At 38.0% G+C, this 72,089-nt stretch overlaps 1 long non-coding RNA gene across 2 annotated transcripts; it reads right to left on the bottom strand.

Annotated features, from left to right (window-relative positions):
• Positions 1 to 28,982: 28,982 nt before the first annotated feature.
• LOC141379054 (uncharacterized) lies at positions 28,983 to 53,663 on the bottom strand. 2 transcript variants are annotated; one of them, XR_012394994.1, is made up of 5 exons: positions 53,401 to 53,663; positions 53,147 to 53,214; positions 52,964 to 53,058; positions 51,941 to 52,018; positions 30,303 to 33,302 (listed from the first exon to the last, which is right to left on the bottom strand). It is a non-coding gene; the product is annotated as an uncharacterized lncRNA (long non-coding RNA). The 2 variants fall into 2 exon arrangements; XR_012394993.1 differs by lacking the exons at positions 52,964 to 53,058; positions 53,147 to 53,214; positions 53,401 to 53,663 and adding an exon at positions 52,287 to 52,429 and having other exon boundaries at positions 28,983 to 33,302.
• Between the last annotated feature and the right edge of the window lie 18,426 nt (positions 53,664 to 72,089).

The following is a 72,089-nucleotide window of genomic DNA, read 5'->3' as shown; positions in this document are numbered from 1 at the left end:
CAGAATATGTGCAGAGGGATTCTCATTCATTCATTTTCTTTTCGACTTAGTCCCTTTATTAACCTGGGGTCGCCACAGCGGAATGAACCGCCAACTTATCCAGCATATGTTTTATGCAGCGGATGTCCTTCCAGTTTTCCATCTCTTAAAAAAGAAGAGGGAATCTGTACCACAATACCCAAACCATTGGGATTTGCATTTTTTTTTAGCATAAGTTTTTACCCTGACCTTTCTCTAAACATACAACAACAACATAAGAAAAATAATACAAAAGCAGGAAAGAGATTAAAAGTTTACGTAAACTAAAGCAACTTTAAAAATGACATTATATCTTAAACAGTACATGTGTTGTCAGCATTTCAGGATTATGCAATTCCATTGATGACATAGAGAATTGTATTCAGAAAGCATTTTGAATATGTTTGATGATTGACCACCATCGATTTGCCATTTTGTCAGTCCAGTTCTTTTTTCTTGTGTATCATTCAAGGACAAAGACTAAAATTCCATTCTTGCTGAACCAGGAGGGCTGTCTGTGTGTAATTTGCTTGTTCTCCCCATGTTTGCATAAGGTTTCCTCTGGATTCCCTGGTTTCCCCACAGTCTAAAGATGTCATACTGTATAGGTGATTAACTAAACTGGTGGTAATGTGTGAATGGGGTAGTGTGTGGGTGTTTCCAAGCACTAAGGGTTGTGCTCTCAGTGCTAGGTTGCGGCTGTAATGTAACTGTGTAAAACTTGCCTGAATTGGTGGTTCATTCCAATGTGGTGACCCATAATACAGTTTTTCTTAGTTGTTTACGCACAATTACTCGTACTACAGACACAATTTCTACAACATGTAACTGATACACCAACCCCCTGAACCAATTCTGCTAAACTACAAGCACAATTTCTGCTTTACACTCAAATTGCTGGTTTACAACACACTTTTTTCAAAACACTACACACAATTCTCTGCATTTTGCACAATTTTCATGCAGAAAATATTTTGTTTTCACAAGGAACACACTGTCATTCACAACTGTAAAGTCAGTTGCCCTACTTTGCATACTAACTCATCACATGAGTAAACACTTGTCTCACTGAATTTCAATTTAGAAATCAGAGCTCATCTGGATCATAACTGGTTCACTCCCCACCCACAATTTTTTTGTGGTTTATCTCCTTCCATATTCTCTATTCCTCAAACCTATTGAGGAATTGTTTTTCTGTCTGGAGATGGAAAGTGTATGACCGAAATCCACACACACACGTATACCCCTATAGCAGTTGATGCTTTTCATGGCTGGATTCGCCATGCAAGGTGACATTTCCCCTGCTGCTTGGCCAGACCAAACAGAAAAGAGGATGCAGTATAGCTGCCTTTTTTTGTTTTGTTTTTTTACTGTAACTGTATTGTTATTGTATTGTGTTGGTTGGGACGAACACTGTGTACACAGTTTTTTTGTGGGGAAAATACAGTGAAATGTATTTGGTCTATTTACAATGCACTTCTGTAGGCCTATATACTGTATGTCTGTAGTAAGTGTAACACTGAACAAAAAAGGCTGACAGTAAGTCATTATGATGAATGGTCATAGTGTTTTACATTAAGCACATCAGTGTTCAACTGTTCTTATAATTGTCTATTGATGAGATGGCTTGTGTGTGTCATTTGAAAACAAAATACCATTTTGAGAAGAAATTACATCGTTTTGAATGTAGAGTTTCATTTTGCAGAAGAATTGAAGAGTTTTGCCCAATGTGTGCGTGTTTTGTGATTTGTGTGTAGAGTTCTGACAATATGAGACCTGCTTACAGAAAATGTGTGTAAACAATTGGAAAAAACTGTAAAGTCGGGAATAAGTAGAAGTGAGTGAATGATTGACCTCAACAAATGTATGTGCACCGTGTCAGAAACGATAACATGCAACGTTAACACATTTACCCATAATGTAGATTAGACATATGAATAAAATATTAAGGTCACACTTTATTTTAGGGTACAATTCCTGCTATTAACAAACCATTAATTAAGAGTTTTAACTCAATAAATTACTAATTTGCTGTTTATTAATATTTAGCAGTGTGTGGGTTTAGGTATTGGGAAGGATTAGGGATGTAGAATGTGATCATATTTTATGAATGTTGATAAACACACAAAATTTTAACACTAACAAGGTAATAAGCCAGTAGTTAGCAGTTGGGATTGGTACGTAAACGAATGTTACCAACATTTGTGTTTATTTGTTTTATTAAGTTATTAAAAAACATTTATTTCTCTGCTAAATGTAAATTAGGCATCCTCTAAAAGCTTTTTAGATCCGACCTGTTATCCTGAACAAAAGGATTTTACATCAAGTGAAAGTCTGCTGATTCAAATGCATCCCAATGAACGCTGTGAGTTTGTTGCAGTCTACACGCTTACTTGAGCTAAATTAAAGTCATTAGCGCACCTGAGTCAAAGATGAATCACTCACTAAATGTGCCATTATAGTGACTCTGGCTGGCTGTTGAAGCAATATGGCTCTTTAAGCACTAGAGATGATAATTACTGGACTGTGTTTACTTCCTGCATTTCTAATGTGGTTATATGGGTTTTTAAATAAGAGTGTGAAGATTTGCAAACACAGTTTGATTGTCTTGACCTCCCATGCCCTATGAAGGTAATGACCTTTTTAGTTCTTGTCTCAATTTCTCTGTACATCTGTTAAAGTTTCTTATATACACTTTTGGTAAGACTTTATAATAACTACACATAATGAATCATTTATTAAGCATTAGCATCTAGTAAATTCATTATATGTTAAAATGATACCAAACTTTTGTATTTACTCCTATGAATGTAGTCATGGGAAGCTTTTTAAATCAACCCAAGCTCATTCTGTAAACGTGGCCCCGCGGACGTTTCTGGAGACCGCGATTTACGTGGCCGGAGGTACGTAAGGCCGCGTTTAGTTTTTTTCTAGCGAACGCTGCAGGGTGGTGTGGCGCCGCTCCACCCCTCCTCTTTGCGCTCGCCGGCCGACGGCTCGCCTCCGAGTGGAGGGCTTTCCCGATGCAACCAGTTTGTCCGCTTAGCTCACAGCGTTGCGTCGGCGGAGCTGAGGCCGCGGAGGAGGAGGAGGAGGAGCCGGCTGCGGGGACAACGACGGGGATCGAGTCCAGGGAACAGCGGTTCCGGAAATCAGGTAAGACGAAAAACGGAATCCGAAAAATAAGGGTGAGAACGCGGCGGGATCCGAAAACGCGGTCGAAATCGAAGACGAGGGCTTTTGCTTTTTTTTTTTTTTTCTGGACGGCTTTTGCGAACCGTCGCTCGGGTTTAGGGAAGGAGGAGGAGGAGGAAAAGGAGGGCGGCCGAGTCGGCCGATCCGGCGGCTTTTCGCGTGAAAACGGCGCGGGTGCGAACGACGCGTGCTTCCGAGAGGCGCCCGAGACGCGAAAGAGGGCGCACAACGGCCTCTCGCAGATCCGCAAAAACAAAAACCGCTCGAATACGTACCTCCCGGGACGTAAATCGCGGTCCGCAGAAACGTCCACGGGGGCTACGTTTCCCCAATGAGCCCAGGTTGTTTTAAATTGTAAGGCCAAATTTAGGTTAATACCGTAACCCAAAAGCTTAAATGGTTAAACATTAACGTTACATTAATAAAACTGTTTTATTGACTTATAACCATATTTATAATGTGCTTAATAATTGTATTTTCATAATTTGTGAAAGCTTGATTATTCATTACTAAATTTAGTATTGCATTATTTACAAACCATTTGTATTTTAGAGTAGTTGGGAGTTTTTAAGATCATTCAGAATGAGTAAGTAAATGATTAACAAACTTTTAAAATCAACATTTATAAATCTTATTATTCAGACATATCGTTATGGTTACCATATATGTTAATAAATGCTTTATTAACTCAACTAAACTCAACAAAGTGAACTGTTTATGCTTTATAAATCCCTTGTAAATGACTATTAATTAGTTGCTGAAAACAACCACGTCATTTTTGCACGGTTGTGCTCCATTTGTTTATTCAACTGTTTATTAGCAACTGTTTATTAAGTTACTCGTTTGAAACTAATTAGAACTTGAAGTGGCAACAATCTCTTAAAATATTCTGAGAAGGTCTTTAAAAAATCTTTAAAACATATTGAAATTTCCTTTAGGATTCCTGCATATACCATAGTTTATTTAATAGAAGCTTTCTAAATGCTCTTTAGTACAGTATATAGTGCAAACAAGGTACAGGTATTCATAAACAGTATCTCTTTGGAGTAAAAAAAAAACAAAAAAAAACATAAACTTAATTTACTGTGCTCAAACATGACATTTTAAGCTTTTTATTGGGTCATCACCAAGACATTAACGAGTAGAGAGTGCTATCTTTATATAATCAAGACGTCATATAATAAACTGTATTTCACCAAAGTCATTTAACTGGTTTTATTGATTAAATTGCATTTTATTAATGTTAGTCCCACTTTATATTAAGTGTCGCTTATACCTTCGAACTTGAATGGTAACTAGATATGTAAGTAGTATGTAACTACAGTGTATTTACACATTGGTATGTAGTATTTACTTGTGTATTACTGGTGTAACTACACACATGTAACAACACGCTGAATAGTATGTGTAAGTTCAAATGTGTAACAGGACATTAATAACACAATAGTTGGTAAACTACACCTTTATTGTAGTGTAAAATTGTCAAAAATGACTGTATAATATGTAAAACCTAAGCCTTTGTGCAACGGTTTAACAACAGCAAACTTTTCAAAAAGTACTGGAATTAAGAACCACTGAACTAAAGTAAGCGATAGTCATTCAAAAATCCCTATTGCTATTTTATTCATGGCAAGAGGAAGGCAATATTTATTATTTGTAACCTCACTCAATCTTTGCCAATCAGTCTTATGACCCTGGGTCTCATTGGTGTCAAGGCTGAGCAACAGAAACTCCCAGTGTCAATTATGTTCAACCAGCATTTATCAATAAATAAATAATGTTCCCAGTGGGCTGACCTCCCTTGCCCTCTTTAGACAGATTAATGAATTATACAGGCTCATCACTGCTGCTTTAAAGATGTGGTTCACAGATTGACACAGCTGGATCATCTTTTACTTGACTTCTTGCCCTATTTGCACTGAACCGTTGGCCTTCGGCTCTGACCATTCGCTTACAGCTTTCACAATGACATCAACCCTCTGGGAGACCACAACCCCTGCCCGCGACTCATCTCTCCAGTGCCTCTTTTATTATTTTATTCAAAGCCTCTCTAAGGCATGTCACCTCTAATCCAATTGTATCTGTAGTCACTCTCTCTCTCTCGACATTCCTCAAATGTCATTTATGATGTAATACTTTTGCCACTGGTCATTTAGCTAGACACAACGAGGGGCTGCTTTCCTTTAAAAGGTTGCAGATAATCAATATTTAACTCACAGGAACCAATAATGATGCTATAGTCAACCAATTTCTCCAATTAGTTATTTTAATTGCATTGGTCTATGATTAATTAAGCCTCATGCTAGTACATAATCAACTGAGACTAAATCTAATTTAAAAGAGAATGAGCATTAAATGGCAAGATCTTTCAAAAATGTTTCAAAGCCCTAAAGAAGAATGTGCTTTTGATTAACATGATTCAGGAATCCTTATGTTAGTCATGGACATTTTTGTCTTTATCATGTTATTTTAAATATACACATATGCAGTTTTGGCTTTGTAAATGAAACACCAAACATGTTTATGTGTAGTTTTTCAGATGTATTTTAATAGAAAGTTAATAAGGCTGAATTAAGGTCAATATCTGAATATGCTGTGTGGCTCTCAAATTTTATTTGTGAAGGAACAAATATTCATGTGTACATATTGTAAAACTGTAATGGCATCAAATCAGTCCTGAATATGTATGTGCAATAAGAATAAACAGAGACAGTATGTTTAAATCAAAACGTTTTCTACAATATTTTTTTAATCTGATTTATTTACAACAATAAATAATGTCTATTTACAGTTTAAGAATTCAGCAATGAGCATTACATGCATAGTCAATCGTGAATATTAATTTATTTGAACCTAATTTACCCTCCTTCTTTTTCTTCTCAGTAAAACAAGAAAGAAACTGGACTTTATTATGCAGGGTGTGACTATTTTAAAGTTCTTTTTTTTTTCTTTCTTTCTTTAAATTCACAGCACGCCATTTAAAAACAGTCTGTGAGCCAAAGATGACTTTATAAAAGCTTGTCAAAGTTTCATTTTAGTTGAGTTGAGTACTGTAAATTACCCTTTTACTTTTATACATTAGAATATAGATAATTTCCTTGGCATGAATATCCGGGGTTAATGAAGATGATATCATCATAACTATTATCATAAGGGTTTAAATAGCTATGAAGGAAAAAAAAATCAGTATTAGAATTCAATGCTGAACCTCTGCTGTTCTTTTCACAAAATCTGTAATGCACAAAATAAAGATACATTAAAACGTTGAAGGGTTTATTGATGGTATCTCACTAAACCAATAATCACAATTAATACTGCATTGTTAAAATGCTTTGTACTTATTTTTAAATAAGTAAATTAACTTTTCTAAAAAAGAAAACACATTACAGGCTTTCAGAATGCTCTAGAATTAGCACACGACCTAACAGCATACACCTACATATGGAGCTAGATTAGTCTCAATAATAATGTAAACGCATGCACACACACACGCACACACGCGCGCACACGCGCACACACACACACACACACACACACACACACACACACACACGCACGCACGCACACACACACACACACACACACACACACACACACACACACACAGCATACATGAATAGCTAAATTCATAAAATGCAAATGAAACCAAATTCATTAAAGTCAGTCAAATTGCTTAGTCATGTCACTATAACCGTGTACTCTGAATAAATGTTCTGATGTAAGCTATGGCAACGATTTGATGACAATTATTATAAATTGTAGGTTACACCTTAGTGCATGTAGAAGTTTGATTGCAAGAGACTGGGTAAGATTCACATTTATGTTTTCTTTTTTCAGTTTATACTGTAATTTGCGATACAGAAAGGAAAAGGCAGCATTGCATAGCACAAAGATGGAAAAAAAAGACAATTTCCTTAGGGGAACACTCAGTGCTGCTGGAATTATGGTGAAGTTTTTATACACCTCCTAATGTTTCTGATTGGGCCACACATTCTCATCCACATCATAGCTCTTCTCTTTCCACTGTCAGACTTTGTAACATTGTGTTCCCCTTCAGAAAGGGATCTCTGACATGTTTTTAAGAAACTTTGGGGGATTGCTAGATGACCAATCACTCTGAAGAGTAAAGGTGTGGTGCAGAGATGGGAAGTAACGAAGTACAAATACTTTGTTACTGTACTTAAGTAGATTTTTGTGGTATCAGTACTACTACTTATTTATTTATCTATTTATTGTTTTGTTTTACTACTTTTTACATTTACTTACATTTTTACACAAATATCTGTACTTTCTACTTCTTACATTTTTAAATTGGACTCGTTACTTTCGTTTTCATGTGTTTGGTGCTGCAATCTAAATAATTTCATGTCATGATGCAGTCAGTCTATTTTTCCTTATTACGCGCCTGGGTGCTGCACTGTGCGGCCTTTTCCAGGCTATCATGCACCGTACGCCAGCTAGTTTATGAAGACTACTATGAGATTTCTCTGATATTTCTGATATTTTCTATGAGAAATATAGTGCCTTTGTAAAGATTTGCACATTTAGTACTAAAACTTTCAAATACTTTATAAAAAAGTATGGATTTTTGGTTTGTTTTCTTTATTTCTGATAAGTTCATATTTCATTATACAGAATTTATGCTGTTTTTCAGTTTTTATTGATTTTCTAATGACTATATGATTGTACATATTACTGTAGGCCTATTCTGTTGTATTCAATTAATAATTTTAACAAGTATTATAAAACAAAAGTATCTATACTGGGTAATTTATGAATAAAAATATGATGCAAAAGATCCTGAATTTATCACGTGTAATAAAGATCATGAACATGTTTGGTAGGTTGTAGTCATGCATGCATGTATATGTTGTTTTTAGCATAGAATGTATTACAATTTTTGGTAACACTTTATAATAACTACACACTATAAATCATTTATTAAGCATTAGCAAATAGTGAACTCATCATTTGTTAAGCATTAACTCTACATTAATAAGCGTTAGTAACCAGTTTATAACTGCAGCTACAGATGCTCTATTATTGATTTATAAGCACCTATATAATGTGTTTAATGATCGTATTTTCATACTTAGTTAATGATTTATTTTTCATTACTAAATTAAGTATCACATTATTTACAAACCGTTTGTATTGAAGAGTAGTTGAGGGTTTTTAGGATCATTCAGAATGAGTTAGTAAATGATTAATAAACTACTGAAATCAAAGTTTATATGTCTTAATATTCAGGCATATAGTAATGGTTACTATATATGTTATAAATGCTTTATTAACTCAACATTACGCAGTTTTGAGACCTAATCTAAAGTGAGGACTATTTATGCTTTATAAATCCCTTATAAATGACAAATAAAGGTTAAATTTTAAACAGGAAGAATTACATTTTTCATTCCTATTTATTTAAAGATACACAAATGAAACTGTACTTCAAATAAAAAATAAATCTTTGCAACCTTATCTAAAGTTAAATCACTGTAGAGTTTAAACATTGCATCTTATTATATTGTTTAATTTTTATATTGTTGTTTTATCCAGTTGGATGTCGTATTTTGACACTCCTGTTATTTGGCAATGTTTAAACTTTACATTAATTTTACTTTTTAGAAAAGATTGCACAGATTATCGTTCATTTGATTCTGAGCCTTTATTTTTCATTTATAAGGGATTTGTCCTCACTTTAGATTAGGTCACAAAACTGCATGAAGTTGAGTTAATAGAGCATTTATTAACATATTAGTTAACTATTAGTATATGCCTAAATAATAAGAATTATAAATGTTGATTTCAATATTTTATTAATCATTTACTAACTCATTCTGAATGATCCTAAAATTCCTCAACTACTCTTAAATACAAACGGTTTGTAAATAAATCGATACTTAATTTAGTAATGAAAAATAACTCATTAACAAAGTATGACAATACAATTATGAAGCACATTATATAGGTGCTTATAAGTCAAGAATACAGCATCTGTAGCTACAGTTATAAACTGGCTACTAACGCTTATTAATGTAGAGTTAATGCTTAACAGATAATGAGTTCACTATTTGCTAATGCTTAATAAATGATTTATAGTGTGTAGTTATTATAAAGTGTTATCCAATTTTTCTCAGTCACTTTGCCACATTTCTCAGATCAGAATTTAACCAACAAAAGCCAGTCTCCTGCTCAGAATCCTTAGTTCATTTCTCAAAACTAAGTTTCTGTGTCAATGAACATGTCAGTGGTGTCAGAATGACATGACTCAAATTACTTAATAGTCCTGTTGTCAATATCAGTGTACTCTGGAGGGCTGTTCTGATGTAAACTATGGCCATATTTTTTTGCCATTTGTACTGTAATTAGTTGCTAGATCATGTCATTGTGATACAAAAAGGGAAAAAAGCACTAAAAAGCACAAAGAAAAAAAAAAGTAAATAAACATGTGAAAATAGGAAAACCTCCTTTTAGACATTCATTTGAAAAAGTTGTAGACAGATTTAGAAAAAAAGTCTAATGGAAATGTATAAAAAGTCATCATGACAAAATGTTATGACAACCTGTTCACCTATTTTTCATGTAAAGACTTTTTTTATGAACAATTTTTTTATGAATTTATGAACAAATTATTAAATGTTGTGAGCAGTGAGACTATTTAACAGACCAAAATAATACATTTTGATCAACATGACAGAAGCGATTGATAATGTAGGAAACAGCATAGAATTGCACATAATCATTTTCATAGATCTTCAAAAGCATTTGCAACTTGTTCATAATGAGTTGTTTTCCTGATGTGCACAAGTGGCACAATGATGATCTGAAGATTGAACAGGGAGTTTTGAAAATTTTATTTCTGATCTCAAAAAAAAAAAAAAAATGGACCAAAGTGACTAAAGAAAAACTGTAATAGAATTAATGTTTATTCATTAAATAACATAACCACAATACCCTGGGAGGAAAAAAAAAACACTGAAATAATGGGTTATGTATGAAAGCTTATATTTAAAGAGAATAAAGCAGCTTTAGCCTAAAGAAAAAAAAATGTTTGCAGTCAAATATGAACATGTACATGAACATGAATGTCAGCAGTTGTTTTGATCTAACAGCCACAAAACTACATGATGAACGCTGTGAGCTTGTGACAGCATGATGATACATGAACCACCTTTTTGAGCAATGTTGTTTGGCAATATTACAGGGTGAGATGCTGCATGGCTACTTTCATAAAATTAGCAAGCATTTAACAAAAATTAAGGAAATGTAAGTTAGTTTATATTAATGTATGAATAGGATGTGAGGTCTAGTTACCAACCTATATCACTCACTATCCTTAAACTTAGTTCCTGATTCTTATGGGGTCGCCACAGCGGAATGAACCACCAATGATTCCAGCATATGCTTTACACAGTGGATACCCTTCCAGTTGCAACCCAGTACTGGGAAATACCCATACTCACATTCACACACACACACACACACACACACACACACACACACACACACACACACACACACACACACACACACACATACACACATACACTTATACACTACTGCCAATTTAGTTACCTATTATTCACCTATGAATAGGATGTGTGTACTTTTGCCATCTCTGGTGTGGTCACACTGCACTTTTCGCCCCACAGACTTCCATTCATATGCAAGTGAACGTGACAAACTGTACCTTCATTAAAGAAAGTAAAGATTAACCTGAGATCAATTTATCAATTCAGAAAATATTAAGAAAAAGGCTCATAGAAATGCATAGAAATATACATGAAATGTTATGACAAATTGTTTAACCTTTTTGCATGTTAAGACCTCTGCTATGAACTAAAGCCTAAATGTTGTGAGGCATGAGACGACAAACTTTTACAGAGATTATTATTATACATTTTGATCATGACATATGCAATTGATAATTTAGATCATTTCCATGGATGTACCGGTCACACTTTACAATAAGGTTCATTGGTTAATGTTAATTGAGTCATTTACTAAGATGAGCAAACAATGAACAATACATTTACTACTGTATTTGTTCATGTTAGTTAACATAAGTTAATGAAAATGCAATCGTTCATTGTTAGTTCATGTTTACTCATAGTGCATTAAATAATGTTAGCAAGCATGGACTTGAATGTTAATAAAATATATTAGTAAATGTTCAATTATGATTAATAAATGCTGTACATGTGTTGTTCATGATAAGTTCATGTTAGTAAATGCTTTACCCAATGAACCTTATTGTAAAGTGTTACCGATGTACCAAAGGATTTGCAACATATTTAAAGAAACGAGGAACAGCTTTTTGATGTGCAAAAGTGACAATGATGTGATTTTATTTATTTATTTATTTTTTTGCATAAAAGACTAAACTAGCTACATATCCACAAGACCTAAACGATGTGTAAGTAAAATCATTCTACTACAACAACAACAACAACAACAACAACAACAACAACAACAACAACAACAATAATGATAATAATAATAATAATAATAATAATAATAATAATAATTATTATTATTATTATTATTATTATTATTATTATAAGCAAATAATAATAATAAAATATACAGCAAAGCAATATCCTTTGTTTGACAGGCTATTCTGTTATTTCCAGTGAAGACTACATAATATCACAGCAGGATATAACTGCACTGACAGGTGAGCCAGGGGCCAGCAACGGACTATTTTAATCTGAAGGTTTCCTTCCCTCAGTATAGCCTGCATACAGTGGTTCAACTGACAAAATCATTTTGACTTGGCATTGCAGACTTGCTAAAATAAATTAGGTTGGTTTAAAGCTGATGTGGAAATAAATATTTAAAGGTTATTGTCAAGGCAAACAGTTATCATTAATCAAAATGTAGTTCATAAACTTTTTTTTTTTTTTCTCAATGAGGAACTAAAGAAAATGTTATACAGATACATAGAGCTCATTTTCAAAGTCTACTTAAATAGAATGGAAATGTAAGAAACCAGTGTTGGCTCTATACTGATATGGTTGAGGCATTATTATCTTTACCTAACAGACACATCTGCAGTGTCAGCTTGTTTAGTGTTACACACAAGTCACATTTGTATATATATTTAATTGGGTATTTCTTATATTGCTATTGATCTTACATTGGGAAATTACGCTATATAATACAGAGATTATACAGAAGCCACAGTCATAGATTATTTTATTTTCAGAAACCTTATTTATCAATTTGTGATTATTTTGGAGAACTGTAAATGGAAGTATCTGTGACATCATTGATTTAAGAAATCAATTTTTGGCTGGTTCGAACCTCGGCTCAGTTGGTGTTTCTGTGTGTAGTTTGCATGTTCTCCCTGCCTTCGTGTGGGTTTCCTCCGGGTGCCCCGGTTTCCCCCACAGTCCAAAGACATGCGGTACAGGCGAATTGGGTGGGCTAAATTGTCCGGAGTGCATGAGTGTGTGTGTGAATGTGTGTGTGGATGTTTCCCAGGGATGTGTTACAGCTGGAAGGGCATCCGCTGCATAAAAACTTGCTGGATAAATTGGCGGTTTATTCCACTGTGGCGACCCTGGATTAATAAAGGGACTAAGCCGACAAGAAAATAAATGAATGAATAAATGAATCCGAAATGCTTGATTTGTCTTACTTACAAAACAGTTTCCTTACTTTTGTTGGAAAACTAATATTTTTTTACGAATATCTGAGCAGTCTTAAATCAGTAACTCGAGATCCAAAATTACATTAGCTGTATGATAGGGTATGTTTTCCTTTCTCCTCACACCATAGATGAACTGTGTTCATGTTTTAAGCTTAAAGTTGCTGAAACAAATGTAATTATTATCGTCAGCATACTAATTCATCACTAAGCTGTTGGGTTCATTCAGTTGGATGTCACTATACATTAAAAGGCCAGGCTTTATCCAAATTTTCTTTGACATAAGAGCTCTCTGGAGGTCTAGAAAGCATTGAAAGTGTTAGTAACTAGATTGGCTCAAATTACATTTTTCACACTGTACAGCTCACTTCACAGAGGTCTGATCATTGATATTTGAAATAATGAGGGCATCTGGGGAATAACTATTCACCATTTGCAAATTTCATTAGCAGGAAACCCTTTTCTCTAGTATTTCCAGCTTACTGAGCACAGGTGTCATTGAAGGTGTCATAAAAGTAAAAAAAGAAAACTCTTTAATTAATCTTGAGCAGAGACATTTAGATTTCAAATGCTGGGAAACCACAGTCTTTCCCAGAAATCACAGTCTTTAAATAAATGCATGTTCAAAGCTTTAGGGAGATAAAGCTTTGAACATGCATTTATTTAAAGACAGCCATTTATAAACATGATTTCTGGCAATTAGAAGTATTCTCATACATGGTTTTACCCAAGGGGGCGCTTTGAAACATTTTGATTTTGCTTTTGTTTATAATCCTATGAACATGACTCGCTTGTGTAAGTGTTGTCAATTTGTTTGGATGACACTAACGCCATATATGTCAATATTTGTAGAGAGATTTCGGTAAACATCTCATTAAATAAGCTCTGGAGTCTCATTAAAAGAAGAGTGGCATGCTTAGCGAGTCTGCACATTGATTAGTTTTAGTTTAAAAGTGCATCACTGTAATAACGGCAAATTTAAAAGGTCCACGAAACTCCATGTTTCACCAGCTTTTGAACAATGTTTTTAAAGTTGATGTGCGAAAGCTGCTGAGTGAAGTAGGGAAGAGGAGGCAGACAACGTTTTTTTTTTTTTATTTCGCTCTTATTGACTAAAGCTCTGGCACACCTAAATATTATAGCGGCAACAAAAAAGCCAAATGTGCTTTCACTTCATGTCTGGGCCTGAAAGCTTCCAGACACTATATTGACCACAGCTGACTGCAAACTAGAAAAGGTGTCATGTGCCTTCGTGTGTGCATTTAAATGTTTATATCAAGCCCCGTTTACATCAACTTTATTACTGCTTGACGTCAGTGGCTGATGTATGGTTGCTAGTGGGCGTTACTACTGAAGGCATAGCTACATTTGTGACACAAGCTATCTTTTCATCCAAAAATGTAAATTACTGTAACTTTATGCGCAAAACTGAAATATCGCATACAAGTTGTCCGAATAAAGAAGCATTTTCATTCAAAAAGTCAAAGAGAAAAAAGTCGTCACTTCCTGATTAACTGGCACCGAATAGATTTTACTGTTGTAGGAGAAGCTGCATGAATCTTTTAATTATTTAATGAATGACAAATGTACACAAGCAATGAACATGTTGTGGCATTTGAAGGTGTGAGACGCGAAGCACTTGACAGTTCTGGTGGCAATTAATAATATAATAGCATTAATACTGAAACGGTTTGGGGTTTTAGAATGACCAAAACACCATTTCAGATCTTTTACAATGTGGTCAGCTGCTTGGTTTGTCCATGAATGAATGAATGAATGAATAAATAAAGGATAGCTAAAGTTACGTCCAAACTGTAATAACAGTGGTGTAATGTAAGGACTTAGTTACAGTACTTAAGTGTTTACTTAAGTTTGTTTTTGTTTTCTTTCAACTTTCAAATTTACCCATTTTTTTCAATAAAGTATATACTTTTACTCTGATACATTTTGAGTCACATTCAACACTTACAGTACTACAAAATGAAACCATAGGAATATAGACTATAAATCAGCTTGACCAATCAGTTGTCAGCTGCATTCATTCAGTTAATTCAGGCATGTGCAGTAGAGTGCTCAGTGGCGGTTCTAGTTTAAATGTCAGCCTGGGCAACCACCTTATATTTAACTACCCCTCTCCCCCGGCCAAAAAAGAAAAAAAATAAATAAATAAAAAAACTGGAACCATATAGAAACTATGTGGTTGACTTTTTATTACTCACATTTGAACACATGTAATTGTTCAAACAAACAACTCAGAAAACATACAAACAAACAGAAAAGTTACTAATATTTTACTACATCGGGATCTTTCTTGCTTTTTTTTTTTTTGCTCCAAAGTCACTATATCATCATACAGCCCATTAAATTAACCCAGAGGTGCTACTAGACATAATGACCATGTCCCCACTACCCAAAACCATTTATTTTAATTACAAAAATTACATATTTTAATTACAAATTTTATTACAAACAAATAAAATTATTATTACTATACAATTATTATTCTAATAAATAACAAATAAATCTTAAATGTAACTGGAAAATACTAAGATCACTTAAGAAATATTTTGCATGAATAATAATGACAATACTATAGAATCCAAACATGGAACAGAATACAATATATAGAATGCAAAACATTTTATGTAATTAGATCTGACTCATGGGCGAAAATTATTAAGTCTTACCTCCCTGACTCATTATCCATGTTTTCTGCTTCGTAGCCATGCTTAGACAAAATAAGATCATAATAATATTATAACTTTAGTTCTGTTGACTTGCAAAACTCGCTGCATACGATATCACTGCATAAAAGTTGCTCTGGCTTCACAGTGCAAAAGCAGCGTGCATTTTAACAACCGGTATTCACACCAGAAGCAGAGCAATGAGATGCATGGGAAAGTTTTTTTGTGTGTATGCGTCAGTTTGCTTTTACCAGCGTTGTTTCGATTGCACACAGAGATTATTAAACTTGCACGTGCAGAAGACGGCAAAGGTGAATGCCCCCTAACATCTTTATTCTAGGATTGAGTTACCACTATAAATTAATACACTTGCATAAAGTAATGTGTATCTCAAAGCTTTTACTCGGGCTCGTTTCCCCGTGCAGCCCCTAGTAAGATGCTGCTCTGGACAATCGCCCATAATGCCAATGCCTAAATCCACCACTGAGAGTGATCACACAACCTCTGAGGTTTGTTTAATTTCCCAAAAATGCCCATGCAAGTAATGCTAGCATCCAATGGATGGTAATTTTGGTTCTTTGTCGCAAACCGCTGGTGTTCTGCTAGGTTTAGTTCCATTTCCAATCTAAAACACTGGGCTACCTAATCAAACTCTCAAATGGCTATCTGGAAACATCCATGCAGGTGTGTTAAGGAAAGTTGGAGCTAAAATCTGCAGAACACCGGCCCTCCAGGACTTAGTTTGAGCACCTCTGGTTTAGACTGATTTTTCAGTCAGTCACAGCAGGCATGTTCTGTTTGTGTGTGGTTTACAACATGCTGATAATACTAAACAATAAGACTGAGAGCAGCACCTGTCACTTTTTGACAAGCAACTGCTGTGACAAAGATGAACACCCGTGTAACCCACACTTGTGTTAAACAAGAGCAAATTCAACAATTGGACCGATGCATTCAGGAGATAAGGTTTGCCCATAGAGTGAGATGATAAAACATTGTTGGACAAATGAAGCATTAGGTACAATAATTTACTGTATTTAAACGAAACACAAAATAAAATAAACAATTTCATAAAACATAATTTGACAAGAACATGTTTACTGCCTATTTCATCAACTTGTTCTTGTTTTTTTTAAAGAGATACTTAGTATCTTTACTAATTATCAAAAGTTTTTTTGTTCAATTATTTAGTTCAGAATTTCCGTAATGTGTAATTTGTTTTTGATGATGAAACTCGCTCTGAAGATGTCCCTTACAAATGTATTCAGATGCTTTAGATGGAATGCATTATGTTATGTTGCCTTAATGCTAATGCTTATTTCACCATTAACTTTAGAAATATCACAAGTTATGAACATTATGATCAGAATATCAAATCAAACCACTTTTATTGTTACATCAGCAGCAGCACGTGTGCTATGATGAGTGAAAAGCTTAGGTGCAGGCTCCAGACAGTTCAAAATACAACAACAGTGCAAAATACAGACAGTGCAAATAAAAGGACAATGCAAAATACAGACAGTGCAAATAAAAGGACAGTGCAAAATACAGACAGTGCAACATACAGACAGTGCAAATATAACGACAGTGCAAAATACAACAGCATACTCTCAAAAAAACAAGACAATGTAAAATTGACAGCGATATGTACAATGAATAGGTGTCCATATAGTTGTAGGCAGTGTTGTTTCAAGTATGGTTTGTTAAAGTGCAGTGCATGCTATATATTGATGGTGTGCAGTGAGGGGTATGGAAGAGTCTGTGTGGGGTGTGTTAAGTGTTCATCAGCCTGAAAGTCTGAGGGAAGAAACTTTCCTTCAGCCGGCTAGTGCGTGACCAGATGCTGCAGAACCGTCTGCCTGAGGGTAGCAGAGAGAAGTCTATGGCTTGGGTGGCTGGAGTTGCTGATAATTCTCTTCGCTTTCCTCATGCACCGCCTGGTGTAAATGTCCTGGAGGGAGGGAAGCTCACATATGAAAACCATATCAGCCTCAGCTTATTTTAACTGCTAATTTTTATCAATCAGAATTCAAAAATGTCTTACTTTGTTTCTCGCTTAATTTGATGCATTTACTTTACTGAAACAACGTATAGCTTGTGGTTGTATTGGAAACTCACAATGAAGAGAGATTTCTTGAACTTTGTCTTCTGTAAAAGCATTGCAACCACAGGCATGCAGTGATGCTATACACTTTATTATTTATAATTTACATATTTTTTACATATTCTTACAGCTCTCTATTGAAATGAATGGATGGGATATATGAATAGTCTTTATTCATGATACAAAAAGAGAAGCTGAAATCAGTAATGCTGGCTTAGACTTTTGACTCTCTGTTGTATTGATAATTTTCCAGACAGCTCATGTTGCTTTGATTGCATCCCTTTATTGAAATGCTAAGATAAAATAGGTAAGATAGAAGTAAGACAACCTTCTTTCAGTGCCATCTTGATTTGATTTTGCAACATGTGGTCTTTGGTGAGCTACTGCCAACATGAGCAACTTGAGCCTGACTAGAGCCAGTGTGAGGAACACAACAACAAAAACAACAACAAAAACCTAGCCTGCCCCAATAGCACCACATTGGCTAACTACCAGTTGTTGGCTTGGTTTGTCAATTCCCTTAAGCATCAAGTTCTCTAGAAAACCTTTCTCTATTACCAGCAACCAAAGCAAGTATATCCTATACTTGATTATGGCTAATCAATGATGTATTTTATATTGACATGATAAAGTAAATGTAAAGTTGTATTTGCCATCATAGCAAAATACATCTGGCCCAGCTCTGGCCCACACAATTAGCTTTTGCTTTTACTCGTTTCTCTGTGCTGTTGTTGGTGAGATTGAGTTGTCTTTGTCTAATGTTTAATGTGTGTTTTTCAATAGGCCTTCAGAGTCATCAACATCTGGCTTATCCTTTGCAATTTGTTTGTTTGAGTTCTTCGATTTATCTTATGTGTTCTATTAATAGCTTTAAATGTTTAGTTCCCTTTTATTGGATTGATTTTCCATTTTATTTCAGTAGTTAAATCTTATTTTATTTCACTCTCTGCTTTAATTTTTAACAGCTTTAATTTTCTCTTTTATTTAAGTTTATTATTTTCTTTGTTTAGTTTCCCTTTGTCTTGCATGTGTGTGTGTGTGTGAGAGAGAGAGAGAGAGAGAGAGAGAGATTCTTGTTTTGATCCAGCCCTGCCTGCTGTAAGTCCCTGGCTGCTGGTGTTCTGTTAGGCTACCACTGGTGAGACCACTACTCTCCAGGAGTGCCTCATCCAAAGCCTTCACCACCTCCTGCCTGGCCTGAGCATCCCGTTCTCAGTTTCCTGTTCTCCTAGCATTCTGTGGCCACTGATTACTTTGTCCAGGACTCTCCAGCACATCTTCCTTTATCTGTGTGCTCTATTCAAGATTCCCCAGCACTGCCCTATTCATCACCGATGGACTGTGTTTCACCATACCCCTACCTCATATCACATTATTATCAATAAACAACCCCTGCACTCATTCTGCATTTGGGTCCTTCTTCCTCTAACTGTGACACATTAATGCTGAAAAGTAAATAGAGATTTTGGAGCATAATATATTTCCTTTTTTCTTTCCAGGAACGCTCATGCATATTTCAACAAGACAATGCAAAACCACATTTTGCACACATTACAAAGTCCTGGCTGCAGAGGAAGAAGATACAGGAAATTGATTGGCCTGCCTGCAGTCTCGACCTGACTGCAATAGAAAATGTGTAGCACATTTTGAAGTGCAAAATGCAAAAACGAATAACCTGTACTGTTGCCAACCTTAAGACTTGTTTGGCGGAAGACTGGGGCACAATTACTCCTAAAACACTTCATCACTTGGTGTCTTCAGACCTTCAACATCTTTTGAGTGATGTGAAAATGAATGCAACATTACAAAGTGGTGAATGCTTTACTGTTCCAACATTTGATTTAAATGTGTTGCAAGAACCAAAACTGGAATATATGTTTGTTTAAAAAAAAAACATTAAATCATTTGCTGTAGTATTACTGTCTGCAATGAAATACAAGCCAAAGTAAATGTATAAATCACTCACATTTTACTGTTTTTAACAAGACTCCTATTGAATATTTTCATAGACATCAAGAACACTGCCCTCTGTCTGAAACAGCCTTTAAGCCTAGGCCACACTACATTAATTTAAATACTGGAAGATCACTATACTGTTCAGACTTCATGCCTTGATTGTATATATTAACTGCTTCAGGCATTCACACTTTGTGAAACTACTGGTATGTAAATAATCCACAAATGAGCAGTCACACACTACAAGATGACAACAACTCTCACCAAACAACTCTGCCCAGCCCCCAAACCACAGCTCGTCACTTCATCTGACCCCAGGTGATGTCAAGTCGGCTGACCAGTCCAGAATATTTAGGATGTAATGCCATGGTCAAACTGAATGATTTTAGCCATGATTTTCACTCACCAACCGATTTTGTAAAATCACAGGGAATTTTGCCTGTGAAATATTTGACAGGCTAAATATCAGGACTTGGCAAAATCATGCTATATGAAATGGGTTCTAACAAAAAACTGCAATTATCTTTAACCAATACACGACAGCAGGGAGTTCAATATAAGGTACACTAACATTAAACAGCAACAAAACAGAAACATTTGACACCGCAGCTGCACATTGCAAAATAATTTTTGACCTCCACTTTCAGCTCTCATCTCACATGTCATTTTGAGTTATTTCCTGATCACGTCTCGTTTGCACATCAGATAGAATTATCAGAGATTGAGTGACTGCCACTGATCCATCATGCAGTGTGAACACAGCAGTGAGCCTCTTTGATGCATCATTCAGTAGTTCAAATATAAAAACTAAGTGCCGATCATCCACAGATTTTTCCACAATCACAGCCTGATCTCAGGAAATCAGGCCTAAATCAAACTTAAAATTCTGTAATGTGAACTAGACATTAGGAATTTTTTTTTTTAACAGAAGATATATTTGACAAAAGTTTCAAGAGCTTCACACACCTGTAATGATTGATGATGTTCATTTTTGATAGGAGCTCCTATGTGTTCACAGCTTAGTTACCTGCTTAGAGCAGCCTTACAACTGAGAGGTCATAAAAGCATGAACAAGGTTTTCCGTATCAGACACTGATTGTCACCGATTCGGTCCCAGTCATTCCCCTCGCTGGCCAGCAGAGGTCACCATCCCCGGAATATTAACCATTACGTCATCCACTTACACTGATAGCTTGCACACCTGAAGCGCATCCACTTGATCACCCATGCTCACGCTTACAAGCAGAACACAAACACTCACTCATTGCGAAGTCTTGTTCTGCCCCGGATAACACTACTAAGCGTTTCTCTAAACTGCAAATGGATCCCTCTGTGTCAGCCCCTTCGTTACAAAAGACTTCGCCAAACATGGATCCTGCAGCCCTACAGGTCCTTTCCACCGAACTCACAACACAAGCCCAGGTTCTAGCAACTCATCAGCAACAGCTTGCATATCTCACACAACTAATCCCTCTAAATGTAAAGGTTTCCTGCTTCAATGCAAGCTGTTTGTCGCACAACAACCCCACATGTTTGCAGATAAGAACAGTAAAATCGCCTTTTTGTGCTCATTGCTCTCTGGAAAAGTCCTGGATTGGGCTATTGTAGTCTGGCCAAAAAACACCCCCACTTTTCCCACGTTTAAAGAGTTTCTCCAGCGTTTCTGTGTGGTGTTTGATCATCCAGCAGGAGGTCGAAATGCAGGTGAAGAATTACTTTCCATTCAGCAAAATAATACACCAGCGGCTGAATTTGCTCTTCACTTTCGCACTCTGGCTGCACAAACTGGCTTTGTGTACCGCAAAGCCCTGAACCCTGAGTTACAGACCGAACTAGCATGCAGAGATGATGGAAATCACTCAATTAACTCATAGAGCTCTCCATCAGGTTGGACAATCTGCTACGCACTAGAAAGCCATTATCAGGTGTGCTCTCCTGTCCCAGTCAAGAAACCACTCCAGCTCTTACAGCTCCTACTGAACCTATGCAATTGGGTCGTGCTCAATTATCCCCTGAAGAACAAGAAAGACGTTTGAAGAATAATCTCTGCCTGTATTGCGGACTTAGTGGTCATACGAAGATTAAATGTCCCAATAAGCCACTTTCCAAGACCTTGCCGGTGAGCGCAACCTCTATTCTCACTATAATAATTAGTAGTTATAACTATTATAACTAATAACTATTAATAACTCTTATTGTCCTCATCTCTGTTTGCATTGAGAAAGCCACTATTCACACTGTGGCGTTGGTTGACTCAGGAGCCGCTGGTAATTTCATGGATGAGACATTTGCCCGTAGAAACGCTATTCCACTTACCCTTTGTGATTCCCCCTTAGCAACCACGGCAGTAGACGGACGCCCCCTAGGGAATGGAAATATAACTTACCGTACCACTCACCTGTCAGTTCAAACAGGCTCGCTTCACAAGGAAGTCATGGAATTTCTGATCACTAAATCTCCTCAACATCCCATCATCCTCGGATGGCCGTGGCTTCAGACTCATAACCCCCTCATCTCCTGGAAAACTGGTGAGATCTCAAAGTGGAGTGAATCTTGTCTAAGAAATTGTATATGTTCTGTCACCCCTGTTCAGCTCAATATCATTGCTACCAACCTTGAAGACCCTGAAAGTTCCTTGAACCCTGAAGAATACAAAGATCTGTCTGAAGCAATGAGCAAGAAAAAAGCCACGTGTAAACCTCACCGTGAAAATGACTGCGCTATTGACTTGTTGCCTGGTACCACGCCCCCTCGTGGGAGAATCTTTCCCCTGTCTCAAATTGAAACTGAAGCAATGAATGCATACATTAAGGAGGAGTTGGAGAAAGGATTCATCCGGCCGTCTACTTCACCCGCATCCGCTGGTTTCTTCTTTGTGGAGAAAAAGGATGGAAGCCTGCGCCCCTGCATTGACTATAGAGGTTTGAATGAAACTACTGTAATGTTTCGTTACCCTTTACCCTTGGTCCCTGCTGCTCTAGAACAATTTCGCTCAGCCAAATACTTTACAAAACTTGATCTTCGCAGTGCCTACAACCTCATACGCATCAAGCGGGGTGACGAATAGAACACCAGCTTCTCAACGACCACTATGAATATCGGGTGATGCCCTTCGGCCTGGCAAACAGTCCTTCAGTCTTCCAAGCATTCATTAATGAGGTATTTCGTGACATGCTGAACCAATGGGCAATTGTCTATAATGATGACATTCTCGTTTATTCAGAGACGCTTGATGACCATATTCAGCATGTACGAGCTGTACTAAAGAGACTGATTGAAAATCAGCTTTACGCCAAACTGTCCAAGTGCTAATTTCATCAATCCCGCACCTCATTCCTGGGTTACGTCATCAGTGCCGAAGGAGTCGCCATGGACGAAGATAAGGTGAATGCTGTGTTGAATTGGCCAAAACCTAATACTGTGAAGGAGATGGAACGCTTTCTGGGGTTTGCTAACTTCTACCGCCAATTCATATGAAACTGCAGCTCTGTAGCCACTCCCCTCACTTCTATGGTGAAATCTGGAAATCCCAAGCTCAAGTGGAACCCCAACGCCATCCGTGCCTTCAACCATCTCAAAGCCCGATTCTCATCAGCACCCATTCTCTGTCACCCAAATCCCAAGTTGCATCTAACAAGCTCAATTCCTGCGCCTTCTTCTCACGGAAGCTCAACTCAGCAGAGCGAAACTATGACGTAGGCAACCGGGAACTCCTAGCTGTGAAGGCAGCTATGGAGGAATGGAGGCATTGGCTGGAGGGAGCTAGACACCCGTTCACTGTGATAACGGATCATAAAAACCTGGAGTACATTCGCTCGGCTAAGAGATTAAATCCCCGACAGGCTAGATGGGCTCTGTTCTTTACACATTTCAACTTCTCTGTCACTTACATCCCTGGACCAAAGAACATTAAAGCTGATGCTCTCTCTCGCCTCTTCGAAGACGATCCTAAATCAGATTACGAACAGCCGATACTACCCGATTCCATTATCCTAGCACCCATTTCCTGGGATATTGACGCTGAAATTGCCCAAGTCGCAGATCAACATCCATCACCTCAATCCTGTCCAGCAGACAAGGTATTCGTTCCACAACCACTCAGAACCCAACTCATCAAGGAAATCCACTCCAGTCCCAGTTCCGGTCACCCAGGCATCGCAGGCACAGTAGATCTCATTTTAAACCGTTACTGGTGGCCCGACATAAGAGCTGACATCATTGACTTTATTAAGAAATGCTCCCCTTGTAATATGCATAAACATTCCCGTCATGCTCCAGCTGGTCTTTTACAACCCCTAGAAATCCCTCGTCGCCCCTGGTCTCACGTTGCCATTGATCTCATCACCGATCTTTCCCCGTCTCTTGGTCATATCACTATACTCACCGTCATTGATCGCTTCTCCAAAGCATGCAGGCTGATTCCCATCCCTAAGCTCCCCACTGCTCTAGAAGCTCCGCAGAACTCCTATGCAACCAAGTCTTTCGATATTATGGTCTCCCGGAAGCAGAGATGTATAGTAACGAAGTAGAACTACTTCACTACTGTACTTAAGTACTAAAAGGCAGTATCTGTACTTTACTGGAGTATTATTTTTTTCTCCTACTTCCACTTTTACTTAAGTACATATTTTACATGAGTTTAATACTTTTACTCCGATAGATTTTTTATGTGCTGCATCGTTACTCGTTACTAGGGGTGTCAAAATGATTGATATCAGTTCATTAATAGGTCATACCCGGTTATTACGTGATGACGTCATTTATCTCCTATGCGCGATGTCGCAATACTATGGCGGAGGACGGAGGCGCGAGGGCGAGGCGGCACAGCATACCAGCCGCTAGTTTACTATTAGGGAGAAATGTTGTAAAACTTCACCTCTGCCTATCTCTCGCTCTCTCACTTTGGACATTTGACCCGCTGGCCAGTTTGTAAGGTAACTTTTCCTCTCTTCTTAGCTGTTAAAGCTGTGGATCCAGACATGAGCGTGCCAAGTTTTCTCCACTGTGTCTATTACCTGTGATAATCGCGTATTCTTCCCGCCATGGGTGAACAGCGCTTATATTTCTAAAGCCCTTTCTGTTGAGGACAATAACCAATCATAGCCGTGTAAGACCCGCCTGTCATCGCTCAAAAAGCAGGCGGGATAATATTGACATGAGTTTATTAGCTGTAAATGCTCGTGCTGTCTTCTGTGCATGAGTTTTGTTTGATACATCCAGAAAGAGAGTTTTCTTTGAGCAGGTCAAATTGAGGGCACAGTTCGTATATCTGACTGCTGTATTAAAGGACGAAATTTATTACAAAAACCCCTTTAACTGTCACACCAAGACAAAAGCAATAGAATTTTTTTTGATTGCATTTCTTAACTCCTAATGTCGCTATTTAACACAATCAATGCATTTTTATTCAACACATCACATTATTTCTAAAATATCAGCCTCTACCAAATGGTTGAGATGTTGGTTTATGGTAAAGGTACCAGAATTAATAAATATACTGCAGAAAATATGAACTGTAAGACCAATTTCATTAAAAACATAATAAAAATAAATAAAAATTATTACTAAATTATAGCCATAAGCCACAAAATATTTCAGATTTTCATTTAACAGAGTAATATACACATTTTCCTGTTTTTTTACAATAAAATCAAAATCAAGTGAACTTGTGAAGCAGGATTTAGTTTGCTTGTTTAGTTTAAAGCTTTTGATTTTAAAGCAATTAAACTTCAAAACTCCCAAAGTGTGAGTGTGTCATTGTGTGTATGTGAGTGAGAGTGAATAATGTGTAAGAGAAAACAACAGTGTGATTGTACCTGTGTGTGCGTATGTGTGTGTGTGTGTGTGTGTGTGTGTGTGTGTGTGTGTGTGTAAGAGAGAGTGTAAAAACAATTGCAACCTATATAATGTCCCCACAATTCACAAAAATGTGTGTGTGTGAGAGAGAGAGATAGAGAGAGAACTGTGTGTGTGAGAGTGTATGATTGTGTGAGAGTGGGGAGAGAGTGTACATTTAGGTGTGTGCAGGGCAGTGTGTGTGTGTGTGTGTGTGTGTGTGTGAGAGAGAGAGAGAATGTATGTGAGTGAACATGCTGAATTATCTCATCAGTGAAGGCATTTTCTGGTTAAAGGGCCTGACGATGTGAGCTCTTGTACCATAGAAACTATTTACAGAGAAAAACAGTATCATAAGCCATGTTTCTTTTCGTTCTGCTTAATCAAGTACCCCAAAAAGATATTTAAAATAAACAAAACAATTAGTGTATTTTGACTGCTTTCTTTAATAACTACATTACACAATACTTGTACTTTTACTTTCAGTACTTGAGTAGTAAATTTTGAAATAAACTACTTGTAATACTTAAGTACAAAAAATGTTGAATACTTTTGTACTTCCACTTAAGTATGGTGCTTAAAGAGCACTTCTACTTCTACTCAAGTCAATTTTTGATAAAGCACTTGTACTTTTACTTAAGTATGGGTCTCTAGTACTTTATACATCTCTGCCCGGAAGACATCATGTCTGACAGAGGTCCCCAATTTACATCAAGAGTATGGTCTGCTTTTTAAAAAAAATTTAATATTAATATTAGCCTCACTTCTGGGTACCACCCCCAATCCAGCGGACAGGTTGAGCGGCTCAATCAAGAGATCGAACGTTTTCTACGTACATACTGCCATCAACATCAAGAAAACTGGAGTCGATTCTTAATATTGGTCAAGAGAACCTTCTGAACTCCCAGCCCTAGATCACTGGTTCCAACAATGCGGGGAAACCTGGAACGCCGCCCATACTCACATGCAGTAAGGAGATTCAAGAAACAGGCTGATCACCATCGCCGTCCTAGCCCTGCATTCACCCCTGGACTATGGGTATGGTTGTCCACCAGAGACCTTCGCCTCCGACTCCCCTGCAAGAAGCTCAGCCCCAGGTACGTGGGTCCTTTCATGATTGAACGCCAAATATCACCAGTATCTTACTGACTGAAATTGCCTAACCATTACAGCATCTCTCCCACTTTTCATGTCTTACTGCTCAAGCCAGCTGCTGGTCCAGCCGAGGTGGATAGGGACGTAGCAGGGTCCCCCACCGATCATCATCGATGGTAAGGAGGCGTACCAGATTCGTGAGATCCTGAAATCCAGGTGGGTACAACTCCAATACCTGATCGACTGGGAGGGGTACGGTCCGGAAGAACAATTATGGACAAATCATAAGGACATCCTTGACCCAACTCTGCAAAGTGAGTTTCACCGTCTGCACCCGGAAATGCCAGCCCCTCGCCCCCGTGGTAGACCCCGGCGTCGTGGCGCCCCTCACTTCAGAAGCCGTTCACAGGAGGAGGGCTCTGTCACCGACTCGGTCCCAGTCATTCCCATCGCTGGCCAGCAGAGGTCACCATCCCTGGACTATTAACCATTACGTCATCCACTTACACTGATAGCTTGCACACCTGAAGCGCATCCACTTGATCCCCCATGCTCACGCTTATAAGCAGCACACAAACACTCAGCCTGCCTTGTACCTCTGTCTAATTACCGACTTTGATCCAAGCTGCCTGCCTTGAACTCTAGCCTGAACACCGACCTTGATATTCGCCGCCTGCCTCAGACCCATGCCTGAACCATTCATACTGTGGTTACCTGCCGCCAACCCTTCTACGTAACACTATTGTGTTTGATGTGAGTTTACACACGCATTACATCTGTATGCTTGTCTTTATTAATCTGTGTTTATTAAATATACTGCAAATGGATCCCTCAGTGTCAGCCCCTTCGTTACACTGATAGCATATGTCGAAGTTTGGCAACATTTTTAATATGAATATTTTTTCATTGAAGATGAAGATTGAACTAATAATCCATCAAGGGTTAGAAAGTGTTGTGAAATTTTTGAGTGTGAGATTTTTGGGTTCAATAATTAAGATTTCAATTTGATAACACTTTATTTTGATGGTCCATTTGAGTATAAGTAGAATGTCTGCTTAAAATCTGTTGATACTACTCCTTCAACAGACTTTTAACTGACTATAAGAAACTTTGCAAGTACTTGCCAACGTACACTAACCCCAATCGTAATCCCAACCTAACAGTCTATTTATAATCTAATGAGAATTAGTTGACATGTAGATGCACTGAAACAAACGGATCATCAAAATAAAGTGACCTTCAGTTTTATCTGAATTTAGTAATAAGAAGTTATTAGTCATCGACCCCCCCCCTCCCACATGAATATATAATCTTTATATAGTGAATATATAATATGTATAATACAGACTGTCTTTGTAATAATGGTACACTAAAGAATAAGAAAGATAATGTATCCCATTATGTTAGGTGTTAAGAAGATTTCTTTAGAAGATTAATTATTTAAATTTCTATTGGCAATATACTGTATGACTTACCATGAGGCATACTTTGAGACCATTATTTTAATAACACTTTGAATTTATTCCCTAATTGCATTCATTCATGTATTGGAATGATCTGGTTGTTAAGAACTGATTCAGTGATCAAGTTGAAATAACTCAAGACAAATTGGCCAAGTATGACTACTAATGATCCAGAAACTGGAAATAACATGCCCTTCTATAGTTTGAGGTGAATGGTACTCTTTTATTGCTTACTGTATATATAGGAGTTGTGTCTAAGTCTCCAATTGTGATCAATAGAAAATGTTGATAAATACAGGGAATGTGTAAGTTTCTGTCAGTTAATATTTAGAATAATGCAGACAGCTGATTTATAACATCAAAACAAGTGTATTGATATATGTGTAGGGATACAACATAAAATAAAAGTATACGATTTAAGTCAGAATTATTAACCCCCCTTTTATTTTTTTACATTTTTTAAATATTTCATAATTGATGTTTAACAGAGCAAGGACATTTTCGGTATGTCTGTTGATTTTTTGTTTTATTTCGGCTAGAATAAAAGCAGTTATTAATTTTTTAAACACCATTTTAAGATCATAATTATTAGCCCCTTTTAGCTATATATATTTTTTCGATAGTCTATAGAACAAACCATCATTGTACAATAACTTGCCTAATTACCCAAACCTGCCTAGTTAACCTAATTAACCTAGTTAAGCCTTTAAATGTCACTTTAAGCTGTATAGAAGTGTCTTGAAAAATATCTAGTCAAATGTTATTTACTGTCATCATGGCAAAGATAAAAGAAATCAGTTATTAGAAATGAGGTTTTAAAACTATAATGTTTAGAAATGTGTTTAAAAAAATCTGCTCTCCATTAAACATAAGTTGGGGAAAAAAATAAACAGGGAGACTAATAATTCAGGGCGGCTAATAATTCTGACTTTAACTGTATATGCATGTAAAAATGATTAGATGAAAGATTAGACATAGGGTGACACAGAAATGTAGTCCAGTTTATTTTTAAGATTGAGCATCCAACCTTTTTGACCTAAAAAAATCCAAGAAATAAAAGTAGTGCATGCAAAACATGGGAGGAACTTTAAATGTATTGCAAGCAGCAGCTCTGAGAGGTGAGATGATCTGATTCTTTCACTGACTTAAAAGAAGAAAATGTATTTGTATAAGCAAACATGTTGCTCATTATAAACACATAAAACTCCCCACATTAGTTAGTTACTGATTACTATTGTGACATTAATGCTCATACTGTACAATGAAAGACAGATAACACCAATTTATTGATATAAAAATCAAATAGTCATAATTAATCACCGCGCCCTTCATCCCCACCCCATACACACACACACACACACACACACGCACGCGCGCACACACACACACACACACACACACACATTGCTTTTCCAGGGGATCATCAAGATGTGTTCTGGCAAAACTGAGACAAGCCTTATGTCTTGAATCACCTTAGTCTTGTGTATTGGGTGTTTTGGATCATGATTTAGTGCAGTGTTTAAAACACTTGCGCTTCAGGACCCGACACTGTGTCAAAAAGTCAGTTACACCTAAGCCATACTTAAGTGGGGGTGGGGAGACCACTTTTCACTTTCTCACACAGGCTATGTGATTTTCGACTTTGTTTTGCTTTAATAATAAAAACTTTAATTGATCCCAAACACAGCCAGGAAACTCTCAACTGGCTTCAGAAGAAAAAAGCTGCTAGAATGACCCAGCCAATCACTCAAATTGAACCCAATAGAAAATAAGAGCTATAGCTCAGAGTTCATGAAAAAATACCCAAATAACTGTCAATATTTGGTTCATATGTATATACTGTATGTTTCACCAAAATATGTCAGTTTCATGTCAGCAGCACTTTTCGAAATGTATTTACCAGGAAAGATTGTAACATGTTCAATGCTTATTTTACTTGCTGTACATCAAGCATTGACAGGGCTATGGAGTGAAAAAAAATAAATAAATAAACAGATTCGTGTGAAATTGATTTTGGGCAACACTCTCTTTCCTATCCCTTGATTCTCCCTGTTTTGTCTATGTGCAAAGCAGAGTTTTGATTATCCACAAGGACAGTCTTTCAAAACACGACTGATTGACTACTTGGAACATGATTGTAAAGCTGAAAGGCATTTGCAATTTATGTAAACATGATTCACACCACTCTTTTTTTTTTTTGTACCAGAGTGACTCTTTTGGCAGAGCCACATACTGCTTTTCTCCTTCCCTCAGTTGTATCTTTATAGCCAATGTACATGAAATAATATAAAAAACTCGTATAGGGTTTATGCATGTACTTGTAATTTTTACAGGTTATGTAGAGCAAAATGATATGTACAAGATGTAACAATAGTTAAAAAAAAATCAGAAAATATCACAATGTAGATCAATGAAAAGTGTTTTGAGTAGATATAAAAATCCAACTTGGTTTAGATAAGGTTTAGCAGTTTCACAACACTCTATATGGATGTTCAATATATTCCAGAGTTAGTGACGTGGAGCATGTTAAGTCATGTTCATTTCTTCTTTAATGCAGATTGTGTGAAAGTTGTTTCATAAGGATGAACAGTGTGTGGAGTGAAAGTCATGGTGTGGTGTGGTGGTGATAGTGGTGAAGGAGTGAGGAGCAGGTACTTGTTCAACTACTTGTATCTGTGTGCAGATCTTAGACAGATGTATATGATGTCGAAACTCACCATTTGCTTATTTTCTCCTTAAATCCTGTAAGTTTGATTGGATTTAGTTTGGACTTTATGCTGCCAAATCATAACACAAGCAGGAGTCCTTACCTTATGTTGAAGGATATTGGTCTGACTAATACTGAATAGTTTTTGAACATATCCACAAAATGACCATTCTGTATGATAAAGTATACCACTGAAACTTGAGCCCAACACTTCCTGATTGAGTCATTCTCTTGCTGCTTTCCCTGCCTGAAGAGTTTCTAGCAGTGTAGGAAGAGGCAATACATTACTTAAACAAATTTGTCAGCTGAAAAATGACTGCACTGTCACTTTCGATGACTAGCTCACTATCGCATGCCTGGCATTAGCTGCAGTTCTTCCACACATTGGCCAGATGCATTAAAGTAGCATACAGCTGCTTAATTTCTAGTCAGTCCCTTCTCAGCAGAACAGGTACAGGCAGATTCAAAACAACACCCACTTCCAGTGACCAGGAACTGAGCTGTGCTGAGATATTTTTTTCTACATGGCACACTTACGGTATAGTTGTGAACCAGGTAAGTGCAATTGTGTGTTTTCCATCTGGTCAGAGTCTCACCATATTGGTCTGTAATGGAGTGGTCGAATTGCAAGAATCCAGAGTCACCATTAAAGCCTTTTCAAAGATACGCATGGTGCTTGTGAAGCATGATGTATGATGCAGCCAGTTTACCAGTCATGGACTTCAGGAGATAGCAGCTCAAGCTAATCAGCTGGGGCCTCATGTATCAACGCTGCGTACGCACAAAAACTTTGCGTACGCCAGGTTTCACGCTCAGAATCGCTCACGTTTGGATTTACTAACAATGAACTGAACGTGGGAATGTGCGCACCTTCACGGCAGCTTTCTGGCAGGCGTACGCACATTTTTTGTGCGTGTCTGTTTTATTTCCATTGGCGACTCCTAGAGGCAGTTGTGTTAAATTCCTCTCTACAAAGTGTCTGAGCCTTGCAATGGCAGCTGTATGAGACGGGTTCAGCAGGTATATAAGGTTTCCATACCATACATTTGACCAGCTAAACATTTAAGCACAATTTGCAGCAGTCGCCTGTTTTGCCAATGTAATCTGAGCGATCTACCGCACGCACATTGCTATAAAGACACTATCTGAACTGAAGATGAATTTGCATGTGTGAATCAGAAACATTTCCATTCAATAAATGTGCAAATAAAATATGATGCTTATTGATATGAACTTATTGATGATTCCTACTTGTCTTTCTCGTGATAAATAGTTGGCAAAATCTGATATGTAGCGGGGGAAAAACCAAGAAAGAGTTAATCAGACGCTGGATTCGAGCCGAATTCATGCTCGAACGTATCAATTCATGATCACATGCGTCTTACGAGCGCGCCACTGAGACTGTTTAGCGTTCTTCAACAGTTTACAGATATAAACCACACTATTTCTTTTTTTTTTAATTCACTCAGTGCGATATGTTCAGACCCGACTGAGTTAACCGCATCAGCTAAACTCTCCCACTCAATTTTTTTCTTTTGTTGTTAATTCCGGAGAACAAACTTGCAAATAACACCGCTTTTCTCCGGTCTACCTCCGAAAGCAGCACCTCCAATTCACATTCTGTTCAAAGTTTCTCTTTTTGCTTGCTTTTGCCATTGCTTTTTCGTTGGGTTTTTCCATTAGCATAGTCATTAGCATATTCATACGGGGGAGGAGGCAGGAAGGGGTTTTGTGCTCGTGCATGTTGCGCTCAGTTTCACGTTCATTCAGATGTACAAAAGAATATGCGTGAGATTCGGCGTACGCAGTGTTTCATACATCTGAAATTTTTTCTGCGTACGCACATTTACAGCTTTGTGCGTACGCAATGTTTTAGTAAGATTTCCACGCAAGTCTTCGTACATGAGGCCCCTGGTCTGGGGGCCACTGCTTGCCACTGGCCACAAGGTGCTCTCCTTTATTGAAAGTCTAGGTCAGGGATGGACAAACTTGGGTAAGGAGGGCTACTGTTCAACAGAGTTTTGCTCCAACACTAATCAACACCTGAAAACTCTATTTGGAAATGTCTTTAAGATCACTAGAAAGCTATAGCAGATGTGTTTGATTAGGGTTGGAACTCAACTCTGCAGGACACCAACAAGACTGCGCATCCTCATTCTAGGTTAACCGTTCAGAATTGCATTTTAATTTACCCTTCAGCATCTTGTGCAAACAATGCTCTATTGACTGTACCAGTTCGACTAGAGTGGTAGGATTCAGCAGAAACAATTAATCACTACTCACTACTAGAATCACTTCTCAGCAACATGGGCAGCAGTTAGCAGTTGGGTCTCCAAAGGACAACCAGTTTTGTTTGAGGCACATTAACCTTGTTGCTCTCAATTGAAAGCATCATAACCAACATTTTGCAGAAGCTGGAGGTGCCATCACAAGGAGTTCGAGAAGGGGTGCCCGAGCAGTGGCTTTTCACAGACTCTCAACCATCTGTTTAGTTATCTATAGCCTTGCCAAAAAGTGCTTTGCAAACTGCTGCTGGTGAGTGATGATATCTTTCATGGCCGCTGTCCTCTGTCCGGAGAGAGTAGTTTGTCTTCTGCAATAGAATGCAACAAATATCAGCAGGTGTTTGTCCACATTCTCCACCAGTTGTGGTGTGGTCAGTGATTACATGAGACACAACAGTACAAATTTCCTGCAGGGTGATTTATTGAAATGTGCAACAGTGTAAATACCTTTAATGTGGAGACAAGTGGTATTGTTTGAGTCCATGACTTATGAAAGTCATTGCATATGTGCTTGGAGAATAGTCCATGCATCCAGGGAACGAGGTGCAAATCATTAGCCACTTGTATGTGCGGAACAAGGGCAAACGTTGGTCACATTTGCTTGTTTTTTTTTCCTCCTTAAATCCCATAGTTTGGGATAGATTTAAGTGCTGACAGTCAGCACATGTTCTTGAGTAATTAGATTAAGGGATTGTCTACATTGTAATGCTGAACTAGCACTAGGCAGCTTGCCACAATTGGCAAATAATAAAAGTCATATAATAAATTGCAATAATTGTGGAACATATATAACACAAATGCATCACAATAGTAGTAGAATGCTAGTTAAGTTCTTGATTCGATGAAAAACAATAATACAATAAATCATATTTAAATTGAAATATTATTATGTTTCGTTTCAAGATATTGTAAAAATGTCGCACAAGTTATTATTTTCCTGTTATGTATTTTATAAAGCGCTATAGAAATAACAGTGACTTGACTTGACTTGACAATATGCACTTTTAAAGAGGATCCTATGAAGGGCAACCTAACCAACCCCAGCCAAGCAAGCCAAATGGCAAAAGCTCCAAAAAGCCCAAACTCCATTAACTGAAGGAAATTGGGAAAAGCAGACAAAACAGGTTCAGTTGGAGACTTTTTTTCCTGGCCATGAGCATGAGCCTTTGTCAGAAAAGTTGCAGGTGCAAGTAGGGAAAGTGAGTGTTCCCAGCATCACTGAGGTCTTTGCAGATAAATAGTCTTGTAGGTTTTACTTATCAGTGTCCTTTCTGACCATGAGGACTGCATTGAGGTCATCCTAAGTGCCCAACAACCATCTGGTCTGGATATGGAAAGAATCCAAGTAACTATGTCGACCTTGGATAATAGCATTCATTTTACTTGCATTCATTTTACTGTCATTTTGAGATGTGTTCCAAGTTCTGTTTGCTGTGATTAATGCAGCCTATTAGTCTACTCATATAAAGAGATATGCCTTTAACAGCCAATCAAATAAGTTGTCCAATCTCACAAGATAGCTGTTACTTCTCTGTTGAAAATTGGGAGATTATTTTTTAAATTACATAAATGTAGATGTTATTACAAGGCAAAAACTAAAGGGATACAGTTCACCAACAACTATCCTTTGACAATTTACTTACCTGTCACCTTTTTTCTAACTTTAGTAATTTTTCTAACTAACTAATTTTAGAAGCATGATCAAGACAGTATGCAGCACATCACCCGCAATGCAGATCATCATTTAGGACTGTTTCTCATATACCAGAGGACATGAAAGGTTCAGTAGAGCAATTGCACTAAATTAATGGTTATTATCACAGTGTGAAGAATAGATACTGTTCTTCTTTAACTGTTTGACATGTACAATCACAACAATGATATTAGAGAGTTCAGTGCATCATGTGATCAGCTACCTAACTTAAATCTTTTTACCACAATGGCTTGTGCCGTGCCATATAAAGTGACACACTGTGCTGGTTATAAATACCAATTTATCATTATTTTCAAACAAGTAATACTTATTTTAGGTTTCAGATTTTTTTGCACATTACATCATAATAACATTAATAGTTTGTAGAAACACACTCTGATGTCTATGAAGATGGCTGTAAATATTTTACACACAATCTGTCAATGTGCGTTATTCACGTAAGATACATACTGTCTAGGTAACTAAAACATTTACTCTATTCCTGTCCAAGTTAAACAGCTACTTACTTTTATGTAAATCAGGAGAAGTTGATAAAAACAAGTTGTAAATCCAGCAGCTCTGCTCCCTCCACTAACAAGCATTTTTGGGTGAGTGAAAGCAGAAACTACCTTCTTTTCTGTCACCCAGCCCTGTGCAGCGCCGCTTTACAAACGCATTGGAAAAAACTGTAAATACAAAATGTGTTCTCTGTCCTCAAACAAATGTTTATGTTTTTATATGATGTGGTACATATTTAATATATATATATATTTTAAATGTAGAGCTTTATTAGTGAAAAGCTGCTGAGCGCAACAAAATACAGTGTGTCATTTGTTTGTGTTGGTGGTCTTAATTTTATTGCTCTCATGATGATGCGATTGTATGCTTTATCTACCTAATTCCCACTGAACTGGGTAGGTTGTGTGACGTTTGACTCGGGGGACGTTCTTAGGGTGGGATTTGCATGACGCGCTTAAAGCTACTAGACCGACAGTAGAAACGTGACAAAACGCAATCCTCCCGGGCGTTTGGCCTGGCCTGGCCTGGCCCAATAAAAGCCGTGACTCACACTGGCTCGACAGTGAAAATGCGGCACAATGAACTAATGCCATGACTGCGTTGCTGCTGCACCAAGTCACCTGTCAATTTGGTGTTCCATCCCTCAAAACCTCTGATACTTGAACCCATTCACCTAGGCGAAGGACTCTCATTCTACAGTTGTACACTTGAAGTGTACGTTTCTCCATACATGTAGGGGACAGTGGGCTTTTCTGTTTTCTCATTCCACAAAGAAAAAGTGAAACTTAAGATGGACACATACAAACTGCTACAAAAACTAACAAAATTACAGCCAGCGTCTTTGTGTTCCCCTTCGGGTGGGAAACTCCAATGCTATAGGTGGATTTGATCTATTAAAATCCACGTATGGGAGGATTCGGTTCAGAAGCTCTGAAAGAGCTGTCTGAAAGAGTATTGAATGGGCCAATGAAAGCCAATGAATTGGCAGCGTAGGCTTGCGCAGGTGTGCTTCATTGCCAATTATCCCAGCATATAAGCACAAGTGGAGCGAGCAAACGCCATCCTTTTTGCTTCAGAGACTTTCTGATCGAGTCGATGAGGGTTCCTCTTGCTGTGATCCAGCGATTCCGAGCGAACGAGAGCATTCTCCCGGTCCACAGTGTGTACATGCAGCGGCAGACGGTCGAGCTGGGTTTCTCCCTTGCCTGGCGTTCTTTGGGTCCGGTCCTCCAGAGCGGTGCGTATAAAGTTGCAAACTTCACAAAGAGAGCAACACAGTCGTGCACCACATCCTTTTCAGGATAGCGCTCTGACTGTGCGTTTCTGGATGCGGTGGTTTTCTGTCCTCGGATGATGGGCACGGGCACTGCGTTACATGCTCCAGCATGTTAATGCGCTGCTCGCGGGCAGTTCATGTCGTCATTGCGATGCCATGACTGTTGCGCAGTAAAGATTGCGGCTAGCCTTTGCAAAAGTGCAAACCACCCCAGTTGTCTCCTGCTCTGCAGCGGGCACTCGGGCAGATCTAAGGGTTTCAGCGAGAGATAATCTGTCACCCACGGGCCCGCGGACCTCCCACTCCATCCAAGTCTAACAGATGGTAGCCCTTACGCTCGATGATACCGGAGACCAGACGTCCACTGCGGCATCGGAGGGTGGGCTTTCATTGTCCGATGATGATCTAGACCCGCTCGCCCCCTGCGGGCAGGTGAGCGCTGTCAAAACGGATCCTAAAACGGACATGTTATCCGTGCTTCCGTGAGTTGGAGATGGTTTATCCCCCAGCTCCGCGGCCGGACCGACTAGAGGGGCGTCCCCTTCTTCCCGGAGGTGCACAGTAGACTCACGCGGACTTGAAGGGCACTTTTTTCTGCTCGTGCTGCGTGTCCATCCAACCTGACCACTCTTGACGGTGGAGCGGCCAAGGGGTATGTGGAGATTCCTCAGGTTGAGTGCGCGATGACGGTCAATCCGCGCGGCGCCTCTTCTTGGCAGGGTCCGCCTCGTCTCCCATCCAAAGCCAGTAAGTTATCTGCCTCCCTCTGAGCTAGAGCTTACAAGGCTGCGGGCCAGGCTGCTGGCCAGGCTGCTTCCGCCTTGCATGCGATAGCCACCTAGCAGCGCTACCAAGTGCAGACGCTGGCTGAGCTGCACGAGGGTGGGTCCAACCCAGGCTTATGAGCTTCGCACCGCAGCCGACTAAGCTCTTCGGACTACTAAGTTCGCTGCGTGTGCGTTGGGGAGGACGATGTCCACATTAGTGGTCCAGGAGCGCCACCTCTGACTAAAACTTGGTTGATATGCGCAAAGTTGACAAAGTCCACTTTCTTGACTCCCCCATATCCCAAGCTGGCCTGTTTGGCGACACCGTCTGCGAATTCACCCAGGAATTCGAAGCAGTGAGAGTGCAGTCTGATGGGTGATGTCTCCTTTGGCGGGACCCCAAGCCCGCTCCGCCCGCCGTACCATCCATATCTGCTCCTCGCCGAAGGCGCCCACCTACGAGAGCTGCACCGCCCCCGCACACGCTTCTGGCGAAGCGGGCGCGTCGAGCACCTCGGAAGCAGGCAGCCCCCTGCCCAGAACGCCGCAAAGTCCGGAAACGGACCTCGAAGCGCCCCTGGGACAGGTCATCTGGAGAAGAGGGAACTTGCTCTTTCCCCGCTGGAGGGCAGGGCCCCATTTCCAATGGCACTTTTTACTGCCATGAAAACATCTATGAAAGAGCACTTTTCCACTTCCCCGGATGTGAAAGCCCGAAATCTGCAAGTCTGAGATACTGTGCTCTCTAGCTCGCAGGTTCAGTGCGCTCCGCCAGTGGCTCACAAGCGCTGGGGGGACGGTTTCTTTTCCCCCAACCCTCGAGCCCCCTCTCTGGAGTCAGGGGTACGGAGCCAAAGTGAATCGCTCTCCTCCAGCTCTTCCGCGGGACCCTCGTGCTTCCCGGATCAGCACACCCACTCCGCGCTGCCTCACTGCTGGTACGTCAGCAATTTTAGCGATGACTCCATTAACGAGGGCTCTGCCTGCCTGATTAGCGCGGGCCAGCCCCTCGCGGTGGGTCATACGCACAATCAGACTTGGTTACGCGATTCATTTCGCGAAGTGGCCCCCCAAGTTCACGGGCGTGTATTTCACCAGGGTCCACCCCCTGTCTGCCCCTGTCTTTTGAGAGGAGATTGCTGTCCTCCTGGCGAAGGATGCAATCGAGCCGCTCCCTCCAGCCGAGATGGAGAGCGGGTTTCACAGCCCGCACTTCATCTTGCTTAAAAGAGCAGTGGGTCACAGTCAATCCCAGATCTGCATGTTTTGAGCCGTTGGCTGCACAAGCTGCCGTTCAGAATGCTCACGCAGAAGCGCATCCTCCGGTGCGTTAATCCTCTGGGTTGGTCTGCAGCATTAGACCTGATGGACGCATATTTCCATGTCTCCGCTCTTCCTCGCCACCGCCAGTTTCTGGTCGAGCGTGGCAATACAAGGTCCTCCCCTTCGGGCTCTCTCTGTCTCTGGGGTGCCTTAGCGCCCCTTCGGCTCGCGGGCATCCGCATACTTAATTATCTCGACGACTGGTTGATTTAGCCCACTCGCAGGAGCAATTGACTATGCACAGAGACAAGGTGCTCCGGCACCTCTGCCTGTTGGGGTTGCAGGTCAACCGAGAAAAGAGCAAACTCGCCCCTGTGCAGAGGATCTCTTTTCTCGGGATGGAGCTGGACTCCGTCACCATGGTAGCGCCCCTCTCCGGAGAGTGCGCTCGCTTGTTGGTGAACTGTCTGAGGGAGCTCGACAGCAAAATAGTGGTCCCACTGAAATACTTTAGAGGCTTCTGGGGCATATGGCATTCGCTGCGGCCGTCACGCCGCTCGGATTGCTCCATATGAGACCACCTCAGCACTGGCTTCACGATCGAGTCCCAAGACGCGCATGGCATGTGGGCACACACTGAGTCTCTGTCACTGGGCTGTGTCGCCGCACCCTCAGCCCTTGGAACGACCCCTCATTCCTGCAGGACGGCGTGCCTCTGGGACAGGCGTCCAGTCATTTTGTTGTCTTAACAGATGCTTCCAACATGGGCTGGAGAGCCGTGTGTCGCGGGCATGCAGCTGCGGCCTATGGAAAGGTGCCCAGCTGCATTGGCATATCAATCACCTAGAGCTGTTGGCAGTGTTCCTTGCTCTTCACCGCTTTTCTCCGGTGTTGGAACAGCAACACGTGCTGGTCAGGACGGACAGTACGGCGGCGGCAGCGTATATCAACTGCATGGGGGGTATGCGCTCTGGCCACATGTCTCAGCTCGTCCGCCGTCTGCTCCTCTGGAGTCACCCACGGCTGAAGTTGCTGCGCGCCATTCACATCCCAGGTATGCTCAACCGTGCAGCCGATGTGCTCTCATGGCAGCAAATACACTCTGGAGAATGGAGACTCCACCGCGAGTCTGTCCAGCTGATATGGGCGCGTTTGCTGTTTGCTTCCCCCAAGAATGCTCATTGCCAGTTGTTCCTTTCCCTGACCGAGGGCTCTCTCGGCACAGATGCACTGGCCCACAGCTGGCCTCGGGGCATACGCAAGTATGTGTTTCTCCCAGTGTGCCTGCTCGCACAGTTATTGTGCAAGATCAGGGAGGACGAGGAGCAGGTTCTGCTAGTTGCGCCCCTCTGGCCCAACCGGAACTGGATATCAAAGCTCTCCCTCCTCGTGACGGCCCTCCCCTGGCGGATCCCTTTGAGAGAGGACCTACTCTCTCAGGGACAGGGCACCGCCTGGCACCCTCGCCCCGATCTCTGGAACCTCCACGTGTGGACCCTACCGTCTGCGGTGGTTGATACCATCATTCAGGCTAGAGCCCCCTCCACGAGGCGCGCCTACGCCCTGAAGTGGAGTCTATTCACTGAATGGTGTATCTCTCGCAGAGAAGACCCCACGAACCTGCCAGATCAGTGTAGTGCTCTCTTTCCTTCAAGAGAAACTGGAGAGCAGGCTGTCGCCCTCCACTCTCAAGGTTTACTTTTCTGCCATCTCCGCTTATCATGACGCAGTAGTTGGCGGCACCGTGGGAAAGCACAACCTCATCATCCGGTTCCTCAGAGGCGCCAGGCGAATTAATCCAACTCGCCCCCCTCTCATCCACTCTTAAGATCTCAACCTCATCCTCACGAGCTTGCGTACAGATCCCTTTGAGCCACTCGAATCAGTACCCTTAATATTTCTGTCCCTGAAGACAGCTCTGCCTGTCGCATTGGCCTTCATTAAGTGGGTCGGGGACCTGGAGGCATTTTTGGTCAGTGACTCGTGCCTGGAATTCGGGCCGGATTATTCTCACATTATCCTGAGACCCCGTCCGGGTTATGTGCCCAAGGTTCCTACCACTCCCTTCAGAGACCAGGTAGTAAACCTGCAAGCACTGCCCCCGGAAGAGGCAGACCCAGCCCTTTCCTTACTCTGTCCAGTTCGCGCTCTGCACATCTGTGTGGACCGTACTCAGTACTTTAGATCATCTGAGCAGCTCTTTGTCTGTTATGGCGGTCGGCAGCAGGGAAGTGCCGTATCCAAACAAATATTATCCCACTGGATTGTGGAGGCCATTTCAATTGCTTATTTGAGCAGAGATGAGCCGTGTCCCCCGGGAGTGCGTGCGCACTCCACTCAGAGCGTTGCATGCTCTTGGGCGCGTGCACGCGGTGCCTCTCTAACAGACATCTGTAGAGCTGCGGGCTGGGCGACACCCAACACATTTGCTAGGTTTTACAATCTGGGAGTGGAGCCGGTTTTCTCAAGGGTATTAGGTAACCCTTTGGTGATTGAGAAAACAACTCGGTAGGGTGTTGTAACACGCTTGCGGTGCCATTTTTGCCTAACACAGAGAGATGTGTACCTTCTTATCTGTCAGTAAGTTCAGGTGAGCCCTGCAGATTCCTCCATGGCCCCCAGCACTGACTCAGCGGAGGAGTCACTTGCTGGCCCACTACGTTGTAGGTCTGCCCACTGGTCAGCCCGTGTTTTGGGTATAGGTGCCTGCTATGCATGATCCCCACTAGGCGATCCCATATACCTATTCCGCCATGGTTTAGTCCCCATTTTGGGTGGACCCGTGTCTTCCCTATACGCTAACCACCTTCTTATGCGCACTCCCCCTTTTTAGAGCTAGTCCATATGTATTGCCATCTTGTTTCCCCCATTGGGTGCGGATGGTCTCCGCAGCGTCCTCCCTATCGGAATGGCACGCTTCCCAACGTACTGTCATAATTCCTAGAATTATCTAGACGCTAGCGACTCCCAAAAAATATAGCCAATCCGTAAAACTTCCTTTGAAGTGGGATAGGTTAAGGCCAGGGACATGTTGGAGGACCACCCCTCCCATCATGTGGGTGCGTCACGCTTGCTTGACTATCCTCTCATCGGAGGCGTTGGTAAGGTGCAGTCATTATGGCGTTTTCCATAGTTCTCCCATACGTGAATTTTCCTAGATCAAATCCACCTCTAGCATTGGAGTTCCCTACCCGAAAGGGAACATTCGAGGTTACAGAAGTAACCCTTTGTTCCCCGAGGAGGGAAACGGAAATGCTATATTCCATTGCCATAATGACTGTCCCTTAGCTGTTAGCAAGTCTCTTCAGCTTAAAAGGATGGCGTTTGCTCGCTCCACGTGTGCTTATATGCTGGGATAATTGGCAATGAAGCACATCTGCGCAAGCCTACGCTGCCAATTCATTGGCTTTCATTGGCCCGTTCAATTCTCTTTCAGACAAGAGACTTCTGAACCAAATTCTCCCATATGTGGATTTTCCTAGATCAAATCCACCTATAGCATTGCCGTTCCCCTCCTCGGGGAACGAAGGGTTACTTCTTTAACCTCGAACCTTCTCCCTTGAATTTAATAATTTACTTTTTGTTGTTGTTGTTGTTTTTGTTGTTGTTGTTGTTGTTTTTACTTCAGACTCCTCCTTAACTCCTTGATCATAAATACTGAATCTGGCCAACTAACTTCAACATTAACACGGTGAAAGGTGAGGTACAAAACACACCAGACAAACTAACATTTGTATATTTTTATGCCATATGTTTAGATAGATAGTTATAACATTATTTAGTTTTATTAATTCAAGAAAACACGCTTGATGTAACTATAGCTGCAGCTGAAAGAGAAAAGCAAACCTAATTGCAACCTAATGGAAATGCTAAATACTTTCACTGTAATTATGCAGATAAGTTTGATGAGAAGACTTAAGCCACACCAGCAAGGTTCTGGCACACCTTGTCCAATTTTATTTCTGTTATGGGTTATGGAGAGTGTCTAGTCAGGAGGGTGCAGTGCAATTGGTCCTGACACAACTGACCTTCTATAGGACCTACTTGATTGATAATTCCTGTGTGAGGAGGCAGGGACTGTCAGAAACACTGATCTGTGACAAGCTAAACCCTAAGTTAACAAGGCAGTTGGGTGGCTCAAGGAAGTGTTGCTGTCACTCAAAAACTACAATGAAATAACAAATAGTTCCTGTTACATTTTAAGCTGTTTGATCTAGGAGGAAACATCAGATGTGCTCTGTGTCATAATTAAATATTCAGTCCAGACAGAAATGAAATACTAATTAAAATGTCACTCAGCAAGCAGCAATTAATTAAAATCACTTAATGTCTGAGAGATAAGAATTCATTATTCATTTACTATTTACAGTATCAGCCAAATGTTTGGAATAATTAAGTATCCTCTTATTTTAATCAGGGTTGCACACACAGACACACAGACACACACACACACACACACACACATATATATATATATATATATATATATATATATATATATATATATATATATATATATATATATATATATATATATACAGTTGAAGTCAGAATTATTAGCCCCTCTAAATTATTAACACCCCTGTTAAATTTTTATTCCACAATTTCTGTTTAGCTGAGAGAAGATTATTTTAACACATTTCTAAACATAATAGTTTTAATAACTCATTTCTAATAACTGATTTATTTTATCTTTGCCATGATGACAGTAAATAATGTTTGACTAGATATTTTCAAGACACTTCTATACAGCTTAAAGTGACATTTAAAGGCTTAACTAGGTTGATTAGGTTAACTAGGCAGGTAAGGGTAATTAGGCAAGTTATTGTATAACAATGGTTTGTTCTGTAGACTATCGAAAAAATATATAGCCTTAAGGGGCTAATAATTTTGTCTTCAAAATGGCATTTAAAATATTTAAAACTTCATATTCTAGCCAAAATAAAACAAATAAGGAATATTTTCCATAAGAAAAAATATTATTAGACATACTGTAAAAATTTCCTTGCTCTGATAAACATCATTTGGGAAATATTTAAAAAAAATAAATAAATCAAAGGGGGCTAATAATTCTGACTTCAACTGTATATATAGTACTGCTGTCAAAAGTTAGCCCGTTAACGCATGGTATTAATTTGAAATATTTAACGCTTTTTAAAAAAATTAATGCAATTAGCGCAGTTGCAATTTTTTATTTCCTGTTGTGTCCAAAGTGTGTTTAACATGAAAAGAAATATGGATAAGACCAAGGACGCACTTTAAGAAGGAAAGGTTGAGTATAAAACAATTAATGTCGCATCACCAGGCTATCCAGCATTTTCTCCAGAATTTCATGCAATTTCAGGTGTTTTATTTTATATCTTTAGACTTCAACTGCAGTTCAGCAGTTCACTTTTATTCAGCAACATATTATTCATGCCCCGTGAAAATTATTAAAATAAAAATAAATGATTTTAAGATAAAAATATGAAGGACTGCTGGAAGAGTGTTGTTTTAATGGAATTTGATACTGCATGGTAAACAAAGAAAAACCTCTGCATTTCATGACTTGGGTCAGCCTTTAAGGTAATCAAAAATCGCTGCTTACAGACTCTTAACCAGTATTATCTTAATCATAAAAGCGGAATATTTATGTCCATTTAAATGTACTCAGTGAAAGTGCCAGATGATGTCACAAGCTGTCAAAGACAGCCCATTCCTCTCCCTTTAAGTTGATTCCATGCACCCTCAAATGTTTAGTTAAATTTGACGTGTTTCAGTCATACTTTAGAATGCTTAGTTTAGGCAAATTTGTAAAACACGATCATGCATGTTAATGAATCTTAAGGGAGTCGCTCACCGCGCAAGTTGTGTGTGTCTATGTATTTGTGCGTGTGTGCGTTTCCTAGCAACAAAAGCAAACTCCTAACATTGCTGATGGTGTCTGTATCCCTCAAAGCTGTTTAGAATGAAATGTTTAGAGATGGCATGACCAAAGTGCTTCTTACGTACTTGTCGCAGCATCAGTGGGCTCGAAATTAGGCACCGAAATTCATATGCTTATTTAATAATTCTGCTGGAGACTCTCAGGTCACATGCTTTAAAAGAAAAGGGCCACATTGTCCCCTGATGATGTCAATAGACTGGACTGTCTTAACAACTCTTAACAATTTTCCAATTTCCATATTTGCAGTGCCTGTGTTTTGGATTTTGTTTTGTAGTCCAGTTAGAATCCAACATGAAAATCACTTTTGTATGTTATTGGCATTGATTGTTTTGAAATTCAAATGGCACTAACATGCCTGTGTTTTTATTTCTGTAATAAATATGGCTTTTTACAATTAATCATGATTAATTACAAAAGAGTGTGATTAATAAGTACATTTTTTGACAGCCCTAATATATATATATATATATATATATATATATATATATATATATATATATATATATATATATATATATATATATATATGTGTGTGTGTGTGTGTGTGTGTGTGTGTGTGTGTGTGTGTGTGTGTGTGTTTGTGTGTGTGTGTGTCTGTGTGACTGGCAAAGCAGGAACGCGGTATATATCACAACTTATAAGAACATTGTCATTTCCTACACCTCACTCAATTCCATGCATCCTTAATGTTAATTTAGTTATCACCCCAGTTATTGGCATTAATTAGTGTTTGTTGAGCAGACATTTATAATTATTTCTAAGGATCATGTGACACTTTAATAACAGTTGCGTTAGCTTTGCATCAAAGACATAAATAATATTTTCATATATTTTAAACTAGAAAATTGTAGTCCTCAATGTCAGTTTTAACCTAAACAGTTAGCAGAAGTAGAGCTTCTGGAAAAAAAAAAAAAAAAATCTTAATTTAAATTAAATTAATGACATGTTACCCTTGATGAGCATTTGTCTAACAGAAATACGTTAACCCAGTGATGATAATTTGATATTTTATGCATAAATCCCATATTTTAATGTCTTGCGATATCATTCTGAAATGTGAGAAAATATTAATAATAAAACAATTAGCCATACATACCAGTCGCATGTGGCATCTAAAAACAGTTACCGAACAGAAAACTGCATACAACATAGAAATCTTTGAAACATAAACCCTGGTAACACAAGTGTCATAGAGAGACATTGCTGCAGGCAAGGTCTGATGAGTCAACAATGGCCTCAACTGAATCCCCTTGACAATAAAAATGAATCAGACAAGCTTCCATCAAATGAAAACCTTATCCTATGAATTAAACAAAATATATATATATATATTTTTTTTTTACAAATATTAATTGATGTGAAACTGACAAAGAAGCAACAATGTGCAAACGTCCTACTCTTACTGCAAGAATTTTTCCCCTGAATGAACTGTGTGAATAATCCTGTCTCTTTAAAGCTGTCAAGAAGCATCAAATCTCAGTGCACCCGGCGGTCCAGTGGAGGTTAACAAGGTTTTTTACGCTTTTTCATTTCAGATCCCTCATATATCCTACCTCTGGCTCAGTGTTTCTGTTTTAGGTTTGCATGTGTCATTTCTTTATTCAAGAGAAAACAGTGGTTAGGTTACTTTGCGTTTTTATTAGATTCACTGTAGTGGTTACGATATGCTTTTCACATTTTGCATATATTTTTAGAACTTTTTATTCCAAATATTTAAATATTCGCTTTCAAATTAGTATATAAAAACAATGCATACAATTTTTATAGACTGTTTACTTTAAAATATTAAGCAAATTATTATTTTCACTTACATTAAACAATATTGATTTGGCTTCGGACGTTTATCTGTAGCCACTCCTGATAAAAATAATTTATTAAATCAAATGAAACAAACTATTTAGCTATTTTGAGAGTTTTTATATATATATTTTTTATTTGTTTGTTTCCTTTTTTGTGAGATCGATATGAATGAATATCATTTTCATAAATACTGATGTAATTTTTACCTTGAGGGAAAAAAATGACCCTTGCCTAATTTACCTATCCATATGGACTAAGAGGCAGGTAAGAGATTCAGAGGTTCTTATGTCTGTACCACACATTCATTTTATATGGTTTACCTAACCAGGCAATATTTGTTTTAAATGTATTGATATGAAATGTGGTGGCAAAGCGTCTTGACTATTAGGATGCTTGCCTCACATGATTAATCTGTCCAAATTTGGACAGATATACAGCGAGGAGGCTCCAAGGTGGCAGGGTGCATGATGAGTGGTTTCTTGGTAAGTGATGTATTTAAAGATATTATTCCAGCTTAGTTTTTTTTTATTTTAATTTATTTTATTGAGCCAAATTATTTAACTGCATAACAGGAGACCGTAGTTATCAATTAAAGACATGGCTGTTAACCCCCCTCAACAACCCACAAACTGACCAAGAGCACAGATACAATGATGCCCATTCTCGCACTCAGGCCGTACTCACACTAGGTACAGTTGCCTCGAACCGGGCCAAAGCACGCTTGTGCCCCCTCCTGTCTCCCCCTACGGCCCGCACTCACACCACAAATGGGCCTCGGCACGATTTCGTCATCGCTGCTGCCCTGTTCAGTGAGAAGCGCTGTCACTCAGCAGTAGAGATTTCTCTAGTTATATCGTTTCAGTCGTTTATTATGCAGTGACATGCAGTCAAATATTTCGCCAAACAGTCCTTAGGGATGTGGTGACACACAGTCAAATATTTCGCCGAACAGATCCGCCACTTTTAACGCTCAAAAACAATCATAAGCTCTCGTGCTGCAGGAATGAGGAGGTTTGCTGAAGCCGCTCAGCTGTCGTGTTGAGAGGAGTTCTCGTCTTTAATAAACTACGGCAGTTTGCGTTTACTGATTAGTAAGAATGATTAATAAATTCATATGAAACAGCCCCTTAAAAGTCACGTCTCGCTTTCAGTTTCGGGCTTTGGCGCGTTTTGCACTCACACACAACCTGCACCTTTACATCGGACCATTACTTTTTTAATTTACTCTCAGTGCGATGATCTGCCCCCACTGCTTTAACTGCGTCAGCTAAACTCTCCCAATCTATTTTTTTTTTTTTGTTATTAATTCCAGAGGACAGACTTGCAAATAACTCCAGTCTACGTCCAATAGGAGCACCTCCAATTCTCATTCTGTGAAGTTTCTCTACTTTCGTTTGCCATTGCATTTTGTTCAGTTTTGGCAAAGTGGAGTCATTACCCTATTTATACGGGGGAGGAGGCAGGGAGGGGTTTTGCGCTCATGCAGGTGTGCTAAATTTCACATTAATTCAAATGTACAAAGAGAATATGCTTGGATTTATGCGTAAGATTTTTTAACTGCGTAACCACATTTACAGCTTTGTCCGTACGCAATGTTTTAGTATTATCCAACGCAAGAGAAACATATCTCACCTTTTAACAAATGTGAAAGCAAAACCAACCATTCATATAAATCTATACATTTATTATGTAATGTAATGTGTAATTAGTAACAAACAGTAAAATTATTGTTCTCTATAAACAATATAAACTAATTTAAGATCAAGACTATAAAATAAGGCACAGCTACCAATAGGGGGAGGCAATAATAATGTAATTAACCAAAATGCGAAGAAAAAAGTAGAGGGTTTTTTTTTTTTTTTTTGGTGTTCTGTTTAGAATGTATTTTGTGTTCAAGGTTGACAAACAGTAATCTGAGTTGAAAAAACATATTCTCAGGAACACTTTAGGAAACGAAATACCTCAAGCAGGTTAAGGTTAATTAACCAAGAGTTCAGGGTTAATAGGAAAGTAACTTAAACTGGCTTTCTGGAATAGAGTTATGCTTCAAAGTTTGATGTGATGTGTGTTTAGAAGCTGGAAAAAGGCTGGCTGATTATGACCTTCATTATCTCATACAAAATTCCACAAAGCTCAAACAATCACAACCGCTCATACAATACCTCAATCTACTAGAGCACCTTTGGTATGTGGTGGCAAAGGAGATTCACTAATGTGTAATATGAGTGTAAACCTGACAAATATGGAGCAAATGTGTGATTCCATCATGCTAGTATGAATCTGTAAGGAATGTTTCCGCCATCTTGTTGATTCTAATGTATGCATTTCCGAACCCAATATTAGCAAGATTTTGCATGTTCTCCATGTGTTTGTGTGGGTTTTCTCCGGGTTCTCTAGTTTCCCCCACAAGTCCAAACACATGTGCTATAAGTGAACTGGGTAAGCTAAATTGTCCATAGTGTGTGTGAATGAGTGTGTATGGATGTTTCACAGTGATGGATTGCAGCTGGAAGGGCATACGCTGTGTAAAAAAATATGCTGGATAAGTTGCGCGGTACATTCTGCTGTGGTGACCACAGATTAATATTAAAGGGACTAAGACAAAAAGAAAATAAATGAACATTCAATATATATTTATACATACAACAGTTCTGTCTGGTTCTTGAATCTGGGTCTTGGCTGATAGCCGTACTATATTCTGCAAAAACTGCTGTACAGCCTCCTCACTCTTTTGTATTACTCCACCCACATATACAGCGACCAATATACAGCCATATTGCACTTCTACTCATGTGATATTGCTCATATATCGTGGCTTGTGGCTTTCCTGCAGTACTTTAGAACACTGGTATATTATGTAATATATTAGACCAATACACGTCACACTTAGTAATTTAACCATGCCATCTAATTGCAGGAGGACAAGCATCATTAGCAGAGACAGCAACAGTCAGACATTCCCTAAATTGTAACTCATGCTGCGCCTCATTAACTTACAGGTCATGATTGCCATCCACGTTTAGTTCTGCTTTCTCTGGTTGAATAACAATGTCAGTTGCAGTCTGGCACTGCAGGTTTATCTGGGAAGCATGCATTTTTTGTAAGTGCTTCAAAGAAGATAAAACTCTATCTGGTTTCCAGATTGCCAAATGACCTTTCAGTGGACTTAACTCTTCAAAGTATTCAAAGCATTTTCTATACACAAGTATTGATATCTAAGGCATTTTTAAATTCTCTTGTGTGTTTACCTGAAAAACAAATCTAACGATTAATAAAAAAAAAAAAAAAATTAATTAAAAAATTAATGCGTTTCATATTCATTCTGAATTCCACAAAATCCATTCTTTTTTAAGTTTGACTAAAGGTAGAGATAATGACGAATAACAATAAGGATAACCTTTCATTCGTCGTGGCATTTAATTCAAGCTGTTGTTTAGTGATCTGGCTTTAAATCTTGAAGGTCAGTGGCTACACATGAACTGTATTCTGTGACCTTACAGGAAACACAAGTTGCTCTTGTTTAAGTCATGCAGTCTCAGTGGTCAAAACAAACATTTCTGAAGCCTTACCTGAAAGCTGAATTTTCTATTACAGTAAAAATTATTTTATCAGTGGGTAGTTGAATAGCCTGTGATACATTTGATATGTTTAAACCATTTTAAAGGCTATTTTATGGTCTCTAAATATTTTTTGCCAAACAAAACTTAACTACCCCAATGCAACAGACACCAGGGAATTCATCAAATGCCTTTTTGATAAAACAAGGTACCTTCATTGAAAGATGCACATATGTTTGCGTGTGTGTGCTTGAGATTTTGAGATGATCTGTTGCAAAGATATAATGAAATATATTATTTTAAAAATATATTTTCCTCTTTGCTGAAGTAAACTGATTTGATTAAAAAGACTTGCCCACATGATGACCATTTTACCAATCTGATCCCATTTTGCCCTGTTTGGTTTATCCACCTTTAAACTAAAAAAATTACATATACAATGCTTGCGGAAAAAGAGAATATATATATATATATATATATATATATATATATATATATATATATATATATATATATATATATATATATATATATATATAAATAATCAAACACAGAGAGTCTAAAACCCTTTTGTATTAGGAACTAGTTTCTTCCGCCATGCAGTCACACCTGCAGCTGACGTCAGAACAGCAGAAGCCAATTTTGCAGAAGCAGAAGAACATTCAGAAGAAAATTTTGTTGTCTAACAACAGTAATATTTGTCAAACTGTAGCATCTCTGCTTGTTGCTTGCTGTATGTGACAGAACTGCTGTTTAAATATAAATATAAATATACATATATATATATATATATATATATATATATATATATATATATATATATATATATATATATATATATATATATATATATATAATTTATTTATTTATTTTTTTCACCAGTGGATGTGGCACTCTCTTCTGTCAGACCCGAGTCGGAGATATTTTAAAGTCACTACATGTCTTTTATTGACCCAGTTTTAGAAACAGGTGATACAAATGCTACCGGGCAGGGCTGTGATTGTGATTTGACTTGACTTTTTAATCAAGTCTTTTTGGGTCAAGCAAGAAGTAATCTGACTATATTATGTTGCGTTGCACTGCTTGGTTATACACCATTCATGATATTATCTGTCAAACAAACCCACAGGCGCAGATTAGAGCTGGTTGATATGCAGGTGTATTTGTTTTTCTAGTGCACGAGTTCTCTGACCCTAAAGATCAACTTTTCCTGTAACCCTACTGTATTTAAACTATATATATATTTTATCTAGATTAATCTAGATTAAATTCAGGATTAATTTAGATTAATCTGTTTCCAAAATGCATCACAAACTGCTTGAGAAACTGTTCTACTATGATAATTGGTGATGAAAATAAATTATGTTCAACAAGATGTACTTGTGTTTACTAACTGCTTATTCAGTTAAGCATGAATTTTTAACTGTAGGCCTACATAAGCTTGAAACAGCGATTTTTGATTACTAAAAAATAGTGGTAACGCTATTGCACATATTAGTAGTTTGAAAACTTGATTTTTTTAGCAAAAGACACTAAAATGAATCATGTTAAAATTACTACATTTTTTGAGTATTAGATGAGTGTTTTAGTATTATTAGTGGAATATGCTTTTATAATTTAAGCAAATCCACAACTATTTACTCATATTTATTTTTTTTTACCAAAAAACAATTAAAAGAATCATGTGAATATTCTTAGGTGTTTTTAAGTGATAGATTATGATTTTAATATTATTAGTAAAATGTGCTTTTATAATTTATAAACCACCTTTTAGTCATTTACTCTATTAATAAAAATTACTCATTAATATAATGTAATATTTATTTAAAATTGACATTAATGTTAAGCACTGAAAAAAATCCTTTATCCATGTCATGGAAAAAAAAAAATTCTGTCAACTTTCTTTTGTAGGAATAGTCACATTTTATACAAACTCTGACAGAATTGCACAACATATAAAACCAGTATAAAAGCTGTATCTCAAAATATTAGCAACACAATCAGTCAATGATGTGAAAATTCCCCAAAAGTTTGTAACAGTGAATTTGTGTCAGTTAAGTTTGTTTTCGGGTGATTTTAATTTAGGGAACATGTGTATAAATCTAGTTAAGCAATTCCAGATTTTCCAAACTGGCCATGACTTACTCATCGTCCAAGACAATGCAGAAGTCCACATGGTTGGTGATCCCTCTGGCAGACAGCAATTTTCTCTGCATTACCACACTATAAAATAAACATTAAGATTATTTTATGAAATTATGCAATTTTAAATTTAAAATGTTTAAGGTTTACTAAAACACATTAAGGAAACACATTAAGGAAATAAACCATTTCTTTGTATCTCTGTAAACAGTAATTCTTCAAAGTGTTTGAGTAGACATTGCTGATTTACACTATAACACTAGTATTTTGACTGATAATGGACAGGGTGTTTACAAAATGTATACTATTGTACTGTTGTAAAAAAATAAATGAGTGAAGTAGAGAGAACCCAGTCCAGGAGACTCGAAACAAGCAGAATTCCTTTATTGAGACGTGTTGGTTAATCTGCAGTCATTCAACGCCTTTTAGAATGTCCATGTGTCTGCAGGAGCCTGGTAGAGGTCCGCAGTCTGCAAGTTTTATCACGAGTCTGAATTAAGCCAAAGATGTCCTGTCTATATTGTCCTGTTAGGAGGAGGGGATATAGCTAAACAAAGCATGCAAATTCAGTATTGGAGTCAGCATAGCATAGGTGTTTAAAACTGGCGCAGCTAAAGACCACACAAGTTAATCAACAAAGGGTTTCTGTAGCATAAAAGCAACACCCGAAGACAAAGACAGAGTCGTTTAAAGCATTTGCATCACTTTGTCTTAGCCTGTAGTCAGAAAGACAAAGATTAAATGTCCATCCTAGCTGGGATGTTAATGAAATGATATAATTAAAAACCAAAGAGTATAACTTTTCAGTTATACATAGGTTATTGTTCACTTGGAATTAGATGATAGAAATTTATATTTCCCCAGTACAAAGAAATAAGTTTATAAAAACAAACCATATTTATATAAGCAATAGTGCATTCAACAATGTAGAGTTTGTGTTATATTTTCGTTTTGTGTAAAACTGCAAAAATATAAAATGCTGTTTTATGAAAACTAAAAGTATCTGAAACAGTTTGAGACACTTACATTGCACTCCTGGATGAGCTCTTCCTCTTTTTCATACAAATACACCAGCAACAGAGGACGACATCTTTCATCTCCTACCTGATTTAATGCAAGGTCTGATGCAACAAAAGTGTAGAAATTAGTAATATTACCTAATAAAATAATAATACACAACGAACATGAACAAAATAAAAATAAAAATACCTGCTGCATGGCACCCATAAACTGCTCCTCTTTTGTGGGAAAATATATATAAAAAATTCTTCATTAACCTAAAAAAATAAGGAAACAAATATTAGTATTTATATACAGTATTATATAGAAACACAGTTAATTACATTACATCATCAATGCTGTAAAAGGAACCTTATGAAATGGAAAAACACTAACTGTGCATAAACCCCATTGATTAAAGTATGATAATTTACAGTTTACAAATATTATTTGAATTTGCTCACATGGATAATTGCATATAAATCAGATGATGTCATCACGCTGCTGTGCCATGAGCCAATCTTTGCATTGCTGATCATGCTTTCAAGCATTGATAGATCTGTCCTTCACAACACATGCAGCAACCTTAGATCAGTTCATCCAGACATTTTAATCTTATTTGCAAATTAGCCAGAGATCAGTTATCAAGTTTAAAAGATCCAGGATTTGTCCAATCATCTTAGATCAGGGGTGTCCAAACACGATCCTGGAGGGCCAGAGTCCTTCTGATTTTAGCTCCTACTTGTTTCAGCACACCTGCAAGCAGGCCCAGATTGGCTAATCGGGAGGACCGGGATAATTCTCAGTGGGCCGGTCCGTTCTTTGGCCTCAAGGGCTGGTGTCCCAAGCTGCTTGCACTCTCAGCAGTCACACTTTTTAAATTTATTTATTTGACCATAGCCTCACTCGTTTTATTCATTATTTTGCAGTAGCTCTGCTCTTTTTATTCATTATTTTGCCGTAGTTCCCCTTTTTTCATTTATCATTTTGCCGCAGCTCCGCTCTTTTTATTTATTTTCTCGCAACCCTATGAGCAAAATGCAGCCTGCAGGTTAGTGATGACATAGTTATCATTCGACCTCCAGCAGCGGCGCCCTGCTCATCTGCAAAATAATTTAAGAGATACGCGAGAGATGAAAAATTGCTAATAAAAGTTTATGTACCGACGGTTTATTTGTTCTGTAGATCTTCTGCAGCAGCAGCCTCTTGCCCAGTTTGCTGCTAACGGTGATGAGCCAGGCCCTGTAACGTTACCAAGCACCAGTCAAGATCCCATCACACTAGAATGGGCAGGTAGAATTGTCATTAAGTGAATATAAGAATTAAAATAACTAATATTAATGAATATTAAACCTGCTCAAGGAAAATCAGATTAATAAATCTGACATAACTTGATCATAAATCTAAAAAGGAGAGAAAAAAATTAAGCCATCAATAGAAAGTAATACTGTGTAATACAAGAGTCTTGTAGATAACAGTGCAATACTTTGTGTGTTCGAGGTTGACCGGGTTAGAGGAAGATATTACCAAATGCACCGGCATAACTGCGCCAATGTGGTCCAGTGGTCAGCACGTTGTGTTATGATGGCGTTGCCCCAAGTTTGAACCTCACCTATGTAGTTTTATTTATATATTTTTTATTTTTAGTGTGAAGACTTATAATACTGTTTGGGTTACTTATATAAGTGTACATATTTTGATTTTATGTTTTTGTGTGACCACTGTTACAAAGGACTGGATATCTATAAAAAAATTTTGCACAGAATATATATTCAGATATTGCAGGAAAGGACATTGTGATTTTAAAGAATAGTGTTGGAGATTTAGCTACCATTTAATGCTCTCATATTTATGAAAAACATTAGAAGTTCTAAAGCTGTTGTGTCCTTGAAAAAGATGCGATAGTGTCATTAGAAACTGAATTGGAAATGACGTTATTTTAATATAGTCAGTCATGAACTTAGGTGGGCTGTTCTAAGGCTTAAAACTCCAGGGCTGAAAAGGAGTCCCACTCCGGCCCTGCCTGCAAGGAAGTTTCTAGTATAACTAGTAAGAGACTGATTAGCTGGTTCATGTGTTTGATTAGGGTTGGAGCTAAACTCTTCAGGAAACTGGTCCTCCAGGACCAAGTTTGGACACCGATGTATTAGATCATTTAAGAGAGGTACAAAGAACAGACCACTGAATGCATGAAATGCCCAGTAGTTGGGTACCCAACAATACCCAGCAGAAGTTTACATAGTTTAAATGCTTTTATTAACTAATTAAACCAACACCAGCTGTCAACTTGAGGTCATTATAGACAGTGTTGACAATTTCAGTGGCTCTATTAAGGCTTTGTAAGATAGCTAAAATTGCGCTGTTGCCTCCTGTCTCGAAAATGTCTTCGTAATGATGATTCATTTGATTCCTTTAACTTCAAAATGCAATCGATTATCTTCTTCTTGTGGAATGGGTTCCAATTACACATCATCGTTACTGTCATCATCAGCCGGGGTCTGAAACAGCATGCATCCAGAAACACCTTTTATATCCCATAATTGGATGCTCGTTAACCATAACATCCACGGTTTCAGCAGCATGTTCCCTCACCTAATTTTTTGCTATTTTTTCTCACCCACGTTTGCAATAGGATTCACATCAGGGTTGACAGTCTCATACATCATCCTCCTCTCATCTTTCTCTGTAGACTCTACTTTTTATGATTGCACTAAAAACTCTTGGAGCTCCAATAAACAGAAATGAGCCATGAATAACTGAGAACAACAGAAGAACAGATTTAGACTTGGGAGTTCATGGCTTAGAAAATGTTTCTATAAGCATCTGTGTGTCTTGTAGAGAGTGCTGTTATTTCATGTTAACCTTTCTAGGTTTAGACTGTACAGTATGTGACCACCACCAACCTGATTTCACAAAGTAGTACATGCTCCTGGATTAACATCTATGTTGACGATGGAACAACATTCCCATAAGCCAATCAGAATTAAGGGATATATTTACATTTATGTTAAGTTTAGGCTTACAGTTAGGTGTATGCACTTCTACATGATTGTTATCCAACTATTATTACCCTCTAATTTGGAGAATAATTTACAGTTATGGTTGGGTTTAGGGGTAGGTTGTAGGCATTTTCCAACAAAAATTATGTTACAGGATCATCATAGATGTTAATCCAGGATCACATCGTACTTGGCAAAATCATGTTGTGAATTGACCACCAGATTAAATGTAATTATTCTAATCAAAATGATGAACTCTTAAGGAGAATAATTGTAACTGCCTTTTCTAAAGCTTCCACAGAAATGAAAATCTGGATATTTCTAGGCATAGCTGAATAATAAGTGTTCATTACATGGAAATGACTGACAGTGAACTTTTAAGCAGCATTGTTTCCTCTTTCTCAGGTGCAAAATGCCAGTAAAACACATGCCAGTTGGAAGAAAACGCCAACAAAAATTTTGTAATTTAACAATTTGTACTACCATTGCGGTCAACATGACCACATACATTTCAGTGTCTGTTATTTTCCCTTGTGTTTGAATATGTGTGTCTCTGTTACCTAGCAACTTCCTGCAAACGTAAACATAACTTTCTGATAGCAAAAGCATAACTTTTGAGATATGTCTTTCAAAACAACATATTCAGAGTAGCAGAAAAAAAAAAACCTTGCTCTCACACTTGTGAATTGAAAGAAAGGCATGCAGCTTCGCAGGTAATCTAGTAATTCATACATATTTATAAGCTGTATTTGATGGCCATAATGTTTCCTGTGAGAATACAATAATGCATACTTTAACTTACTTTTAGCAAAGCTTTTATCATACTTAGTATTTATTAGGGATGTATCAGAATTTCACGGTACGGTAATACCTCGGTATGAATGTCACGGTACGGTATTTATTGAATCATTTACAGGAAAAAACAAAACTTATAAAAATACTCCAAAAAAGTGCCAAAAGTGTCAATGACATACACATTAGTCATCTATCTGTAAGCTTTGAAACAGGAACTTCAATTTTAATAACAAAAAATTATTAAACCATGTAAAAAAATTAAGTTTCAACTTAGTAGTGTTGAAAACTCATCACATTCAACATTTAATCACTCACTCACTTAGATAGAGATGGGTTTAAAGGAAAATTATCATATAAATATAATCTGGTAAAAGCTGGTATCTCTGGGCATTTACAATGTCCCCTGCAACAGAAAAAAACCCTCTCATTTGGGACTGAGGTTTCTGGGACAAGAGAGATATGACTTGGCCCAGGTTGTTAGCAATGGGGAACGTTGCGCATTGTCTTTCCCCCACTTGAGAGGACAAAACATGAGTGAGATAGAGATCTCATGTCTGCATCAATCTGAACAGTGTGCTGTGTTTCTGCAGTCCCCATGACTGATTAGTCGTATTCCCCAACTTGCAGGCACGTGCACACACAGTGCTCAACCTGTGCAGTGCACATGCCCTTTTTAGTCTTGGATAGAAAGTTCCCTTCCAAAATGATCAAAAGTGCCCCCGCGACGCGACATACCCTCCGTCCCCGCTTTACAGTACGCGCGCGACAACACAGCTGATAAGAACTCGCGCGACAACACCACTATTCAGTACGCGCGCGGCGACAACACCCGCTTTAGGGTTTTCCAGCTCTTTTTGATCCCCGCTTCTAGCAGCACACTCCATTTCCGCATTACTGGATCTGTAGCGACAACAGACCGCAAGGGATTATGGCCAAGCCTGGGCTGATGGGAATTGTAGTTTCCGGTACCTCCTGTTCGCTTCATTCGCCTGAGCAAATATTCTCAGAAGACCTATAGTTTTACCGAGTCATGCGACTACGGTAATATCGAAAAAAATTAATATTGCGGTATGACGGTATTTACAATACCGTTACATCCCTAGTATCTATATATTATCTTGAAAATTGGGACATGGTTTAAGCAGCACATCTAACAAAGCTTGTTGTCAGAAATCAAATTGTAGAATATACATTTTTTTTAATGTCACCCTGAAGAGGAATAAAGTCTAATTGTGCATTGTTAATGTATTGTGTACAGTGTTATCAAATTTCAACAAAACATGTTATGAAGCAAGAGATGTTGGTTTGTAACATAGCAACAAAGATTTTAGTTTATTTAGTTAACCCAATTCACCTATACCTGCTGAGTCAGTTGGCATTTCTGTGTAAAGTTTGCATGTTATCCTTGAGTTGGCGTGGGTTTCCTCCTGGTGCTCCGGTTTCCCCCGCAAGCCAGACGTGCGCTATAGGTAGTGCAATGCTCAGTAAGCTTTCAGAAACAGACTAACTCTGAAACATAGCCTGCTCCGGACTAGATTATCTTCAGAGAGTAGGTTGCTGAGGTTACTTATATATCCCAAAAATTACTACTGTTTTTGAAACCGAATACTGAGGTTATCTATTTACTTTTAAACTTACCTGGGAATGTCACATAACCTGCTTTCTGGAATACCCTCTGCTTTGTTTTCAAGCTGGGGCATTTATGTATTGTTTTTCTGCCATTCATTTAAAGCATCACAGATCATCTTGGTCATAATCTCAGTGGCAATGATAAATCAATTGTTCTTCTGTTTATAGTATTATTGTTTGTTTGTTAAGTATTTTGACGTATGTATGCATTCTAATTATTTTCATTCATTCATTCATGCATTTATTTTCTTTTCAGCTTATTCCCTTTATTAATCAGGGATGACCACAGCGTAATGAACCGTTAACTTATTCAGCACGTGTATTACACAGCGGATGCCCTTCCAGCCCCAACTCAACACTGGGAAACACTGGGAGAACATTCAAACTCCACACAGAAATGCCAACTGACCCAGCCAGAGCTCAAATCAGCAACCTTCTTGCTGTTAGGCGATTGTGCTACCCACTGTGCCACCATGTTGCTCAAAATAATTTTTATTAATTTAAATTTCATTAAATTGAGTACAAGAAAATTTCTATCAACCTTCAAAATGGTATGATCCATGGGCAAAACCAAAGATATAAAAATCTAAAAACCCTATCTACCTTTGCAAAGAGGGACTTCAACAATTGGTAAAACTAACTAGAGTAGATGGTCCATAATGTTAACAGGCTTTTAGAAAGAACTACTAGCATTTTCTAAGGTGTAATTTGTGCTGTCATGACTCATGAATCATTTGCTGTCATATTTGTGACAAATATTAAGCACAGCAAGACAAGCTAGTTAGTGCTGTGTCATTCCCTCTCTTTTAAACATCCCTGACTCCAAATAAAATTGGCAACTGCACCCATCAAATTAAATCACAAAAAAAATGCATGGATTTTTTAATCATGGAAGAACAGACTCGAATAACCCAACAATAACACTCTCACGCATGGCACCATCAGGGAGACATTGCCAGACAAATACAGATAGAGGTGTCTGTGTTTGTTATTTAGGCTGCCACACAATTTTTGAAGCAACTGCATATATTCGCAACACAGTGGTCATGTGGCGTAGGAAGAATTGAGAAACACGGGAGGCAATAAGTTGCAACGCTTGACTGTCACAGACACTGTTGCATATCACAGCTGAGGTAGCTATGAGAAAGTATAAAAATGCAGACATAAAAAAGAAGGATAGAGACATGACAGAGGGAGGGAGACATTTTATGGCTTTTGTGTTTAGGATTCAAAGGAATTTAAATATCTCTGTGGTTAATTCAGGGTAGGTGAATGCAAAAATGAGTCATACTTATGTGTTCTTTGAAAGTTTTATAGACTCTAAATGAATTGCACCCGCTGATAGCAGATGCTTTCTGCATTGATTTAGTATCCACTTGTACAATTATGCAAATTAGGTGGGCCCACAACAATTTGTGCTAAAGACAATTTGCATGCTGCAATTCCTCGTCTTGCAGGCTGAGTGTTAGTAGTGTAGGATGTAGCAGACTACCACAATCTGGCTTGCTTTACTGGGACTGTACAGCATCAAAGTTTAGTTTTGTTGGTATAAACTGCTGTAAGTTGATTTAGTAATGCTAAGTAGTATTTCTGATTTTAATAAATCCTCAAAATTTACATTAAATATTATTGAAAATTACGGGAGTTTTCCAGGAGAAATAATAAAATGGGAGGGTGGCGGGTAGTACACTCTGCACTCTGACTGATTCAAAACTGTTGATAAGATGTGGTGGGCATTTCTCTCTGTCTCGCGCTTAACGCAGTCAACCAAGTACAGCAGACAGGGTCATCTGACCAATCAGCGCAGTTTAGCATCGTGCTAAGGAGGGATTTGGGAACAAATTAACCACTGAAAGAATAATTTGGGAGTCGTTGGGATAATTAGATAAAAATAAATGCATATTACAACACAATGAAAGTGTTTTTTGACCTTGCATGCATATCAGCCTGTTGTTGGAGACCCAAAAAACCAAAATATTACCTTTTTTAAAGCATTGTAGGGACTTTAAAAAATGTGAATTTATTGATTTTATTTTTATTGATTGATTACAGTAATACTATGATCTTATATAATTATTTTTTTTGTGTTTCACTAATTACAAAAAAAAAAAAAACGTCATATTTCTCCATGTAGTAGATTCCCAGACATCAAGACCCAGCATGGTAATTTCAGCAATGTGACAGAAGTTTCATGCCACAATGCATGCTGGGTGCTAGCATAAAATGAAACACCCAGCATGCACTGCAGAATGAATAAATTATTTGAATGATCTTAGAGTTTTCTTTATTTGCATCTATTATTCTACTGTTTTTTGTGACTTCTTAAAATGTTTAGTATCCTGTTTTATGATTAAGACTATTCTTAATAACAGCATCTATAACGGTTTGACAGAAGTCAAACTGGTTATAATAACTGGCAGAAGGTCAGTTGTAGTTTTTCTGTTTCTACTTATCTTGTTTCACTGTTTCTGCACTTTATTCTCTTCAGTTCTATCATGACAACTCTGGGTTTAGTATAGATTACATATTATATGTATATAGTAATGTTAATGTGTTTGATCTTGGTGGCATATATCTGCTATGTTGCTGATGCGTTGATACTTGGTGCAAAGCAGTAGAAACACTGGAAAGTTTACATGATGTCAAAGAATAAAACACACTCCGGCCGCAAAAATACCAACAATACACACAACTCCTATAGCATTGGAGCTAGAGTAGAGGAGGAATCTGAAAATGCACTGCATTAAGAGTAGATTTCTAAAATAGAAATTTGTTACATGAGTTTTAATTGAATCCATAATCTCTTTATAGTAAAATAATGTAAACTAAACTAAAGTAACTTCACGATTAACAATTATTTAATTGCAACTGTGTTGTCAGTATTTTACCTTTATTTAAATTACAATGCAATGAGTTGTCAGGGAAGATCAGGAGAAGATCCAAGTGCAGGTTAAGAATATATATTAAGCTTCAGTGGCAGACTCTAGGCAAACTCTAGGAAAAAAATAAACTTCCAGCTGAGACAGCTGAGGGACCCTTTAAAAACGATTCTAAAGGTGTCTAGCAGAGGGTGCTCGGTGATCTATTATGCCAGTCAGCCAATGGTAAAGGCAAAAAAATACAAATAAATGAATAAATACTAAACAATACAAAAGGTGTCCAGTAGAGGCTGAACAGAAATCCAATTTACCAGTCTGCAAAGGGTTAAGACTGTGTTGCCAGTGGCCAGAGAGGGATCAAAGAGATCTCTGGTGAGCGGTAGTAAAGGACTAGAGCAGAGAATACAAAGGGAAGTCTGGCACTGGAACCTAAAACAGCACAAGACAAGACAAGACAAGACCAGTAAGACTAGACCAAAGGTAACCACACACAAACAATTAGGCACAAGACAATAAGCAAGAGAGAAATAAATTGGAGGACCAATGAAGAGAAACTAAAGAAAGATGTACATTATAAAATGGTAATGATCTAATAAATTGAATGACCATTGGGTGGGGTGAGACGACAGACCACATTGCTGTCAAAGCAATGCCATGTGCCGGAGAGAACTAACACACAAACAAATGAACGTAAAGACAACATGCAAGTGACAGACCATAACAGTACCCTCTCCCCTAGGAGTGATACCTGGTGCTCCAGCAGAGAATCCGACATTGATAAAAGTCCGTGATCAGCGTTAAATACAGAACTTCCCGAGCCACAATCCAACTCACACAAACAAATTAATGTGCAGACATGCAGGTGACAGGCGATGACAGATGTAGTCAACCTAGCACTAAAGCTTTGGTGAAATGATCAAGTGAGACAAGCAGAAGGAACAGATTTTCTTTTTGTGATAACATCATATGAAATGCATATTGTTTTATTAAATGTTTGGTCAAAGTAATTCTAAGTTTAATAAATATATAACAAATGTGGCAGATCAGACACATAATTATTTCACTTTATTCCACAAATGATACACCACCTCTCCTACCCAGGAAAAAAACTGGATGGTCCGTGTGTAGTCCGATTTCAAGGTATTTACGTCACGAAGGAATGCTCAAAAATGGACACAAAGAGACCAGGTCAAACTTCTATAAGCTCCATGCTTAAGAATTATACTTTAAATGTACACCTGTATTCTTTCTTGATGTGTAATCAGGTGTTTTACAACAAGTCACTTTCTTATGTATTGATATTATGGTTTTAATACTTCTGCAATCAATGTTTAACACTACCGCCGCTAAACAAGATCGTAGATAGGTCATGTTTGATATCCCTGCAAAGCTTTTTTGGTGTACTGAACGATTGTTTAAGTTTTATGTTAATATGTGTGTAACGTAACATAAAAAAACTTTAAACATTTTTGCATCAGTTTACACCCAGAATGCCTATGTAAATAACCATACATCAGAAAAAAGACAATAAAAATGTCCCTCAGGAGAGTTATCTTCTTCTTCAACTTGGATCCTAAGGGTGGGTACAAAACCACCCGTATAAAGCTAGTGGCTAAGGTCACACCCTAAAATCCAAACTAGAATTCTATAAAAACCCCAGAGACCATCCAGAAAAAGAAAGAGTTGTTTCATTCAAGCTCAAGACAGCTTTTTTCGAGTCCAGTGAAGAGACTTGGACCCTGCCAAAAGAGGGTTAACCGTACAGCTCAGACATTCCCATCTCCGATAATTTTCTTTTCTCTCTTTTCCGTCGAGAGTCTGCGCAAGTTTAGTATGCCGTGAGGTCAAAAGTCAACATGACTACGGTTTTTGCCGCCCCAACTGAAAATCCTGACTCCACTTCACTCCAAGTGAGGACAAAGAACTAACCACCAGCTTACCAAAAGCTCAACAGAGGGAGTTCTTCACATCACAAAAGTAATACAAGTAACACCTCCAGTTTACAACTGAACAGGTGTTAAATGTAACCCTATTAGAGACCATAGAAGGGTTAAATTGATTATTTTTGGTTTACTTGGTTTGATCATACAGAGTCCGAGGTTTTTACATTATGGCACTCTCTCAAACTCTTATTTTTCCTCATTTACTCTTTCCTACAACCTGTATGAGTGTGTGTTTGGGTTAGGTGTTAGTTTTTCATCAGGAAGGGAACTTCCACTATGGGGATTTCATCAGAATCCAATTATCTGAAAGAGTAATAAAACAGGCCAACGAAATGCCAATGTGTTAGCACCATCAGCGTGCCAAGCTGGCGTCAATTACAATTAGCTATTCTATAAAGACGTTTCTCGTGCCATGCTGAGGCATCCTTTTTGCTTTCAGAACCATTCACTAAGCTTTTCAGAGTGTATTTGAAGGCTTTCTCTAAGTGAATCATTACAGAGAGAGAGAACGAGAAAGCAGGCTGCTTCTCCTGGTCCAGAGTGTGTGATACGTGGCAGCAGACGGTTGAGCGGTGTTTCTCCCTTGCCCGGTGTTCTTTAGATTCGGTCCTCTAGAGTGGTAAGTTTTTGTAAAAGCGCAACACGATTGTGTCTTTTTCAAGACACCGCTTCGACCGTGCATTTTTAGATGTGGTGGTTTCCTGTCGCTGGAGGATGGGCACGAGCAATGCATTTCATGTCTGGGGGTCCAGCATGTTGATGTGGTGCTCAAAGGCAGTGCATGCCATCACTGCAGTGGAATGTTTGTTGCGCAGTTGGGATCTAAGATCTAAGCTTCAAGTGAGAGAAGCACTCCATCCTCAGATGATCACCCTCTCACTTGATTTATTGTGCCTCTCTGGCATAATGGAACCTGTATTTCAGCTCTCTTCTCGTGATGGCTCCTCCCTGGCACATCCCCTTTAAGAAGCTTCTTCTCAGGGACAGGCACCGTTTGGCACCCACGCCCAGATCTATAGAACCTCATGAGTGGTCCATAGATAAAGCACGAAGGACTATCGAGTAGATGCATACCTACGAGGCATGCCTCTGCTGTGGAGTCTATTTGCTGTGTGGTGTATTTCTCTCTGAGAAGGACCCCGAACATGCCAGATAAGTGTGATGCTATCCTCCTTCAGTTGGCTGGAGCTAAGGCTGTCCCCTCCGCACTTAGGGGTTGACTTTATGATCATTCCTGCTCTGCGGACACAGCGATGTTGGCGCGCTGGGAAAGCATCACCTTATCATTTAGTTCCCAGAGGCGCAAGATGGATAATTAATTCCCCTCTCATACCCACTTGGAGATTTGTCTTAGTAGAGGTCTGCTTGATCCACTCGACTCAGTGGAGGAGTCAGGTGCTTGGCCTGTTACATTGTTGGCATGCTCGCTGGTCAGCCCGAATTCTGGGTATAGGTACCTGCTATGCGTGATTCCCACTGGCAATCCTATATGCTCACTCAGCCACGATGTAGTCCCACTCTTAGGCGGGCTTGTGTCTTCCCTCCCTGCTAACCATGTTTTCATATGAGTACTCTTCCCAACATTTCCCAACATAATGTCATATTTTATATTCCTAGAACTTAACTAGGTGTATTTGTACAACTCCCGGAAAAATATAACTCAAGCTATAAAACTTCTTAGGTAAGTGAGATAAATAAGGGCTAGGGGAAACGTTGAAGAACTGCGCATCTGGTGAAGCAGGTGATTATAATTGACGCCAGCTGGGCAAGCTGACCAACTCATTGGCATTTCATTCGCCTGTTTATTACTCTTTTAGATGATTGGATTCTGATGAAATTCCCACAGTGGAAAGTTTCCACATAGTATTTCCGTATGCAAACTCCACACAGAAAGCACTACCTACTGCGCCACCTTGTCACCTAATTTGTTACACATAAGTAAATAAATTCACACAAACAGTAGGTAGTACCGTTGCCTCACAGCAAGAAGGTCGCTGGTTTGATCCTCAGCTCAGTTGGCTTTTCTGTGTGTAGTTTGCATGTTCTCCCTGCGTTCGCGTGGGTTTCCTCCAGGTGCTCCGTTTTCCCCCACAGTTCAAAGACATGCGGTATAGGTGAATTGAGTAGGCTAAATTGTCCGTAGCGTATGAGTGTGTGTGTGAATGTTTCCCAGAGATGGGTTGCGGCTTGAAGGGCATCCGCTGTGTAAAAAAATGTGCTGGATAAGTAGGTGGTTCATTCCGCTGTGGTGACCACGGATTAATAAAGGGACTAAGCCGAGGAGGAAATGAATGAATGAATGAATAAAGATGGTTCATAGAAAACTGTCTAAATGAACAAATGTAATGGAAATTTAAAGAGAGTTTTACATGAAAAAGTTCCAAGTGTTCAAACAAATGACAGCTTAATTATCCCAGTGGTTACAAACACATTTAAAGTGGACTACATTCATTTGTTGAGACAACTTTTGCTTTATTATTTCAAAAGCTTAATTTAATAATTATTTTGGAAACTGGAATTCATACTTTAATTTCCACATGTACCTAAATAAGACATACACAAATTGTTATATATATATATATATATATATATATATATATATATATATATATATATATATATATATATATATATATATATATATATATTTATATATATATATATTTTTTTTTTAACTGTGGTTTAGTATCAACTTAGTGTCGGTATAAATGGCAACATTTAACAAGTTGTGCATCAGGTAAAGTCAACAAACAAGTATTGATGATGCAATTTTTATTACATTGAATTCCTACAACCTACATAAGAAAATTTGTTAGGGCTAGGTGTTTTGATGGATTTTAAATGGTGAAGAAAAGAACCCCAAGCAGTTAAGTCTGATTTCATTTATATGCAGCTAAAAGAGAATCTTTAGTTAAAATAAGATGAAATAAAATGGCAGGTGATGAAACTAAGCTACTGTTCAGAAGTCCAACAGAGTACAATTGGATGAGTGTGCTGATATTGCAAACTTACCAATTTCCTTACTTACATGAGATATGAACAGAGAAATATGAATGTGATTACTTTCCCACATCCCACTGACAACTTAAAGACTATTGATTACATTTAGAATTGTTTTTGTATGCAGTGCTTAGTGAACAAAGACTATTCCTCCATTCAATGTTAAAAGTTACTGTATCTGTGAATGAATGAAAGAACTTTCAAACTGCTTCAAGGATTTTGAAATGTTTTTTTTTTTCAGTTAATTTCTATCCCTTCACTAAGGCTTGAGCATATGACTGTAGAATAAAACTTCAGTGTAAGAAAGAGCCATAAAGGAGAAGTGAGTTAATCTTTGCCGTGTATGCTTCGTGTATGCACAGTACCTGTGGCAAAAAGAAACTAACACATTTTAAATGTAATTGGTTAAGAAACCAAGAAGCTTAATAAGCACAATTATTAGGACTTGACACTTCAGAATTTGTTGCTGATTTGAAATATATGTAGTATTCAGTGAGTAGTTTGAGATTTCAGGAGTTTGGTTTTTGTTAATGTGTTTATTATTCATGGCAGTGGAGTTTCGTTGCAATCTGTATGACAACTTTTTTGATTCAAAGGATTATGATGAAGAGAACTGTTCTTCTCTTTTCCAAATCCATTTTAGAAAATGACGCTTTGATGGTCTGGATGATGATGGGATCAGATGAGACAATTATACAGTATATCAAATCGAATTGCTTGTTTTTTCTAATGATTTTCTTTATAAATTTCTACTTACCTTGAAAGACAAGCACCACTTCAGATGATGCAACAGAAACAAAATTCAAGCAAAAAGTGCTAATCCCAAATAATCAATTTTACTTTTGATTCATCTTACAAACCACTCTTTTTTAATATAAAACAAAGTTAATTCCAAGAGTGGATCTAGAGTTATTTATTCTCTAGATCCACTTTTGCAGTTCTCACTCCCATAGATCTGCCAGTTTTTTTATTTATTTTTTATTTTATTTTTATATCATCCCATCATCACTTATGCCTGGGACTGATACACTGTCGTTTATGGCAATTTTACTCTGTATTTTTAGCTCATGCTTCCCTCCACTCAGTGTGGAGTTTTGATTTGCCATGGTCACAATCTCTGAGCATTTCCTTGCATTTTGACTGTTTGTGTATCGATCTGGACTGTTGTGCACTCTGATCATTTTGCTGCCTTCTCCAACTTCAACATATGAAGTTTTCAGGCCAAAAATAGAAAGTGATAAAAACTGGTTAAAACCATAAAACTCACCATTCTTTTTTATTTTAAACAACACTGTTTGCAGTTTTAAACATGTTTAGAAAAGTCTAAAGAGAAAAGCAAGTGATTTTGAATGTGCTCATATTTTGAGGTCTATGCATGTTTTTTTTTTTTTTTTTTTTCCCCAGGGGCTGAGATATGAAGTTTTCAGGCCAAAAACAGAAAATGATAAAAAGCTCAAAACCATGACAACACCATGATACCAGCTTAAAACCATGAAACTCATTATTCTTTTTGTTTTAAACAACATTGTATGCTGTAAGAAAAACTGAAACCTAAATGTGTACAAGCCGTGGAAAGGTGCAGGTGAAATGCTGTGATTTGATTATATATTCTACATTATGAGTTGGGCCTCATGTACAGTAAATATTATATGGTAAATATGAACATGAATATTGCACTTTGTTGGTGATTATTGCAAATACTATGAACAATAAGACATTATAAGGGAAAGCTGCCCTTTAATTTTGATTGGTGACACCCACTGACATAATCACCTAATATAAATCAGTGTTAAGAATTTCTCATACATGGCCACTAGCTAGAATTATGCATTATAGGCTTTACATTACAGAGAGAAATAACAGAAAAACCAAGACTGCTGTTTGGTCAATTTTCTTAACAAATAAACAGCATGTTTTCACTTTCATACTTGACATGAATTGCACATTTACTGGTAGGAATGACATCCAACCCTACTCTGGTATCGTTAGGTTTTTTTCGAAACCGTTGCTAAATCGATACTTTTAAAATGATAACGGTGCCTGAACCAATACTTTTTAGCCACAAAATGATGGAGGATGACTCTACAAAAATCTTTTATTTGACAAAATATATTTTTAAATAATTTTAATAGAACAATATAATTAAAGTTTAAAGTAAACATTGTTTTATATTTTATATATTTGAATTACATTAATTCATTTCCTTTGATCATTTGTTGGTAAGCATGAATTTAAGATTTGCGTGAAATTACATTAGCTTACTATTAAACTGTGGGGGCGGGTAGGGGCCGTCTACTTTTAGGAGCACATTTTAATATATATATATATATATATATATATATATATATATATATATATATATATATATATATATATATATATATATATATATATATATATCACAAAAAACATTATTCAAAGTCTTTTTTTTTTCATGCATCACGTTGCAGTCTTCATAAACAAGGTAATTAGATATTTAAACTCAAAATAATCTTCTTTGTTCATTTATTTGACAAGTAACATTGTCCTGGTGTAGGAGAACACATTTCTAACATTCAAGTACATCAAGGCACATTGTTATATATATATATATATATATATATATATATATATATATATATATATATATATATATATATATATATATATATATATATATATATATATATTTATATATATATATATTTATATATAATTTGAGTTATAATAGGTGGAAGTGGAAGCACCCTAAGTGTTATTGTATTATTCTTTACTTCATTAGTCCAAATGTAATTTGCGCTATTACAACTACAAATGAGTCCAACGTGCAATAGCCAATCATCTTTCTGTTATTGAACTATTGAATTCGCTATGAATTACTATGAATTCACGCAGCGAATGTGACATCATCACAGAGTTTGCAGAGGTTCGTTTGGGTGCACGCAACAAAATTTCGACTCGAGCGAACAATTTGCACGGCGCAGCGTTTGATTGATCACTTTGAAGAGATTTTGTCTGAAACAAGTACACCTGTACACACATCTTTATGACCCATCCAAGCGTGATCATAGGGAGAACCAGATGACTAATAATTCTTAGCTAGAGATTGTAACCACAGTGCGAAAGGAGGAAAGCTTTAGTTAAAAAGTTTGGAAAAACCTTAGGGATAAGTTTGCTAAAGCCAAAAGAGGTCATGGCAAAAGTGGCCCAGGTACACAATTACAGAAATGTTTTTCCACCATTCACAGGTTTTACACAGAACTTATGTATATATTACAGTTTTGAATTTAAAACAATTTAATAGTTACAAAACTCAGTGTTTCCCTTAGGTTTACAGTTTTTTAGGGGGATAGTGGGGGGGTGTGGCACGGCGTGGCTGTTCAGATTGACATCGACACAAGAAGTCATGCTGTTTATTTGATTCTTTTAATGACAGCAGTAAAAAAAAACGGAACAATTATTTGAACTGTTCAACCGTACAAGCTTAAAATTAACATTTATTTTTTAATAATATTTTTATATTATCCTTAAAAGTGTGGTGCTTTTGTCACTGCAGTGTATCTTAATGGGCTTTTGGAAGAACAGCCAGGGGGAGTATTGCCACTTTGTTAGCCAAGTTGGAACATTTGAAATGACCATCCACAAACCAACCCTGAGAGTGGGTTAACTCATATAATCCCAGTGCTGGGAAACACATGTAATGGCCAATTGTAATATATACTGGCTCAGCTGGAGGAAAACTGCTGTTCAGTAAATGTTTTTGAAATTATATTTTTTTAAATCTGAAAACCAAATAATCTTAATCACACTAGCTCATCAGCTGCTGCTGTGCTTCACTATGGCCCCCTGAGCTGACCATTTTTGATGATCATTAGCTTTCAGTGCAATGTTTGAGCTGTGCCCTATAGTACAATAGAGGCATGCCTTTGGAGAGGAAAGAATGGGCATCAAAGTGCATTTTGATTCTTTAAAAATGTATCCCCCTTTATCTCTCAAAGCATTTTAAAGATCAATCAAACTAGGGTTCTTCTGTAAAACACAGGTTGTACAGTCCCCTGCTGGTAATATTCCTGCAAACAACATCACTCTGGGCTCACCATGAGCCAAAACTCCAGCAGCTGTGCATGTAGCACTGCAAAATAGCTGAACTATTTGGTTTTTGAACTTAAAACGGCCTTTTAACAAGTGGACCCATATATTAGCTTTAAAAACTCATTAATTAATTTATTTTATTTTCGGCTTAGCCTCTTTACTAATCGGGGGTCCCCACAGCGGAATGAACTCCGCCAACATCTGTTGGTGTGCAGAACACATATTGGCTAGCTTTGAATAACCTTAACCTTCTATTGCATTATTTATTTTTTTTTATTTCAGGAAGGAAAAATTAAACTTACTTTTTGAGTTAATATCAATCTAAATCTTAAAATCTACTGAGTAATGTTTTACCTTTGCATTCTGGTACCCTGGATCTCTGCCTGACAACTATTCCAAACAATGACATGTGTACTGCTATACCTTGAGTGCTCTAGTTCTTTTGTATTAAGGCTAAGGGACCTGTTGGTGTCACAGCAAGTGGCAAATACCTTTGTCTGTTCTATGACTATTATTTTTTTTTTTAAATCTTCAGAATAATTTGTTGGGGGGCATGATGTTGTCTGATGTTTTGAAGCTGGTCTGCCATTCTGTGTATTCATTGAAGTTGGCACAGTGGGGTAAGTGAAGAATGCCCTCAAGTGAATCATTGTCATCATTATCATCATTTTTTTTTCCACATTTGTTTTGCTCCACATACTTATTGTCATTAGACAGACCAATTGTATTAATAAGGACTTAAGAAACATACAATTACAATTGGTCATGTATTTCTATTTGCCCAGTGATGCATGCATGCACACACACGCTCTTGCACTCTTCCATCACATCCCGAAACAATCCTGTTGTCCTAACTCTCTATAAAACTTGATTCTGAGGTCCATTCTTCCTGTGACTCTCCTCAAGCCTGCTAAAACTCTCCTGAGGGCAACAATATGCAACTTTAATAAAAAAAAATAATAATCACAAATAGATCGATACTCACAGCCTTTGCCGTGAAGCTCTAGTGATAAGCAGTAAAGTCAGGAACTTGTGGAAATTTACTTGTGAAAAAATATATATAAACAAATGCCACAAAGTTAACACAACTCTGCCCTTTTGTTAATCTTATCAGAAAAGTGGCAATTGAGACAGTGACCATCTATCCTTTGTTCATCTGAAGCTATTAAGAGCCCAGAACTTGCAAAGCAGCTTCTTGATCTCATCATCATTCTACATCGTCTCAGGCAAAGAGACACAAGGATCAAAATACTTTCATTTCACAAAAGAGACACAAAACGGAATATTTCAATTCATATATATTTAGATTCAAATGATTATGTGTGTATTTAATATGCACTGCTTGAAATACTCCACTGTATAAAACTTTGCTTATTAATGTTTATATATGAATGCCTGGGTAAAGATCTACATTAAATAGGGATGTTTAGACTATATATTGGAAAATATTTAATGCCTTGGGTTAATTATATGTGGCTTGGAAAGTGAATAATACATAGAAAAATTTGTAAAACTCTTAAAAATAATAACAGTTAAATTTTGGACTATGACTATGCAAATGCCGGTCACAATATGGATGACACCTTCTAGTGACCAACTCACAGGATCAGCCAATCACAATGCTGGATTTGAAAGGTGACATCTTTTCAATCCTGCATTCCAGAGAAAGGATTAAAAACATTATCTCAAAGAAGGAGAAGAGAGTGGGTTTGTAACACACGTGGTGGTGATACATTGTGTGTGGTGGTGCCACACAACGCTATTTGAATTGCTTTGATAATTGTACTCACAGTGCTTTATCCAAGGCATCTAAAACCAATGCTTCAAAGCCACCTAC

Source organism: Danio rerio, chromosome 19, assembly GCF_049306965.1.
Source record: "Danio rerio strain Tuebingen ecotype United States chromosome 19, GRCz12tu, whole genome shotgun sequence".
NCBI lineage: Eukaryota > Metazoa > Chordata > Actinopteri > Cypriniformes > Danionidae > Danio > Danio rerio.
The sequence above is the reverse complement of the archived record's forward strand: the minus strand, read 5'-3'. Positions and strand labels throughout refer to the sequence as shown.